Source organism: Excalfactoria chinensis, chromosome 1, assembly GCF_039878825.1.
Source record: "Excalfactoria chinensis isolate bCotChi1 chromosome 1, bCotChi1.hap2, whole genome shotgun sequence".
Classification (NCBI taxonomy): domain Eukaryota; kingdom Metazoa; phylum Chordata; class Aves; order Galliformes; family Phasianidae; genus Excalfactoria; species Excalfactoria chinensis.
In genome coordinates this window covers 97746188-97818276 of record NC_092825.1, presented here as the reverse complement: position 1 = coordinate 97818276, position 72089 = coordinate 97746188, and the positions used below count along the sequence as shown (strand labels likewise).

The following is a 72089-nucleotide window of genomic DNA, read 5'->3' as shown; positions in this document are numbered from 1 at the left end:
ATGAAAAAATAAAAATAGAAGACAACCATCAGCAATTTCATCATATTGTGAAAGCTTTCTGTTTGTCTGTATTTATTACAATTAGTTTCAATCCCAGCAAGAAGTAGGTCCTGTCTTCACAGAATCACAGACTTGCAGGGGTTGGAGGGAACCTCTGTAGATCATCTGGTCCAACCCCACTACCAAAGTTGTTCCCTGTAGCAGATTGCACATTTAGGCATCCAGGCATGTCTTGAATATCTCCAGAGAAGGAAACCTCACAGTCTCTCTGGGAAGCCTGTTCCGGTGCTCCATCGCTCTGACAGTAAAGAAGTTCTTCCTTGGGTTTGTATAGAACTTCCTGTGTTCCACTTTCTCTCTCATTGCTCCTTGTTCTATTGCTGTCCACCCCCATTGATTTGACTCCTTCATTGTCTAGCTCCTGCTCATTCCTCAGTCCCTTGGAGTCAAGCTGTCAGCAATCACCAGTGCTTCCCTGCAGGACATGTCTGAAGGCAAACAGCTTCAAAGGCATTGGAAGGAGGTGAAAAGGAGCAGCCAAGCCTCCTGGCCAGGGCAGCAGAAGGTCACATTACTGATGTCTCCCAAGCAGAGAACACTGTACGTGCGACAGAGACAATTGGGAACCTAGAGGCAGCACCTGTTAGTGGCATTTTAACAATTCTGGATAGTGTATCAAATGCACTTGAAAGGTCACAGAGGTCTCCCAGACTTCTGAGCAGTTTCTTTCCTTTCTTCAGTGGAGGCAGTCAGAAGCAAAAGACGAGGGAAAGCAAATACAGGTTGAACATTCACAGTCACTAGATACTGTTAATAATCATTAAGCAGTCACCTGAGTCAGGAAAATACCAGCTGTCTCAGCCACTCATTAAAATGCTACCTAGCAGTCTTTTGGAGTTTACAGAACGTTTAGTTTTGGGTGAGATTTTCCAAAGGTTAAGGCTGTATCAACATAATGTAACAGACGTAGATATCCATAGGTCTGGCTTGTTAGAAAGTAAATAAATAAATAAATAAAAATCAGAGGAGTTAATTCCATGCAGTTATTTAAGCAAAAAAATAAAAAATAAAAGAATTTTCATAATCGTTCAGTAAACTTCATGCAGAATGACTTCCCACCAGCATTTTCATCCTGCTCCTGTAAAAGTGTGTTGAAAAAAAAAAAAACGAAAAAGAAAAGGCTTAATGATAGCTTCAAATTCCATCTTGGTAAGGTAAGGAGGCTGCCAACAACAAGGAACTTTACCAGGGGTATCTTTCTAAGCCTCAAACAAAACAAAGGCTATCTTATCTTCCCATCAGTTTACATGCTGTAATTCAGAAGGCTTCCATACTTTGTTTTGTTTGAAGAAGTAAAAAAGGTTTTACAGGAATTTCCCTTATTTTAAAATGACCTAATTAGTCTCAAAGTTTGGATAGATTTAAAAACAAAAAACAGGCAAACAAACAGCAAACAAACAAAAAAACAAACCCAAGTGCAGTGAGACATGGCTGTTCTTTACTTTGTTTACCCATCTGTTTCTCTGCACTGATACTAAGGCGGGAACATGGCAGAACTATTTAATGCAAATGGTACTGAGAATATGGAACAAGTTACCATTGTTGAGAGTTAGCGAAGAGCATACATGTGTTCAAATTACTGGAGATTTGTTCCTCCAGTAAGGAGGATTGAGGGATGAAAACACAAGACCATGGGATTCAACAAAACTAAACAAAGGATTTGTTACCATATTTTGGAGCCAATGTCTCTTTCCTGAAAAGATTTCACTTCCAATTCAAGTGCAAACTTGTTGTCTGCAGAGACCAAGAGCCAAGAGTCTTCAACACTGCTTCTTCTGGGTGTGATACATGACTTCAGGCAAGGGGGCATCTTATTGGATTATCATTTTTTTTAAGTTGTTTTCTCTTGTGATGCAGAACTTACTTTTCTTATCTGTAAAGTGCTCATTATTAGGAAAGGAGTTCTACAAGCTTCAGTTGAGGACTGGATTTTGTCCAGATATGAGTGGGTACAAAGGAAATGAAAGATGGGCTAGGAGTGGGGGTGGTTAGGGAGCTGTTTGAGCTTTCCAAGGGAGTCTGCAGGGTGCAAGGAGCCACTCTGAAGCTGAATGTAAAATAAGCATCAATTCGGTAGAAAAAAACTTGAGCAAGAGGAAGGGTTATGCTACATGCATAGCAGAAACTAGAGAAACACATACTCCCTTGGTTGTTTTTCTTCTGAGGTAAAAATCCTCTGACATTCATGGAGGCAACATGCCTCTGTATCACCTGAGGACTGAGGTTTACCTACAAGGCATCTTCTCAACCCAGATGACTGCAAGAGCTTTGATATTAGCTCAAGCACAAAACTGAGCTAACATGTCTGCAGAACTTCTAAATTAGAGCTGGCTTATGTCCAAGAAGCTTAGAGAAGAAGAAAAGGAGCCTCGGGTCTGTCTGAAATGTCCGTGTAGATGGATTCTCAGATAGGATGCTCTGAAGTGTTGCCTCTTGTGGTTACAGCTCGCATGTGGGTGGCTGAGTTCTCTGAATCACACATTGTAAAAACAGCAGTTTGACAGTTCCATTTACAATATAGATAGCTTTGGTTTTAGTATGAAAACCCTTCTTTTTGGAATTCCCCAGATCTGAGGAAAGGATTGAAGGAAAAAAAAAGAAATCTGATGCAGAACTTGAAAGGAATTCATGTCTTTCCCACAACATTTACTACTGGGAAACATTACTAACTTTTACTATAAGAGCTATTGACCAATAACTCTTCTAGTGTTTCCCTGCTATTCCAGCAAAGTGTAACTATAGAGCCTGGAAAATGATATTTGCTTTACAACATCGAAGAATAAAATTATGTACCCCACGTACAGATGCATAAACATGCACACGCTCGGCCTTTAAGTCTGCAGATAGTCTGAAACACAAAATAATGTCTGAGCTTACTAAAATTCATTGGGCCATGTGAATAGAGAGTGCTCATACCACAACATAATGAAAGCCATCAGAGCTCCAACTTCATGCGGCTTTCATGGACCAACAGTGTCTACTTACTTTGTTTTGGAATTTTGCCTCTGCCACATGCGTGTCACTGCTTCAGAAGAAATATGTGAAGGAGTCACTTTGGGTTTACAGGGACAGAACAGCAAGAACAACTGAGCTTAGTTGTTCTGAGTACTTGTTAAAACATGTTTGGTCAAATGAGAGAGGAGAGAGGCCTATAAAGGCTATACAGCAGAGAACAATCTGATATGTCACTTTTTTGCCTTTTTATGCAGTCATTAATTTCCTCATGTGCAAACTGGGAGCAAGACTCTGTTGCATCATAATTCCCTGTCCTGTTATAATTAAAACTGTATCAACATTAATGAATATACAGATCTATAAAAAATGGATATAGACACTCAGCCTTGACTCCCCAAGGGAAAGTAGAAATGGAGAATACTGTATAGGCAATGATATGTAATAAGGTTTTTTATTCAGAATATGCAAATTTTCCTTCTATCACCAAATATTTTTCCCCTTAATTCTTAAAACGTGTCAGAAAGTGAGACAGCTATATTGCTCTTCACTAGAAATAGGTCTAAGTTCAGTAGATGAGTGATGAATTGAAACTCACACAACAGTGTAGACAGACCATCCAAGAGAAGTAAAACCTGCAATGAGAAATTACCAGGAGTTCTTCAGAAGATGCAGAAAGGTAAGGATGGGTTATTCTGGTGTCTCTGAGGGATACAGGAAGGAGAGAGGTTCTGTTTGAACCCTATCAGTAGAAGCATGTAAGTAGGAGCAGACAAAACAGAGATGGGATGAGGTCATGTCTCTATCAGTGCTACTCAGGAAGCCTGATTTTGCTCAGTGGGACCCCAGCAGCAATATTCAAAACAGTCACTAATGTTCCAGCAGAGAGATGAACAGAAGAAGAAAGTCGCTGTAAGACAGAAACCTATTAATCAGCCTTATAACAGTGTAGTTACTTAGTGTGGTTCATGTGGATATGCCTATGCATAGAAAATATGCAGCAAATTTTGACTGTTGAAAACTGTTAGACCTCAACATGTGATTGTAAGGAAGAGCTCATTATCAAGCAAGACTTTGCTGCTGCTACCAAAGACAATTGTTCTTGGCACAGTGCAATTTGGTATATTTATCATCATTGACCTAGAAATACACACTGAGTCATAAAATAAGTTCAGGATGCAGTATAAACTTTAGAACAGGCTAGTTGCTGACATGAATTTAGGATCCTGAAGAATAAGTACTGAACAAAGCAATACATTTGAACACAAAGAAGGTGAGCCCTGGACTTGGAAGAGGAACATGCTCTCCAGAGAAGCAGAGATTCCTCTAAAGAGAGGAAGAAGCTGCAGCAGTTAATAGTCAGTGTGAGTTTCCAGTGTGATGCTCTGCCCAACACAATTACAGCAAGCTAAGTTGTACGCATGTTTTACACTGGTGTGAAATGTATTGCCATACCCAAATGCAATAGCCACAACTCAGAGGGGATTTTGCTGAAATGAAGGAGGCTAAGAGGAGGACCTTGAGAATGACTACAGGTTTGATAAATCGATGTTTATGTAGGCACAAGGTTTTTATTGCCTTTTAGCCTCCCCCAAAAAAAGGTTAGTCATGTCTGTTATCTGTAGTTTTACTAAGTAGGAGAAAAGGTAGCAGATTATTCAGACTAACAGGCAAAAGATTAATGAAGTGTAATTACTGGGCACAGCTAAATGAATTCAGACTAAAACCTGCAACTTTTAAACAGTTAAGGTTACTTATTAAACTTGTTACCAAAGGCTGTCATTTTTTCCCTAGAAATATTAAAGTCATGGTTATAAACCTTAGAAAATCTGTTCCAGCTAGGGACAAGATCAGAGAAGTCCATTGACATCATTACACTGTGGATCAAGTTGACTACTCCGGGTGTGAGCATGTGGCCACTCTCAAGCCCAAACATACGCTGATTCCAAACAATGTCTGTACACTCCTGCATACTTATACCTGGAGTCTCAGTTTTAAGACCTTCCCTGTCACATCAGGGGAAGATATTCATGCACAAAGTACCCCTTAATGTCCTTCTGCCCTCTCACTGCCTGGAACATGGCAGATTGACCACATTAGTAGTTGGCAAAGCTGACAACAAGATGACATATAGATGCCAAAGACAAACATGGTGCTTACAGTTATCCTTCCTTGTGCAGCAGCAACCAAAACTGTATGGTGATCACACTTGTCAGTTCTCCTGGATCAAAAAGGAGGGGTTTTGTTGAGAAGGGTAATGGATAGGAGAAGAAGGCTTGTTTTGTTTCTTACTTCGTTTAGTTATGTTTGTTGGTTTTTTTTAAACATGTCAACATATGGTTTCTGTGTTTTGAAGTAACGACCTCCTGATCTGTGAGAGAACAGTTTTCCTACACAGGGGAAGGGTGAGTTTTATGAACCATAGAAAGTCATGCTGTTCATTGGCAAGGGCTTGATTACACACATTTTTCAGTTCATATTGGAGAATATAAAACCTAGCAAATGTCAAGGAGGAAAGGAGGCTGCCTGGTGTGGTTATGATCTAGACCATGACATGCACGTTTCAAAATGTTCTCTTGGGAGAAAAAAAAAAAAAAAAAATCTGAAAATAAAAGACAGGGGAGCAGAGATTCAGAAGGGTTCTGAGAGAGGGCAGGTAATTTGGGAAACAGTCTTGAAGTCTTGAATCTGTAACTCAGATTAAATAGAAGAGCAGAGATTTGTGTTGCCCTTACTCTAACACCCTGGTTTTTATACTGTGTTTAAAGATAAGCTGCCTCCATGGGTGCATGTCTTTTGTGCACTGCTTTGTAAATCAATTCCAGGTCAGCTGAGGTAGGAATGACATTTTGTAGAATGATGCATAGTGAAGGTATGATAGTTGTCTAGCAGAGCTGCTTTGGTTTTTGTCTTGCTGGAGTTTCTGATACATGGATTTTGATGGGACTTGCTACTCAGACCAACTTAAGATTAAGTTATTCTTTGCTTTGCCTGTATGAGATATCTTCCGAGCACACCATTTTTTTTATTTATCTGAAAATTTCTTTGCAGCATAGCAACTGAAGGTTGTCAAGACTCATACTTGATGGTATTCTGGGTGTCCAGCAGAGTGGGAAATAATTTCCTGCTGTACATTACAGTATCATGTATAACAGCTCCAGTGAGATTTGCCCACTCCTTTTACACCCCACCCCCGATCCCCCTGGAGCAATGGTGAAAATGGAGTCATGATACTTAGGGATTTCCACCATTTCACTTCCTGAAATGGAAACCATAATGAAATACCATGCACACTTATAGTACTGTATGGGCAGGAAAACTAGACAAAGTCTTCCATTGTACCGGTCCAGTTGCTACTGGAGGGGATCTGCCCATTTTGGTGTGACAGGATGTACTGCATATTTTGTAGTTTTGCCCAGTGCTCCAACCCCTGTGGGCTAACCCTTTTCAACACAAGCAATAAAAGAAGAAAAGATTGAGGCCCTTCTCTTATACCACTTGTATTTTAGGGGGATATTAAATACAAAGAGTTTCACTCTCGGTGGAAATTGTCCAACTGACTCCAGGATACTGTGTAATCATTAGGAACTGGAAAAACTCAAACTGCCTGTCTGTAGTGGCTTGGATAAGACCTGCTGGGTGCATTCCAGAAATGAATATTGCAGCTGTGATGAGACTTATGTTAGATCTCTTCTTTCAGGGTGAATTGTGCCCTTATGCCCAAGGCCAGTATAAGCCTTATGCACCTCTTGAGACCCATCTAAGCCCCCAAAATAAGCAGAACAATGCATTTAAATGTTACGTGGACCTCCTTGCCCTTTTGGCGGAAGTATGTGCATTACAGGATATGTGCAAATCATTAAAATGTACACTTTTCACCATTAAGGACTGTAAAGCGTATTCAAAAAGCTACCTCCCTCTCTTACAAATGTGTTCCCTTATAATTTCTTTGTAAAGCATCCAAGACTGCAGAAGTGTCTAAAATATTTGATCAGAGAAGGGATATTGTATAGCATTTGGCTGACACTGCAGCTTGTTTGTGCCCTTCTGGTGTTTCTCAACAGTAGCAGTATGACTGTTTGCTTTTGCAAGGAGTGCATTTGGAGGAGGAGCAGTGCAGAATAGGATAGACCTTGCACAGCCAGCAAAGCATATCTTCTGGGTTAGTTTTATCCCAACAAGATCCCATTTGTACGCTCTACTTAGTTAGCATCAGAGCACAGTAAGTGGAAAAGAGTGGGAGAGTAACTCTAAAGCATATTCATCACCCTACCGCAGATGCACCACGTGTACTTTCTTGTGCCTTCTCAGACAAAGGACAAAACAAAGCTCACGGAATGCTCTTACATGTGGGTTGCTGTTAAAAACATGTCTGTGGGAGCAGAAACAGACTCTTCCATATTGTGCCAGAGGTTGTATTTTGAATGAGGACAAGTAACAGGAAGATCTGCACCAGGCAGCGGTGCCACCTGACAGTACTTCCAACAATTCCTGCTTCTGAGAACCTGCTAAAATTCTCTCTCCCCATGTTCAGGGCAACCAGGATTTAGACGGAAAAATCTGTGCACACGGCAACCTGAACTTGATATCTTAAGTGGTGCCGTGTGTGTATTAATGCCAGGTGAGATCTGGCAATTGAATGTTTGTTTTAAATTTCTCTTTAATCTCCCTTTCAGTTTTAACTTTGAAGTCTAGGTAAGTACATTTTCTGGTTTATGCCTCAGATGACATGGAAAAAGATATTCCACCTACAGTACTGGAATATCATTTATAGGTGTGTGAATTCATAAAGCTGTGCCTCTAACAGTTTGCCCACATGGAACTATCCCAATTTGCATTAACTGAGAATTTTATTAATATATGTATTTAAAATTAATATATATACATATATATTTATTTAAAAACTTATTTCAGACATTTATTTTATTATAATAACTGCCTCAGTATTTCAAACCCACCTATTTCAGGACACGTGCAAGAGTATGTACACAACCTACGCACAAAAAAAGAATGAACAAGATTTGAGTAGAGGGGACGGGATGGTTATTTGCCTGCTAAACTGATACTGAATTGAGTTTTGTTTAGACACAGCTCATTAAAACAGAGAGGGCAGGGAGAAACTGAATATATGAATCTGTGGAAAAATATTTAAAGGAATGATGATAGAAAGGGGGTAAGGTTTAGAGGAGCATGAGTATACTCAGATTTATTTAAGTTCTGTTTTTCTACTACAGATGTTCTGCTAACTAGAGCAGAGATGTTCAGAGACCACATATTGGCTGTAAAATTCTAGATCTGACATTAATTAAATGTCTGCTGCTCTTCATATGAACTAGACTCCAGACTTTTTCAGGCCTTCTGGTCTTCTGATGGAACAGCTGTAGAATGCATCATGTGCATATCTTGCACTCTTGTGTGGGTTTTTTTTGTAGCAAGTGTCACTTTTTTATAAGGAAAGTTTAACATCTTACCCTTCTGACTATTTTGCTCCTGTTCAGGAAAAAAAGAAAAAGGAAGAAAAAGAAAAGAAGAAGAAGAAAAAAAAGATAGCCTGATACTATACCAACATCTGATACTTCCTGCAGAGAGCTGCCTCCACCCAACATGTGTTTTAAAACAAAATTCATGGTAGGTTCAATGGTCACAATCATTCATTCATGTTATGGTTTACGTGAGTTCACTCACTGCATCAGTTGTAGGAAGGTGAAGGACCCCATTCCACCTAGGAAATATAATTTGTCATTTGTGTCTTCTTTTCCTCCTGACTGGACACTGTCACAGCTCCTTTTGATCAGCAAACATGTTTCTCCCCTGGATCCTGCTGTGAAGGCAAGAGATACACTTTTGTTATGTGACACATTTTTATATATGACTAATATTACAGAAATCTCACTAGCTCCCTTTTTTTCCTCCCCCATAAGTGGATAACCTAACAATTTGATTTCTAGCCAGGCCCCAGACAGTTTCCTTTTTTGAGTTGATACTGTACCCATGAATTCACAATATTCTTGTGTTGTTACACTGAAACAATACCACTATTTAAAGTGTGCCCAACCCAGTTTTAACACCCTTTAAGGCTGCCTCCTTAGTCCTTATAGAAGAATGAAGCTGATGTCAGATGTAAAGTTTTTAGCTTGCTGGAACTGTTATGCACTTGATACATTACTTACACATGCCACTTATAAAAACATAAACCCCAAGCCAAAGGCGTCTCCTTCACTCCCACATGGCTGTAGCTGAAGATGTCATTGACCATAAAGAAGCAAGTAAACCATTTGGCCTTAAAGCTGTGCAGCTTCACACCAAAGAAAGAAAAAAAAAAAAAAAAAAAAAAAAAAAGCATTTCTTGCTAAATACAACTACTTTAAGTTCGTGATTTTATTGTAATGGAAGACATTTTTATTGTAAAACTGAACAGTTAAAGCAACCAAGGTTGTTGGTCATAAGCAGTCATAGCTTGTCAGGGACATGAAGGTATGATCTGAATAATGCCACTCAGGAGCTCACATACCTGAGAACACCAGTCTGTGTCTTTTCATAGAGTTATAGAATTATAGAATTGCAGAATGGTTTGGGTTGGAAGGGAGCTCAAAGCCCACGTCGCCCCAACCCCTGCCCTGGGCAGGGCTGCTCCCTACCAGCTCAGGCTGCTCAGGGCCCCATCCAACCTGGCCTTGAGCGCCTCCAGGGATGGGGCACCACAGTTTCTATGGGCAGCTGTGCCAGCGCCTCACCGCCCTCTGAGGAAAGAATTTCCTCCTAGCATCTAACCTAGATTTCTTCTCTTTTAGTTTCAAGCCATTTCCCCATTGTGCTATCACTATTTATCCATGTATAAAGTTGGATATCCAGGCCAAACAAGCCCATCTCCCTCAGCCTGTCTTCAGAGGAGAGATGCTCCAGCCCTCTTATCATCTTTGTGCCCTTTTCCGGAGCCATTCCAACATCTCCACATCTTTCCTGTGCTGGGGACCCCAGAGCTAAACACAGTAGTCCAGGTGAGGTCTCATGAGAGTAGAACAGAGGGTGTCCAATTTCTTTCCTTGCTCTACTGGCCACCACTCTTGTGATGCAGCCCAGGATGCAGTTGGTCTTCCAGGCTGTAAGAGCACACTGATGGCTTGTGTCAAGCTTTTCATCCACTAGAACCCCCAAGCCCTTCTCCATAGGGCTGCTCTCAGTAAGCAGCCCTACTCCTCCCAGTCTGCCTTCACTATGCATTTTCATTATGAATATGCTATTAATTCTTTGGGTTTTCTGAGGTATGCATTATTTGATGCTTAGATAAATAATTTAGGGTCTACAAAAACTTGGACCTGAGCTCCATAGAAAAGATAATCTGTTTAGAGGAAATGACAGCCCTGAAAATGAGAGAATGTGCAGCCAAGAGAAAGTTTCTTGCTACTGCATTTGCCACTGTCACATCCAGTATGAGAATGATGAAGGCAGCTCAGTGTGCAGAACCACTCAGTTCCCAACTCATTTGGTAAGGCTGGCAGGAAGGATACACCAGTAATGGTGATGTTGGCTCACTTATCAACCACAAACCTACATCAGTGTCAAAAAGCAAGAGATAGACTCAGTGAAAACAACTACTGGGAGGTCTCTATCCTAAACGGGTTTCCAAGAGCATTAAAGCCACAGAAATACACACAGTTCAAAGTCAGGGACAGTGTTGACTATGCTGTTTTTCTAGAGGGGGAGTCAAAGACTGTACAGCTTAGTCCAAACACTGGCTTATCTAGACTTTTTCAGAAAACTAACCAAAAATATTCATTTGTAAATGTTCCTTGCAAAAATGATTTATTATGAGTATTTAATTTAATAATGAGCAGTTGAGGAATGAGTGTAATCAGTGGTTTTAATGCATCACCAGAGGAAATCTCTAAAACTAATAGACAACATTATAATCATAATGGCTAGGTTGCTAAAAATCCTGACAAGGCCAAGAAAATGCGGCAGATTTGAAAGGTGGTGAAATATCACTGAGAGATTTGTGGGAGATAAAGATTTGAACAGCTTCCTGTTGCAAGTGAGCTTGATCCTTCTGAATGGGACTGAAAATGTCCCGTAAAGCAAACAAAGTCTCTCTGTTCTCAGGAGAGACCAAGTAGCCCCATGTTAGGAAGCATGTTGCAACAGGTAGATTCAAGGACAGGAATTTCCCCAAATCCGCGTCCAGTTCCCCCCCTTTGGCTGTGTTCTTTATGCTAATTTAGAATATATTTAGATGGTGGATTTCTTGGGTTTTATTCAATCTTCCTACAACTTGGTAGAAAAAAATGAGTATGTCCCATAGCAATTCATCTCACTGTGCAATTAGATAGAAACATCAGGCATTCCTAACACTCAAATCCTGAAGAGAAATTAATTCTACAGGAGTTAGAGTTAAGCTTAATTAAGATTTAAGTCTCATGGACAAAACCAAGGGCTGAAGTACAGCCATAATGTAAGCAGCTTGCAGTTCCGGAGACTCAAGGGGACTGCATCTTTTTACATCAGGATTGAATTTGGTCCAAAGTGCACAAAACTCGTGTTGTGTCTTAAAGATAATTGAGGATTTGTGGCTCTCTATCTCTCAGTTGGGAAAGGTCAGATTTCTGATTTCCAGGTCAGAACTGCTTGACAAGGATTTAGTGCCATCCACAACTCAGGACATGCTAACAGGCTTTCTTGTTTAAAGGGAATGCTGTAACTGTAAAAAGGGTCTAAGAGGGCAAACTTGGGAGGAAAAAGAAGAGAACTTGTTTAAGTGATTTATCCTTCAAGATTCTCAAGCTAGAAGAGGTTTTCTCCCATTAGATGAGGCATGATTGAATCGACCTAACTTTCCACTCTTGCACTAATGAGTTACTACAGTTTTGAAATCTATACAGGAAAGACTTCATAATCCATGGAGTAATCTGGACAGGTTAATCTGCATCTTCCTGGAAAGCCTGGATCCTTAGTTAGCGAAACACAGCACTGTGGACATTTAACCAGCCTTTTTGTCTCCTTTGGGAAATCAAGGACAAGACAACAGGCAAGCACTGAGATGCACCATTCAATTACTGCTGACCCTTCTAAGCATTCCTCTTTTTCCTAGGCTATCTAGCTGGACATTTGGAATTACGCTGTAGCAGAGGAGAACATTACACTGGCCTCTTGTGTGCTATATGCCTATTCATGGACAAACTAACGCTTTTTTAATGAGAGTTTCTGAGGTTGTTATCCAAACTACATTCCTTATCCCAGATCTCATCCTTAGCATAACTCCCAAAGGCATTTGGGAGTTTGGACGCGGACATATATGTGAATCCAGGGCTTGATCAGGTCTCATTGAAGTCAATAAAAACATCGTTGTTGCTGAAGAGCTATCCATGAGGCTCAAAGGAAAAGTAAAAGCCATCCAAGAAAAAGCAAGAGATGAATTACAGGTTCTTCTTTTCATCAAAACACACCTTACACTTCTCTCTCTTTCTCCCCCTTTTAAAACAGAAAAACAATCACCTCTTTTAACTTTAGAGCTACTTTACAGTAACCGAGGAAATATTTGAATTTGAAACAATATTGAAGGGTTCTGGATGGATGCCCCAAAAACGTCAAGTGACCTCCCAAGTATAGGACTGAACTATGGAATTTACCGACTCTGGTGAAGAATTTTTGGTGATGGCAAATTGCTGAAGTGCAGCAAAACAAGCACCGGGAGTCTGAGCAAGGAACTTTTGTTTGCATGTCTCCTTGTTTCCGGAAGAAAGAAAAAAATAATTGGGAAAGAAAAAAAGAAAAAAAAAAAAAAAAAAAAAGAATAAAGAACACCTGCAAACCTTCGGTGCGTTAAATATTTCATAAGCATAACCTCAGGGCGATCTAATTACAGATCGGGCATATGTTAATGCGTAATTTACCCGGGAATATTAATTTGCGAAGTACTCGTGGTGTGAGTTAACCCGTTCTTTACAGTAGCGCGTTGGACTCCGAGAGCAGCTTCCAACGCTCCTCCCTCTGAGCTGCTCTCTGTACAGCGCAGCACCGCCGTCCTGCTCAGCGCGGTGCCGGTGCGCGCATCACTCCGTGCGTCCCGCGGAGGGCTGCGGAGCCGATAGGGCTGGGAGGAGAAGGGGAAGCCGCATCCTTCCGTGCGTCCTGCAAGCCAGAGAGCACCTGCTCCGGGCAGCCGTCTCCACGGGACTCAAAAGCACAAGGAAGAGGAAACAGCGGGGATTTCTGTGCTGTCCCCTCTGCCTGCGGGCAGTGTCAACGCGGAAAGAGCCGATAACAAAGTGCACCCGGACATGTGCCCTTTGCGGTGTCCCCGTCGGGCGCAGGGATAGGGAAGAAAGGAGAGGGGACCGAGCGCGTGGGTGCGCGTGTCGGTCAGCCGGGGGAGGGGGGTGGGGGGGTGAGCATCTGAAGTCACTCGTAAGGTCACAGAGAGCATTAACTCTTCCCCGCCCTCCCTCCTCCTCCTCCTCCTCAGGGACTCAGGGTAATGGCAGCTCGCCGCAGCGAAATGACAGCTTGCCGACCCATAATGACAGGCTGGGTGCTGCGGGCCGCGGGGACAAAGGGAGGAAGCCCAGTGCCGCCGTCGCTAGCCCTGGGGCAGGGGCAGAGCTCACGGGCAGCGCGGGGCAGCGCGGTGCCGGGGCTCTCCCGGAGCGCTGAGGGACGCTCTCTCCCCTCCGAGCACCGCAGCTCCCAGCCTGGGCTGCAGCGGAGGGGAAACTTGGCAGGACTCGAGGTGATCCCTCGCGAAGTATCGCACACCGTGCGGCTCTTCGGCTTTAAGTGATCCAAAGGAAACGCGGTGTTTTTCAGACACAAACATTTTCTGCCGGTCTCTCCCCTCCTTGGCTTCCTCCCTCCTGCCTCCCTCTCCCTCGCTCCCTCTCTCTCCTTTCTCCTCCCCCCCCCCCGCCCCTCAAGTTTCTCTGTCTGATTAAATGAGAAGGAAGTGTGGGAGTGGTGGTTTTGAAGCTCTCCCTTTAAGAGGCAGCCTGCAGTGACGAATTGTTGAAATTGCCATTGCAGGATGGCATTCCGCTATAAATTCATTGTTCCACCTCCTCTCATCTTCACATTTCTCTCCCTTCTCCTCTTGTTCACATCGGCAGACTGGGGATAACAACAACAACAGAAAGGAGAAGGGGAGGAGGGGGCTCGTACCAAAATCCGGGACGTTTTCCGCTTCTTCGGCTTTTTTTTTTTTTTTCCTTTTTTTTCTTTCTTTTTTTTTTTTTTTTTTTTTTCTTTCCCTTTTTAACCATCATCTCACCGGAGACTTCACGGAGAAGCGGTGTTTGGTGCCTGAATTTTTCCTCTCCCCTTCTCCTCCTTCTCTTCCAAACCGAAGGGGGCAGAGGAAGGAAGGAGCCGCCGGAGCCGGGGAGCGCGGAGCTGCAGCAGAGCTGCCCTCGTCCCGCTGCTGCCGCTGATGGGGATGAGCCGCTGACTCCAGCAGAGAAGTGCAAGAGGAGCGGGAAGCGCTCAAACTTCTCTGCACGCCGGCTCCGAGCCTCTCTCCTCCTTTCCCTCTCTCCCCCCTCCGCCTCCCCAGCAGCGGGGATTTGCGATTTTCGCCTCTCTCTCTCCTTCCATGTGCTCCTGGCTCTTCCCTGCAGAGAAACACAAAGTTCACACGCGAGCGGCTTTTGTTGACATCCTTCCCTCTCCCGCTCACACTTGACTCACGCTCAGGAGGCAGAACTTTCTTCTCCTTCGTTTTTTCCCCCCCCGCCTCCTTCTCCCTTCTCTCCTTGCCCTCTGCACTCCGCAGCCCGACTCCTTCCCCCTGCTCCCCGTCCTCTGTGACCACCACCGCCGCTCATCCCTGCTGCCGGGGGCATGCTCCCCGCGCCGCTTTCCCTGCTGCTGGTCGCCCTCCTGCCCCTCGCCCCGGCCCATCCGCCGCCACCTGCCGCCGCCGGAGCTCCGCCGCCGCCGCCCCCCGGGGCCGCCCCAACGCCGCCGCCGCCCCGGCCCGGCCCTCCCCCGGGGCCGCCCCGCGGGGCCAGCGGCGTCGTGCGGCGCCTCGACCCGACCTACGCGGGGGGCGGCAGGGCGGGCTTCGTGCTCTACGCCGGCGGCCGCCGCTTCCTCCTCGACCTGGAACGCGACGAAGCGCCGGGGGCGCCGCGGAACGGCGGGCCGCCGCGCTGCTACTACCGCGGCACGGTGGACGGCAGCCCGCGTTCCTTGGCCGTCTTCAACCTCTGCGGCGGCCTCGACGGCTTTTTCGCCGTCGGGCGCGCCCGCTACACCGTGAAGCCGGCGCGGCGAGACGGGGAGGAGAAGGACGAGGAAGAAGAGGGCGGCCCGCGGATCTATGGCGAGGGCCCGGCCCGCGCCCAGCACTTCTTCCGCAAGGAGCGCTTCAGCTTCGAGACGCTGCCGGCCCGCCCCAGCTGCGAGACCCGCGGTCCGGCCGGCGCGGCGACGGCTCCTGAGAGCGGACGACGGAAGCGGCGGCGGCGTCGCTCGGTGTCGCGGGCCCGGCAGGTGGAGCTGCTGTTGGTGGCCGACGCGTCCATGGCGCGCAAGTACGGGAAGGGGCTGCAGCACTACCTGCTCACCTTGGCCTCCATCGCCTCGCGGCTCTACGCGCACGCCAGCCTGGAGAACCACGTGCGGCTGGCCGTAGTGAAGGTGGTTGTCCTGGGCGAGAAGGAGAAAGGGCTGGAGGTCAACCGCAACGCTGCCACCACCCTCAAGAACTTCTGCAAGTGGCAGCACCAGCACAACCGCCTCGATGACGACCACGACGAGCACTACGACGCCGCCATCCTCTTCACCCGCGAGGTAGGCATCAGCTAGGGCCCGGCATCCGTGCATGGCACTTCATGGGGCTGTAGTGACGCGGCCGCTGTCCAGCACATGCTTGGTCTGGCGGCTGCTGCCTGCCCACGTCCTTGCTCCTGTGGTTGGGGGAGTGCTGCGGCCCGGGGATCGGCACCCAGATGTGCATCTACTGGAATGGAAGTGGGGCTGGAAAACCAACATGTCGTGTATGTGTTGGTGTGTCTCCCCTTCCCTTTCCCATTGAGCCTGTCACACACAGCCCCTCTCAGGAAGAGATCTGCTCCACAAAGTGACCATTCCCCAACCCATATTGGTCCCCCAATGAACCTGCTTAGCTGTTAGCAAACCCATTCAGGGCACTATAAAAGCACATGAGACTTCCTCACTGAGGGGGTTGACAGGCTATTTCCATCACGACAGGCCAGCTCTGCTGCTCTGGAAGCTGGCTGCTGCTCTGTGGTTGAAGGGTAGGGCGCGAATGGAAACCACAGGCAAACAGAGCTGCAGAAGTGGAGTGAGCTGGGCTGGTAGCGAGGGGATACAGCATCCTGCTCCGCTGTGAGACACGAGTGTCCCAACCAGTCGTAGGTCAGAACCCACCAGCCTGAGCCACACTGATCTGTGCCTTGCTCCCTGCCCACTCACTGATTAATTGCATTGCCAGAGGTCATTACGGGACATTGCTGTAGTAGACATGTGGTAGAGTTTATGCAATGAAGTCCTTCTGTAAGACTCTGCCTTCAGCGGTCTGGGTTTGGTGTTTTCTTTTTCTTAATTTTTTTTTTTTCTTCCTCAAGTATGAAAAAAATAACGGCATGACTTTCCGTTCGAGTACTCCTGCTTTTCTACATTGCCAGAGCCTGCCAAAAGGGATGCTTTGGATGGTTTGTGGAAGGAGTTGCTCCAGAAATGGGGGGGGGAAAAGTGCCTGGCTTGCTTTTATAGCTGTAAATAGTTGAAACATTAGGTTCTGTGTTGGTCAGGCGTCCCTTGTGCAACTGGAGCCTTTTTTAGCAGTTTAAAACCCATCATTCCAATTTGCAAGCTTTCATTTTTTTTTATCATTACAATCTGAATGAAGGCAGGCTACCTAGGGTGGGTCATGGTGTTCTCTCTTTTTGCTATAAACATCCCTTCCAATGGCTTATTGGTTAAGCTTGGGCCAGAATCCATCACTCTTTCACTAGAGGGTGTGTGTCTCTGCCAGAATTCCCATTTATTTCCTTGGGATTTATTGTGGTTCAGAAACTCCTACGGTGGTAGGCTGTGAGTCCTAGCTTAATGATTTAACATCTTTAGATTAGGGTAGGATGTGGCTTTAAAGTGCACTTGCTTTGCAGCTGCTTATCCATGAATTTTGCATGGATGCCCTAGCTCCAGAACAAGAGTGCTGATCAGTAACTGGCTTTGAATTACTCCTGAGCAACACATCTTCCATGGGCAGGGCTGCTGCTTTCAGATGCATGCAGTACATCAACTAAGTGTCACCATTCCCCTGGTCTCCTTCCATTCTTAAGATGCAAATATTGTTTGTGTTGTTGCTTGGGGATGTAAGTACTCTGGAAAAGAAAGGTACATGCCTCAGTTTTCCTGGTTTACATGTAGTGCATGCAGCAGAGCAATTCAGGCTAACACGGTCTGTTCTGATGACTGGCTGCGTGCGCAGGCATGTTGTTTGGCATTGCACGTCAGTATTTGGCTCAGTAAGGACAGGATTGTAGTTTCTTGCTACATGTGTTTATGATGTTCTTTGCAGGGAATCCACACGATTTTTGTATGCTTACAGTCAGAATGTCAACATGAATCTATTTGCTCATCTTAGAATGTAAACACAAAAAAGGGTTAAGGAATGAAAAAGGAGCAGGGATATTTCCTGCAGAAAACAGCCCCACTTTGAGCTCGAGCAAGATTTTTTCCAGTTTAGCTTTTCAATGAGAGTGGCAGCAGTTGGCAGGAGGATCCCACTTTTACAACTATGTTTTGAATGTATGAAGTACGTTGCTTAGCTACGAGACGCCGAGCCATGGCTGCCTGTTTTGATGGGCTCTGAATACCGTCATGCTAATTTTTGAACATCCAGATGTCTTCCGCTAAATGGCTTGTTTTTGAGGCATGGAGTGAATGTGTGAGGTACATTTTCCGTCTTTGTTTACTAACTGAGGCCACCTCAAACTTTGTGTCTCTGCGTCAACAGAATAATATTTGCACATAGTTTGTCAGCTGAGCCCATGTCCTCAGCTGTATGTAACTGTTGACATGAAGCTAGAATCTCAGTTATGTGTGCCTGTTGCCATACAAGGCTCCAAAGTAGTAATTATCTTTATTCTGGAGTGACACTGACTCAGATCCTATTTTGACATGAAAAGATGCTTCCTCACAGTTCAGCACCACCGCTTCCTCCTTTTCTATCGTCATTAATTGTTTCAGGATAAATTAATAACCACAGATAGACCAAGGATGCTGGCAGCTCTCTCATATTGTAAAATTAGTATGAGAGGTCTAAATTACTATAATCGTCATTCATGCTGGAAATATTTCCCATACAAGAAGATCTTTTGAAGGAGGTTTACCAATTCTAGGTCATAGTATGTATCTAATTTGGCAAGTGTTTCAAAGCAATTGTGCTGCAGAGCATAACAAACAGTAAATGAATATGTACCTGAGTTCCATTTAGGGTGATACAGATGATGATGTAAAAACTGTCGATGCTCTGTATTGCTATCGATCAACAGGGGCAAGGGCAGCATAACTCCATCCCTTAGTGTCAGTGAATCACAAGTGTAACTACCAGAAAAGCTACCATAACAGATCTGGTTGCTGTTACACCTATAAATGTCAATGAACACAGGAATTATCTGTTACTAAATATTGCAGAAACTCAATTGGGTTCCACAGTGATTATTTTGAATTCCCCAAATCTAATTTTCCTGGTAATGCTGATTTGTTGCTCAGTCTGTATGGCTTGTATCAAGTATGAGAGGGGTCTGACTTATTGGTATTAAGATGTAATAGAAAGGTATTTTAGTTTCAGTTGGGATGGAATAGCTTTCTTCAGAGTGTCTGGTATGATGCACTTTTTTGATTCCAGTAGAAAAACAATGTTGATAACACACTGATGCATATAGTTGCTGTTCAGCAATGTTGTACAGAACCAAGGCCTGACTTCAACTGGCCAAAGGGATATTCCATACCTTTATGACATCGTGCAGAAGGAGTTTTGAAGGGAGTGGGAGTTCATTTTCTTCGCGGTTTGAGAAGCTAGCTGGCCATCAATCAGAGTGTGGTAAATGGTAAATGGTTGCTTGTGCACTGCATGCTATAAACATTCTTATATATATGTATAGTCATCACTATTTTCCTTTTTTTCCAGCTTAGGAAGCAGTTTTATCTCAACCCGTAAATTCCACTTTTTTTTCCTGACTCTCTCCTTCATCCCATTGAGAAGGTGGGGAGTGAATGAACAACTATGTGGTGCTGAGCCACCTGCTGGGTTAAACCACAATAAATACCATGAAAGTTCTTGTTAAAGCGATTTGGCCTTGACAGCCAAGAGAGTACATGGATCCCTTGCTGCTGGACCGCTTTGTGGTAGAGTCCCTGACAGCAGCTGTAAATCCGTAGGTCATATGCATCTTCCGAGCATCATCCTCAGTGTGGAGATGCTAGGACTTGATCATCTGGTGGCCAGGTGAGACCCTACTCTGCTGTGGTAGGTACAGCAGAGTACAGGTGCGGCTGTGTGGTGGGAAGGAAGAAGAGCTCATAAGCCCTGTACCCTCAGATATTAGCTCACTTTGTTCTCCAAGTATGCGAAGTCAACAGCAAATTTCATCTGCTTCAAACATTCTTCTCATTAACAGTTCTCTGAAGTTGGAAGCAGGTTATCTTCAGTCTTCAGGTTTTTATCAGAGCAACGAATACGTGCCAGATTATTTGTCACAGCACAAAAACATATTAGTTGTGACTTGCAAACTGTGCTTGAACTCAGACTGCTCTTTTCTGAGATTTTGTCTGCTCTGTAATTATCCTTGAGATTTCATCCAATCTATTTCATTAGTGACCCTTAGTTAAATTTCAAGTGAACTATTCAGTGCCTTTGGACAAAATCCAGTTCTCTTCCTTTCCCTTTCCTCCTACTCTGAATCATGTGAAAATTAAAACAAAACAAAAAGATATTTCTCACAGTAGATGTAGGTACAAAAAACAAGAACAAATGCTTTCCTAAGTGCTTGCTAGCATCATCCACTGTAGTACCAGCAAGCCTGACTCTAAAAAGTTCACACTGGAGCCAAAGGCCACTGTCCTGCCTTTTTCCACACAGTAATTACATGGATCTTATGTGTGTGATTTAGTTTAACTGTCAATCTGACAGTGCTGTTGAAATTTAACAGTGAGCTTTGGATTACCTCGACTCAATAGATGGTTATTTCATTGAGTGGAGCACATGCTTTATTTGGCTCTACTTCTCTTCTATCTCTCTCTCTCTCTCCATATATATATACATATATAAAATAATCTCCTCACAATTCTTAATTTGTAACCATAACAACTGTCAATAAAATATATTTCATTAATGTTTATTATTATTACTTTGAAGAAGTTCTGATGTGATATGTTCACCAGCTCTGTAGGTTTTTAACCATTTTTTCCTACAAATCTGATACGTTTTAGTTGATGCCCCAAGGGAAAATAAAGTGGGGCATTATTTGAGTGGGAGGAGTAGTATGTATGATTCATGCTAATCTACAGAAACTGTGTGGATTTTCCATGCAAAAGATCTATGGGGTAGGCAAGTTAAATCAAACATCTTTCCCTGCTCACCAGTCATCTTTATCACAACTGAATTTTTGTTTGCCCATCCTCTCTCCTTGCAGAGTCCAAAAGATTTATGTGCATTTTGTTTTTGTTGCTGCTTTTAATACTCTGTGTTTTACATACTGCCACTGCATTTTCTTTGCATATTTTAGGAGTAAAAGAAGTTTTGTTACTTTGTCACAAAAGCTTAAGTCTAATTTGGACTCTGTAATGGTTCACTGCAGAGTGTCCTGCGATGACAGATGCTTAGGGTCCCTGTGTCATACAAGGGAAGAGTAAGAGCATGTCTGAGTAAGCACTTCTTGTGAGGAGATCTCAACAGGACATCACCAAAACACTGAGTCTTCTGGAATTTCTCATTACCTAGAATTCAGAAAGACAATTCACTGTTTTTGAGATTCAGGTATCCCTGACTTATTTCTGGCTTTAACATAGTAATCTGAAAGAAAACTGACCTCTCTTTTTAGGTTGAACTACATTGAACTACTTTGGTTTGGTACAAGAGGCACGTATCGCCACTCCAATTTCTCCCAAAAGTTAACCAGACTTCATTTTCCCTCTCAAAATGCACTGGGGAGGATGAAGCAGTATCTCAGTGGGTATAGCTGGAGTCCTTCTTTCCTTGATGTTGATAGCTAGGCCTTGTACTGGTGCCCTTACCTGGACATCCACACCAGCAAGTCCTAGCAGGACTTTTTCAGGAGCAGGACTTTTCACAGCGGGCTTTCTCCAGAGCAGCATTGCACCATTTTCAGAATGTACAGTCTCTCTTTTTAACTGTCATAGTATCAGCTGAAGTGTAAAATAAACCATTTCCTCAATATTTTTTTCACCAGTTAGCCCTTGTTTCCAGTACACATTTTGAGGTATGTCAATTCCACTCTTGCACTCCTCTTGCCTTCTGAACTTTACACGCTCCTTGGGTGATACTGGTAATCTTTTCTGTTTGGATGAGCATTAGTCTTTCTATCTCCTTTTTATTAATGTTTGTATCCAAGTGTTCTGTTCTGTGTTGTCGTGACGTTAATAATCTTCCACCCACTTTCCAGGGCTGAGTGCGAAAGGACGGATTTGTGGGTCCTGAGTATGTTGCAACCCCACCCTCCTTTTACAGACCTGCAGTGAGAACACTTGTGCGGGAAGTTGGAAAGCTGTGTTTAATTCCTTCCTCTGCTTGAGGGATTTTAGGCCTACATCACCCACCTCCCAGGAGAGGTCCTTAACCAGTAGGTTGTAAGCTGTTCCAGGTGTTAAGGAAACTTTCCACCTCTCTGACCAAAGCTATGTCACTATTTAGCAAGTAATTCAAGATACATGTGGTGAGAAGGAGAGAAATCATGACCTGAAGCTGCTGACTGGAGTGTGCTGCTTAGAGCAAGAGAGCCTGTGCTCCCAAAGCATACAGAAGAGTGTTTCCGTAATTTACTGAGAGGCTGTTAAATGTAAAATAACAGAAGCAGACTGAGGAACAGCAACCAAGAATGAAGGCCCTTCACCAGGTGCTGTAAGCACTAACTGCAGTCTGGGCTATGGAAACCTTTGGCACATGGGCTGCAACGGGAGGAGCCCCAGCTCCCTGCACACACAGCCACATGCATACCTTCATTGTAGGCTATAGTCTGATGCTTAGGGGACTTTCTTAAGAAACACACTTCTAAGTATTCTCATCTTTCAAAGGAATTTGAAGTTGAAACTTTTGGGCAGAGGCTTTGCTGGACCATTGTAATTGAAACCAGGAAAGCAAGCAAACGAACGTGGTGATGTAAAAGCTGTTAGGTGTGATTTAAAATATGGTGATGTGCAACTATGTCCAATAGAATGTCCAGTCCTGTTGGTGTCTCTTACATCTGATCTGAGAACATGTGTAGACTGGGTTCCTACGGAGACAAAGACTGAGAAGCGCTAAATGTCTCTGCTTTAGTGTAAGCTAAATGCTAAGCTGCTCAAGGCTGTAAAACTGCTGTACTTGTCCATTAGGGGTCCATAAGGTCACAAACTACAAGTCCTGTGCAGGATAGATAACTCAAAGATGGGGGAACACGGGCCAGTTTTGTTCTGGCATTTACATTCCACCAAACAGTGCACACTGGTGTTTAAATACTGTCTTGGATCCAGTCCATAGGCTCTGGTCTGCTATCAGGTTTCACTTAACAGTTTATTCTCATTTTTAACCTTACCACACAAATCAAAGATTTTCAGGTAAAATAAATTAACTACTTCAGCAGGAAGCCACTACAGTTATCTTCATTCACTACTATGTGCTATGTATATCTGGCAAACAGCCAACTGCTCTTGATATACTTATGAATGCCAGGAAATCTTGGCCTTTAATAAGCTGTCTAATTAACTACTGGTCTTATGATGTACAGCTCATTTTTCCTGTTGTTCCTTTGCCAAAGCTTAAGGCTTAACATCTATTGTCTCCTGTGTAGCAAATGCATTTTCTATTCATTCTTCCATTTTGAAACTACTGTAATGTAGATGAAAGGCCAGATGCTGCATTCTTTCTTCAGAAATATCAAGAAACACATATTCTTAGAAGTTTCTGCTGCTGCTTGGAGGCAATTAAATGAGTGTACAGATCTGAATAAGAGATTGACTTTTTAAATGAGAGCTACATACCACAGCAAAATAGTTCTTAGAAGCTGATCTTAAGTATCATGGCACTTCATAAAGTTTTTCAAACTAGGAGTTTGAAGAATTGAGGGGTCCCAAGCAGATTTTTTTAAAGTTGCATCATTATATCAAGGCCTTTTTTTTTTTCTTTTTCTTTCTTTTATTTTATTTATTTATTTATTTTAAGAAAATACTTTCTAGGGAAATAAGAACTTTTAATGTACTCCCAGAAAATCAGTTTGTAAAAGTCTGTGACTGCCTTCCAAAACTGCTTGAGAAAACTAAAAATATAGATATCAATGCTGTTAACAGATCATTCGTAGCCAACATGGCTAGAGAAACTCTAAGTCGAAGGAAAATTTGCCATAAAGATGTAAACGATTGAAAAGTGCAAACAGGTGTATTCTTTGTCACATCAATGAAGGTTGTGCTGTGGGGAAAGACCATTAACTTGGAAATGATGAGTTAAGTGGGAAAACATCCGATAGCAAAATTTTCAGACTATTTATCTCAGAGATTCCACTTCAGTTGCATCTGTGATAACCAATATAGGATGCTGTGAGTAGAAATATTGTATATCATGCATGAGCAAGAGGAATTAAGAGAGTGTTGAGGACATAGTGGAGCCATATCCTGAGTAATCTGCTTGGCTATGGACAAATTAGCTTAAAAAAGTCATCCTCACACAATCACTGAGGACTCAGCTCTGCAATGAAAAGCAGAAGGCTCTGTGCATGTTCTTTGTTCAGAGCTTGGTCAGTGCACACACTGCTCTAGTAGCAGAAGGGCAATCTGTAGACATCTCTCCAATAACTGTTAACATCCCTCTGTGATTCTATGAATAACAACTTCACACAAACAAGCTAATACCAGAAAATATTTCCTGTCCCAAGACCATTTACAACCCTGCTCTGCTACTGCCCAGCTGGAATTCAGTAGCTGGCAGCAGGACTCCCCACACCATCTTGCTCAGTCTTCTGGGGAGGCCCTCCAGATGTGGTGACTTAGCCGGCTGCTGGAAATGCAGTTGTGCTGTATCAATCCACTGCTTTCTGTCCACAGTCTGTTTGCTGTCCTCTCTTTTCCCTTATGGGGATCTCTGGTCCCACACTACCACCTTACTTCAATCTGGGGGCAACTGTTTACCAACTGTCCAGTTTTGATGGAGCTAGCTAGTAAGCAGGGTATTCTAGGGGTGACCATTAAGTAAAAAAGTACATTGAGAAGTTTATCTGACCCGAAGTTCAGTTATTCCTAAAGAAAGCATAGAGCCTACTTTGTTATGTCTAGATAACTGTTATGCAAATAAGCTTGAAGGCTACTAGTAAGATGTTGAGATGTTTGGATATGTGTCATACTCTGGGAAATTATGTTAATGGAGGAACAACAACCTGATGAAGTGACTGGAATTCACAGGAAAACTGGGACATGTAATATGGTGTAATGTCAGTAACACATAATGTATGAAAAGTAACCAAACATTGCTATTTCCTTTCGTGCCTGCATATGTGCATAGCTATTTTCTGATGTTTAATGAAGGTGGCATAATGCATAGCTTAGGAAATTTTTAGGATGGTATTACTAACCAGCCATAAGTCAGAACAGATACTTATTGTCAACATCCTGGTTATAATTTTTCAAAATCCAGAGATCCCATCAGAAGTAGCTCAAAGGAAGCTTATGAGATTGCCTGTCTGGAAAGACTATATTATTTTAATTACACTTGTGTTGTCAAATCTGAATTATCATTTTGAGCTCTGATTGTGTCTGCTGTTACAGCTCCGTGACCATATCACTGACTTAGCTTCAGCTTCTTCTTGTATACAAATGAAAATAAGTTGTGCAATTTATGCATGAGGCATATGGGTGCTGATATAATTGTACCATACTGAGAGGAGTACTTATGTAAGCATCTAAGTGATGAAAACACCACAGGCATAAGAGAGGACCAAATGGCACAGAATTGGCATGTAGAGACGAGGTCTCAATTAGTGTCTTTTATACTATTCTTGGCACTATCAACATGAAAGCAGTTCAGACCTCCTTTACTAAGCAACTTTCTGTCTCATTTATGTGCTTTTCTGTATTATTGTAAGAATTTCAGTTCAGCTGCCTGTGTGGATCCAGTTAAAATTGAACCAGTATAAAGGTACCTTACTTCCTGTACAGCTTACAGTCATTTATTTAGACCAATTATATCACCCTTAAAAGGTATTTATACTGGTACAATGCCATGCATTTTTCTGAGTTTTGTTTCCTGAATTATGCTGTTGTGGGTAAGCCACTTTAAACTACCCTATGTAAAATGTACTCATGGATTGAAAGGGCCATGCTCAGAAGTGGTGCATAAAGGGCTAAATAGAAATGAACCCAAGAAAAGTCATAGGAATATAAGTATTGCATCTTCCTTTCTGAATGTGCCCTAGATCAGGAGCACTACAGTATGGATTAATTATGAAACATTTAAGTTCTTACAAAGGAGACCTAGAAGGAAGAAGATAGTCTTAAAAATGAAGGGAAAAAAATGGAACTCTGATCATTTTGATAATAAGAACTGATAATACTGCCTTTAAAATGATGTTTTCACTCAACAGCAATCAATAATCCTAAGAGTGTTCCAAATGGCATGGTCCCAACTTTACTTCTCAACCAAAAAAAATCATATGTCTGACCAAAGCTTCATTTTTTAATAGTTGTGGTAGTGGTGGTGGTAGTAGTAACATTCTGGAGTAGGAAAAAAAAAGCTTGTGCTAGCTGCATAGTTTCTGGAGACACTCCATATCTACAAGTAGAAAGCGTATGACCTACTTGCCCTATTTGAACTAGGTATCAAGGGGGTTTTACACTCTTCTGTCCTTAACTCCTTAAGCAACCTCTGAGAATTGCTTGCATACTTGGTATATTGGGCAATATACGTTATTAATCATCATACTACTTGATGGGTGTGACGTAAGGTTTAATATATAACAAACTCATTTCATTAGGTACAAGTAGGAGATTTGCCTTTTGAAAAGAAAGGCAATCTGTTGTTCAAAAATTGATTAGGAATGTGATGCTTAATCTGTGCACTTGTTTTCACCTTTAGTAAATAAATATATTATCTCTTCTGTTTTTATTTCTTCAGAAATGTTTCTATAGTGTGTGATTTATATACTAGTTCAATGCAACTTTGAGTATCTGCATGCATTGCGGAAATACAAATTTAAATAACAATGAATTATAGATTAATTAACCCATTAAATTCAGTGAAATTTATCCCAGTGACTATAGCAGGGATTGGATTGGATAATCATACTTTTAAACTGCATTGAGATCTTTAGATGTGAGCTTATATGACTGTTTTATCCAGGTTCTGCTGTTTGCAAAGGGCTGGTGGCTTTAGCCTGTTGTTACTTATGGGTGTAAAAATTTATTTTAATGATTTTTTTTTCCTTCCTGGACAGGATTTATGTGGGCATCATTCATGTGATACTCTGGGAATGGCAGACGTTGGGACCATATGCTCTCCTGAGCGCAGCTGTGCAGTGATTGAAGATGACGGCCTCCATGCAGCTTTTACAGTGGCTCACGAAATTGGTATGCAGTGCCTTTTCTGTTCGCTTGCCAAATCAAACACTTGTAACAGCTGCATTAGTAACCAAAATACTTTGCAATTAATTCCAGATTTCCCTTGGTCCAGTTACTCACTTGGGGATTAAGGCTGTATACATATGCACTTCAGGGTTAACTAATAAGGGATCAGAAGGCAAGTGAAGGCGCACAGTAGGTGTTTCCTTTCTGACAGTGTCGTTTTTAAGCAGCAGTTGAAGTGAAAATTCAAAGGCTGCTGCTACTGTCCAAAAACGTCAATACATGTCCCTCCTGTGAAGGTGATTGGCTTATCTATTATATTTTGCATGCATTTAGTGAATACACAATGGAAAGTATATCATTGTTTTGAACTACTTGCATGCTGTATTGTTATGAAACTTTACATGGGACAGTGTATTGCCTGCAGAGAAGGCTTTTGTGGAAAAGAGCAAAATCTTTTTCTAAGAATATTGAAATGCTACTTTTATGGTAAATTGTAGTATTAATGTGAATTCTGAGATAACTGAAGTAATATTTAGGTGTTAACAATTTGTTCAGTTTCAGTTTGACTCAGTTTCAATCTCTGTGTTAGTGGACAGCAGTTTCATGTAGGAGTGCTACTCACACACTTAATAACAATCTAAGATGATAGAATTTGTGACAGAAGAAAGTTTGTATTCTGGGACATTACATCTGGCATGATATATTCCTTGAGGGAGACTACTGCCATCTTGACTATTTTTAACTTTCTAATATTTCATGACTTGTGTTCATTAGAAATATATTCAGTACAAAGGCTATTCGATTTGGTGAGTGAACAGCAATTTAAAAGGGGAGAATATTCTTTTTTTTCTTTTTTCTTTTTTTTTTTCTTTTTTTTTCAACATTCTTGGAAGGAAATAACAAGGAAAGGAGAACTTTCAGAGGGAGCCAATTTCTGAATTGCCTTGTACCTCTTGCCAAACCAAAGTTTGCTTTGGGAGTATCATTGCAGTAGTTCAATTTTCAAGTAACTAGCAGGTAGAGCCTAAGAGTTCTGTGCCGGATATATACCTGGCTCAGCAACCGGAGGTCACCAAGTATGAAAAATCAGCTGGCATGTTAATGTCCAGATCATTCAACCATTAGTGAGCCTAAGCCTACAGTTTTTACAGTGCCACAAAGAAATGAGATCAGCCGTGGATGGATGGGGTTCATGTGTTGAGTGAAAGCATAAGATGTTATGGTAGAATGAGTCCCCAAACCAGAAATTTTATTTTAATAAACAGGGTGGTTTGTTAATAAGAGAAAAATTGATCTGAATTACTATTTTAGAGCATTTGGAGAAACATACGGCAACATATCAAATACAGTTTAAAAACAGATGTGTGTAGTGGTATCATCCCTAGATGCTATAAAGCTAATAACCCATCACAAGTGGGACAAAAAGACAGACAAAGTTAATCTACCACTCAAAGGCCAGTCTGCTGGAGGTACTCTTCTATTATCTGACATCCCAAAGAGATATCTACTACTGATAGTTTGTGGGCATTGGTGAGGTTGGAATCTGAGTGACAGACCTCCTTGGGATGCCAGTCTTGGTATATACGTGTTGTGCAAAGCAGTGGACAAGGTGTCTTGACTGCAGTTCTATCAACAGTAGATACATGTGCGAACTGATTACAAATGAAAGAACACAGATCAGTAAAGATAGGGGTGAGGAGTACATATTATTACCTTGAATTCCACTCAAAGGAAATGTAAACACAAGTGAGTTATTTTTAGTGATCTAGAAGCACTTTTTTGAAAAAGAGCCATTTTCATACCTAGAAGTTTACAGGAATCCATAAAAGCTATAATTTTCAATGTAAAAAAGGCACGGTTTGAAGCAGTTGGTTAAATAAGTACCCTAATGGACGAAATAACTCTAGTTTGAGGTTGTTTCAAATAACATCTCTCTTTTCCTTCTCGACATAAGATTTTGAGAAAGGAAGGGTGTCAAATCACAGAATGACCTTGGTGTGTGTGGCCTAAAGTGGGAGAAGTTGGGAAGAAAACACAGCTAAAATTGAGTGTGTACTTAGGTTAAATTAAAGGTCAAAAAAGGATGAAAAATAAAAGTGTGGCATGGATACCCTTTAGTTAAGCACTTTGGGGAAAACTCGGCTTTATTTTATTTGGAGACCAGATTTCTTCCTTCAGTCCAAGAATCTTAAAGTTCCCCCTGTCCTGTGGGCAGGGTGTAGCTTTAATTTTACGGCAGCTTAGTTATTCAGGGGGGTTCATTTTGCAGGATAGGGGATGTCCTGAAAGACAGAAAGAATTCTTGCAGCTCAGCCTAAGCTTTTCCTTTCTGACAATGGGAAGAATGAGGTGAGTCGCGCTTAGCATGCCGTAGTTACTGTCTGCGGAATATACTCTGCCATGTGTGCATCTGTAGTTGATGCAGAATCATTAGTATGGACTTGATCTGAAGAAAGACTGTGTCCCTGCTTTGATTTCAAGGTGATCTGAATGCTCCTGTTTCCACTTTGAGTGTGCCAAGAGCTTTTTTGAGGATCATGTTCATCCTCTGGAAGGTAACCAAAGTAAGTGGAGCTGCAGCTCAACCAAGCAGGACAGTGCACAACCCAAGGGTTCATATTGAATACATTCACAGGAAGCCAAAAAGCTCTCTGCTGCTGAATAGAGGCTGCTGCTTCTATTGGTTTCTACCACATCATGTATTAGATGTTTATTTTATTCCTTTTAAATAAAGTAGATGGATTTTGACCAGTAGTTTTTGAGGGGGAGAATATGAATGAGCAGCAACTGCAAGCAAGATCTCTAAAGAAGAGAAAACAAAAGCAGAGAAAGAAATAGATGCAGCCAAATTCATAGCACACTAGTTGAATGACAAGTTCTGGGGACCTGTATATGAAGAGCAATGGGATAGAACTGGAATCTTGTCCTAGTTTTGTGTAGTAAAATCAGGAACCATTTGTCTAGTGTCAAGTGCAGAAAATGATACAGCAAAAAACAATACTGGTAGGGATATCTTTTAGCTTTGAAAGTGTTAATATGACCTCAGAATAAAGGGAGATAATATTAACAGTACAAGTGTAATTTTAAAAATGGATCCTGTCAAAGCATTCAACCACAAATGGTAAATCCAAATACCGTTGTTTGTTTTTCAGAGGGGATGTGCTATTGTCAATTTAGACAGTAGTAGCTTTGCTGCCAAAAAGTAGCCTTCTGTACCGTTGCCTCAAATCATGACTTCAGCTCCATGTTATGGCATAGAGGTGTCTTTTGTGATATTAGGCAACTGCTTCATGGTATGCCTCCATAGCACTGCAGATGTATCAGAAATAGGTTAGGCAAAGCATACAGATATTCTCTGAGTATTTGTTATCATCAGCCTATGGACTATAACAAAAGGATGCTTTGTTATTTCACGGATTTCCCTGCATCACAGAGAAATCTGGAGAAAAGTGTTGGATAACTCACAATTGCTCATAATCTCAACATTTACTTAAGAGTTTTCATAAGTCAGGGCTGGTATACTGCTACTCCTGGTCTGATGGGAGACATCCCTGCCTTTAGCAATGGGGTTGAAACTAGGTGATGTTAAAGGTCCCTTCCAACCCAAACTATTCTATGATTCTATGATTCTGTGCTTCCTTATTAGAATAACTATCGGGAAACAAAAATGGCTAGATTTATTTCTCACTCTAATACTGTATCGTGTTTGGTTAGAGATTTTGTTGCTTTTACAATGCTAAATTGTAAGCCAGCCTGTGCATTCCCTGAAGATGTCTGGTATAACATAATGGAAAGACACAGTCAATCAATTTCAAGTCATGTTCAACATCTCTCGTGGTGATCCCATATATGCAGTATGTTGAAATGCTTCATTTAGTAGCTCAGTTTTGTATTTTGTTGCGCAGTACCCTTCAAAAGGTTCTCTTGACTTCAGCCCCCCTCATACTGGAGTCCTGCAGGTTTCAGTGCAAAAAATAAGGGTTTGAAGGGTTTATCATATATAAAAGGAAATAAGATTTCAGAAGAAAAGAAGTAGAGCTAGTGATCATTTTATCAGTAGGCAATTGTGATGCAAAGGTTTGGTGACTTTCCCAGAATCAAAAGGAAGTCTTAAGGAAAGACAAGGATTAAACTTGCCTCTTGGGTTTCAGTCTAGTCCTTAAATACAAAAGCATCCTTCCTGTAGTCTATAAGCAGGCAAGGCTCCAATTTAGCTCAGTGAACATTACATGAATATAATAATTTATATGTATCTTTATTCTTTCCATCAGTCTTGAAGATTTTTTTTTAGGAGCAGATATAGAGAAAGACCTGCCTTTGTGTTCAGTGGTATTGTTCATTTGACCTTTTTGCAAAGTTCCTATTTCTCTGTTGTGTAATCACTCTGGCATGCTATTACTCCTTGTATCCTCCTGAGTAATATGGTTTACTGATGTTCTTTCCAAGTATTTTATTTTTAGATTATAGCTTAAAATTGCTACATGGAACTAATTAAACCTCTGGTCATTAATTTTCTTTATCTTTTACATGTGACTTTAGAGCCAGAAAGACTGAAGGGGAGTCATAAAAGCAGTCTCCAAATATATTCAATAATTGTTGTGAAAATGTACATAATAAATCATTCTCCTTGTCTGCTTGGGACAGCACAAGGGGTAACAGCCTTTGCACTGCAGCAAGGGAGCTTTCCTTTAAGCATTAGCCAGAGTCATTTAACCATAAAGACAGTTCAGCTCAGGAATGAATTGCCTGGGGAGGCTGTGAAGTTTCCATCACTGGAGGCTCGCAGGAGTAAGCTGGCCAAACAGCCATGGCTTAGGGGATGCTGATCCTACCTTATGGCAGAGGGATGGACAAAATGACTTTTCAAGCTCTCTTAGCCTCATTTCTTATGGCTGTGTGATGTTATTCCAACTACTTCTCTATCTGCATTACACAGCTGAACACCTAAAATCAAGGAACAGTATAGAAACTAAAACCAGAGAATAATATGTTTAAAGAAAAATCTTTTTAAGCTTTCCATCATCCTGTGGCATCTACCACCACTAGAGAATGAAAATAACATGGATGCTGTCAACAAAGTGTAGTGCTTTACTGAAGAGCATTATTTTATGCAAAGAGAACATTTCAAAAGTGAGATGTGACTCCTGGAGTCCTTATGAAAGCAGTTCACTGAAATACATCAGAATACAATCAAACTAAATTCTGTATGGGTTCAGAGTACTTTTTCAGAACTGTAGCTTGCATTAGAGTTGTAGGCCTCCATAGAAGGAGAGGCATGCCTACCATACCTAACCTATGTAACCCTTATAAAGATCTGCATGACTCTGACCCATCTCCAGGATAAACTGAAACCAAGAACAGTGTGTGTGCTATTTAACTAGTAGTTTTCCCTTTGATGTATGGAAGAAAACAAAACAAAACAAAAAAAAAAAAAAAAAAAAAAAAAAAAAAAAAGTCTAATTTCATGTTTTACCATGTGTTCATTTTGTGTACTCTCAAAGTAATTAAATACGCAGTCATCTTTTCTTTGCCATTGCTGAATATGTAGCCCTTTGATTTCAAGGCTGTCAAGATAAAGCAGATAACAGCAAGCTTCAGATTTGTCAAATGCAAATCTTTTTTGGACTTTCATTTCAAGGGGGATAGATTGCCAAAGGCATAGAATATCATAGGAACATGAAAAATGGTGAAGGATATTTGACTTTAATATTATGTTTCTTTCATGACAGACAAGGTTTAGGCAAACATCCAGGTAATCATAATTAGGCAGAGTTGCATGCTTAAAACAAAAAACAAAAAGGGAGTTAGAGTAATCCAAATCTACTCTGATGACACACATCAGGAATATTATTTGATTCCTTCTCTTTGAACCTTTTTCAAGTTTTTATTTAAACATCTGCTAGCAAGAGCACTTGTATTAAGCCCTTATGAACTTGATTTAAGCCCTTCCCTTCAGTTAAAAAAAAAGATGAACAATCTGAAGAGTAAAGCAGAAGCTTTACATGATGTTTCAAAATGCAAACATCAGCTGTACAAAAGTTTACTGCTTAAAATTCTGAGTAAAAAACTCTTGTCTTACCCAACAATATTGTGATTAGTTTATAAAGGTGCATGCAGTACATAATTTTTCCACCTGCAATACACATGGCGCTTAAAACTAACATTTTTAGTGAATCTGAGACATTTTATAATGGCCTTTGTGTGGAAAAATGGAGACACAGAAGGGGGAAAGTTATGTGATGTAGAAAAATTAAATCCTTGTTTTCTAAATATGCTTGAGCTTTTCTTTATGTATCCTGTACTTCTAAGTCTGACTAGATTAGGGATGTTTGCCTACTTAGCAAATGTGAAGCAGTCCAGACAGAGAAGAGAGAGGGTTGACAACAGAATTCTCAATCAAGAACTTCAGGAAGCAACTTAAACACAGCAGCAGCAGTTTTCAGAGGTTCTCGGGAGTTGCACTGATCTTTGTATATGTGTGACCTCATGAAGAATTGGATTAAACAATACCGTGTTTTGAAAAATTGCTTCGGATCATGAAACATCATGATGTGGGGAGAAGTAGGTAGAATTATGTATCATTACCTCTGCATCCATAAGGGAACTGAGAATGAAACTGGGTTTTGCCTAATATTTCAGAACACTTGTTATCAATAAAAGTTCAGTTTAGCTGTGTGCAGTGCCTGCACCCTCCAGTCTTCCGTGTAGTATAATTGGGTTTTGCCTAATGTTTCAGAACACTTATCAATAAAAGTTCACTTTGGCTGTGTGCAGTGCCTGAACACCCCAGTCTTTCATATAGCAGATTAAAGTAGGGATTGCTTTCCTCCTTGTCAGATAAACACTACTGATATGATCATGTAGTTTTTGTGCAGACAATACTTCAAGCAGAATTACGCCAGAAATAGACAGTAGGCAATGTAATGTATTCGGTCTTGCACTGTCCTAGAGTTCATTCATTTCCTATGAGCTACAGCAAATTATACTCCTTGTGAGTTACCCTGAGTTGGACAGGCGTGAAATTGGAATCGCTATATCCCACTTCTTCATTAGAATTTTCACTTCTCTTGTACATGGCGCACAGAATAGCAGATGCAGAATGGACCTACAAGATGACATCTTTTAATGATCATCTGAGTCGATGTGGACACAGTAGTTTCTAATTGCCTAATCTGCTTTGCCTGGACAGAATTTTGTCTGCAAATTGTCTTTCTGGGCTTATGCATCTGTGATCTCCCACAGAATTCTGTTATAACAAGCCATTTCAGTAGACGTTTGTTTTGTGTAAAGTCTGCAGGACTGGTGTATGAATGTCTGATTGTGGCTTTTTTTATGCATGCTCCTGAAGAGGAACTGCACTTCAGACTATTGTTTCTTTCAGCCTGAGGAGTTCTTTTAAGCCAGAAATATTAAAAACTGCTTTTGTGCTGTAGATTTAAAAGAGTGATTTTTTTTTTTTTTCTTTTGTAAATAATGGATAGCAGTCAAGGAAAAGAACATTGGAAGGAAAGTTCAAGTATGAAGAAAGGGGAAGAGCCAGTTTTACATTCTGTGAATGTTTTTTGTAAGCTTATGTAATTCAAAACACTGCTGCTTTGTAAAAAAAAAAAAAACACAATTTCATCAATCATTATTGCTTAGGTTCATCATTTGTTACGCAAAATTCTCATTGCTTCATAAGGATTTCCATCTATGACTGACATCAGTATGTGGTTCTTAATTACAAGCCAAGTACTTGCACAAGTTGGGAAAACAGTCTACGCACAAAGAAATGGCAATCTGTCGTTAGAAAAGGAGAGAGCAAGAGAATTGTGCAGAATTCATGGCCGGGTGATTAAACCAAAGAATGTTGAGCCAGAAGGTTCCTGAATTCCAGGAGATGCTGTGACTCACTGGGTAACCTTGGGTAAATCACTTGATCTTCTTTTGTACCTCAGTCATCTTCACTGAAAACTAGGTGAAAGGCTTGACCTGACTGAAAAATACATGCTTAATTGGCACTGAGTTTTTCTAAGAAAACAAATTACAATGCCTGTAGGATTTTTTAGCATATTGTGTTGCTTTGCATGTGGTGCAAGAGCTATACTTTTATATACTCTTGAGTCTAAGTACTGGAGATCTCCATATGATCGTAAACAAGGGTGATTTTTTTCCAGAAGATTGAACAACTATGATTTATAATTTAGCAAAAGCTGAGCTTTACTTGCTGTATGTTGATACTCTTTTTGCTTTTTGTATTCCTATACTTGAGATATCAATGGAAAATGAGGTTATATGACTTCTGCACACTACTGACTCTGAGAACCTTTACAGATAGTCTCTCAACACATTTGAAGAAAATTCAGAAATATTCACATTGTTGTTTTACTTCCCTGTACTCCTGGGAAGAAAATAGCTGTGATATAATCTGCCTTACAACACATCCAACATAGCTCAGATGTGCTCCTTATGTACCTGCAGAGTGTTTTGTATTCTGATATTTAGGAAAGACAGAAGTTTTAGATGACTGGTTAGAAATGCTTTGAAGTATTCCCACCATTTCAGAAATACATACCCTACTCCTCAAGGTGCAGAAATTCTTTCTAATCCTACTGGACTTATTACCTGTTGGTCTGCAGTAGGTACTGGCCTTCAGTAGTTGGTATTGGGACCTTGTACAGTGTGAGGTCCACTGTCAGGAATGCAGAAAGTAAAGGTGAACCAGAGTCCAGGGACTGATGACTGCTGCTGACTCTTTATTTCTTACTTGGGAATCTAAACAGAATGCACTGAGATTCCCTTGAAGACTGCACTCCAGGTTATATTAGGGCCCAGAGCCTTCAAGTTGCTTTCATACTGTTTTAATTAGTTTACTCATGCAGCGACACCTGTTCTCACATGAGAAGAAGAAGAAAGGCTGTTCAGGGGGACTGACAGCCCTTTTAGCTGGTTGGTCTTTTTGTGTTAGGAGGAGGAAACTACAAGGCTAGCTCTTCTTCACTTGCGTGAGGGCAAACCCCTGCCTCCTCTCCATCTGTTTCTTTTACCGTTTGTGCATTCCTACAGGATAACTTAACTAAACACCATCCTGCTGATAAATATATATTATGTCATTTTCACTCAGTGGGAACTGTCAACACCGGCAAGATGCTTCATTAAGTTGAAAACATCAGATGATCAGTAGATCTAGCCCATTCTCAATCAGTCATCATTTTACACAGCTGCCAGGAGCCCTTTTTCTTCCTTTTTTTTCAGTAGCCTGGTATGAAATTAATAGTAGTACAGCATTGTGAGGTACTAAATTTGGCATCCTTCTTAAAAGCTTTCATTTTAAGATTTGTATTCCTTATATCTCGTAGCCTTTGACCAGAGCTTTCACTGGAATTCTGCTTACATGTAGGATCACTTGAAGGATCACCCATAACCTTCTCACTTTGGTTCTCATAACGGGAAGCACCCTACCAATAACATGCTACTGTCCCAGTCAATATTTCATAATACCAGTGTGTTCATGAGTGATGGTGGGGAGGGGACTTTTCAAATAGAAAGAGAAATGCTCATTGTCTTGTTCTTGGATGCAAAAGGATGAGAGGCACAGGTGTAGAAACACTTTGTTTCTCCCACCTCTGTGCTAAAAAGAGCATACCCTGGAGATTACAGATTGTTGTGGTATTTTGAATTTTGATTATTTCTAATAAAAAGCCAAAACAGTTTTAAGAGTCATCAGAAGCTTGTAGGTCTTAATCTAAGTCTGAGTATAATGGTTTAAAACCAGAAGTTAGGATAGAGAGAGATTTAGGTCGTGATAAGAATTAATTAGGAATTTTAATTCTACAGAATTATTTGAAAGTTATAAACATGCATTCAAAGTTAACAAGCAAATCAATATGTACAGATGATAGAATTTGTACATTTAATGCTTTGAACAGTTGTTACCCTCACTAATATAAGTGGTGGCTTATTTAAAAGCTCAAATACTGCCAGAGTTCTAGATTTGGGAAGTTATTCACTACCTTGGGAACCTCTCAGAAAGCATAAGTATGCCAGGTAAGTGATTAATTCTCATCACACTGTACAACAAAGGCCCAGTTTAATAACCCAAAGTAGGCAACTGTTAATGAGGTATGTCCTCAGTTCACCCCATTTATCACTGTGAAGATAAGAGTTACAGTGCACTCTAATTAAAGGTGAAGCCAGTAGCTGGACACTTTCCAGAAGATGACCCTGTTTCGGTTTCTTGTATTCTTGCCAAAGTATTTGGGTTGAAATGTTCTGTGTAGAATAGTTGCCTGAGAAGTGTTTCATTTTATTTATTGATTCTGAACTACAGAGACTGTCCAAACGCTTCTGAGGGGGGAGATCAATTTGCAAACATTTTATGCAGAAACTCAGAGCTTCTCTGTTCAAAGTGACGGGCTTGAAATTCAGCTGCAAGCTTCATAGTTTATGAATGATATTCTTTTGTCTATGTGAAGAAGGGAAAAAGGAAGACCAATTTCAGTAAGCAGTGCAGGACTTAAATTCTGCGCAGTCAGTACCTCTCAGAGGTGCTGCAGCTCAGGGCTTTTTGGCATGATGGGGCCTTCCCTCAGTCTCAGCAGGCTGCTCATTAATAGACAGATCCACAATGCTTCACCTCCAGCTGTTCTGATTCCTGCCTTGTGCTCAATTCATGGGACATGAGAAAGGATGGTGGGCAGGAGACAAAAGAGAAGGACAGAGACTATATCATGTTGAGGTATGGAAGCCAGGCACCACCTAAAGCACAACAAAATCCCTGGCCCACTCCAGGGCATTCACTTTGGCAGCTGTAGGATTTCTGTAGTTTAATGTACTGTGACCACATTGCCCTGACAGTAGGCAGTTGAAGCTGGGTGTTCTTACATATCTCAGTGCAGGGACTGCTGCAAAAGCTGAAAAACACATGTAGGAAAGAAAAAGTTATTTCTGACTCAGGGACTGATGTTGCAAGGAAGGTGCCATACACACATAAAGTGGGTGAAGTGAACATTATAAGTAGCAGAGAGTGTCATAGATGATGAAGCTGAGCAAACAGAAGCATCCTTATTTATTGATATTGCCTATTATTATGTCATTGATTTTAAGTTGATGTGGGATTTCTGTCAGAATGATTATGCATAAAAAGAATGTATATAAAGAGTGAAGTACTTTCAATAGGAATATCATTACAGCATGGTACTAAATCCTTTGTATCACTGAGTTTTGAATTGTTCTGGGTGGTGCTACAAAATGTTGAGCACTCTGAAGTGTAAGCTCTCAGGCTGCTAATTAATGCCCAGATACTACTCATATTCTACACCAAACACAGACTCCATACCATAAAGTTAGTCAGAAGTACTTGGTTGAGTGAGCGTGGTGGTGATGGGTTGGTTATTGGATTGGACAATCTGAAAGGTCTCTTCCAACATTTATGATTCTATGATTCTGCCTATTAGAAGTCTTCTAGCTTTTGTTACTCTCACACAACTGTTTAGTACCAGTTCCAGTGGCTTAAAGTGATACTTCTTTTTCATTAGCAGGACCTTGTTAGATTTTGAAGTAAATCACAAGAAACTCCAGAACAAATCAGCAAAGCAATGCATTTACAGACCTTATTTAAGTACAGAACCACACCGTATGTATAAGGGTACCTCAGCAAAAGTTAGTGAATGTGTCTAAAGCCCTGTCCAGAAAATGTTTGCTTAAGTTAGAAAATTTTCTACAAATAATTAGTTAATGTCATCAGAGAACAGTTCTAGTTATTTTACTACTGGCCATATGTTGAGGTTCATTAACACGTTGGCTGTGCTTCTCAGATATGACCTGGTGCCATTCACTGCATTACAGTGAATGCAAGCATAATGATAACCTTCTGTATAAAGGCAGCCAAAACCAACATCATCTTCATATTTCCTGAAAACTCTCATCATTGGTGTATTTAGATTTTGGCAAAGTCAGAGACAGTAGTCTTCACTGGCACAGTAGCTGAACATTCATTGAACGTTTAGCTTATGACACTTCCAGATAAGTTGTTCAGTAGGTTAGAAGTAATGCACTGTTTATTTTGGTTACTCTGTCAGAGAAACACATGTGTCTGAAATAATAATTATTTTGCTCTGCATCATCATTTGGCTTAAAAAAAGGATGCCATCTCTTCAGAGCATGTATTCATCTAACACTATGTCAGATTGAAAATTGACATGTAGCTACTGCATGTCAGTACAGAATAAAAGCAGCATTATCTGGTTCATAGTGTATCACCAAAGGAAAATGTTATTACCTACCAGAAAAAAATAGTCTCATATTGTGCACATAAAATACATCAGTAATAAGACTTGCCTTCTGTATGAAAATCTGAATTGTTATGTTCTTGCAAGAGTTTAACAGTGCAGCACAGCAGTAGTAAATACCAACAAGGAAAAGGCTGCTCCAGAAGTAGTGCCTCCTATTTTATTATGTTGGCCCACAATGTCAGAGGTGGATGTTGATGGTATGGCAGGAGAGGCTGAACCTTCCCACCAGTATTCCATTACATTTTGCTGCCATGTGACATAAGATAGCAGAGAGGCAGTCAGACAGAATGGCACCTGACGTGGAAGTGCATATGAAGCAAAGGTGTGGAATTGAATTCCTCCATGCAGAAAAAATTACACCAATTGGCATTCCTTGACACTTCCTCACCATTTTTGGAGCTGGAAGAGTGGATGTGAGTACACAGAGGCAGCGTGTGGGGCATTTCAACAGTGACAGCAGTGGTATGAAAGGCAAGCCGTGTTCCAGACAGCTATGCATAGTTGTTCCACCACAGAATGAAGAGCATCTTGATGAGCTCATTCATGTGAATTGGTGGATTACAACCACAGAACTGCATATGGAGTGGAGTATGAGCTTCAGTGCGTTGGAAAAGATGGTGGCAATGTTAGAATATTGCAGAGTTTGTGCCACATCCTACTAATGCTCACACAGGAGCAGAAAGACCTCTGCATAGAAATCTTCCAGGACCTGTTGAACCAATACAGGGCTAAAGGTGACAGTTTCCTGGATCACATCATTACAGGGGACAAGATGAGGTGTCACCAGTATGACCCAAAGTCAAAATGACAGTCCATGGAGTGACAATACGTGAATTCCTCATCAAAGACAAAGCTCAAGATGCAGCTCTGAGTGGGTAAAGTGATGTGCACTGTTTTTTGATATAGGAAATAGGTTGGTCCTTCTGGATTTCCTGGTAACCAGACAAACCATCAATTTTGATCATGACATTGTGTCACTAAGCTAAAGGCTCAAATTACAAGAGTCAGGTCAGAGAAGAAGACAACCTTTCTTGTGCAACATCATAACTCCAGGCTTTATGACAGTTTGTAAACCTCAGAGTACTTTGCTGATCTTGGCTGTTCCATCTTATTGTACTCACTGTATAGTCTACATTTGGTGCCTTCTGACTTTCATTTGTTTGGGCCAGTGAAAGACAGACTGTGTGGGCATCATTTTCCTCCCAACAATGCCATCAGAGCAGTGTTGACATAGTAGGTCACCTCCATTAGTGCAGATTTTTACATGCATGACACACAAGATCTTGTCTGTCTCTGACAGAAATGCATAGCTAATGGTGATTACTGTGTTAAGAAATAGTTTTTTGTAGCTGAGCATTTGCTCCATCAAATAGTATTGTGCTCTTTGTATCTGTTCAAGTTTCTGTGGATGTAAATTGCAGGCATTACTTTCAGAGCAGTAGGACTGGCTGCTCTTAGTCATCATTGGTTCAAATGAGTTGACAGATCAAGGTTCTCTTTTCACATGTCCTGGAGCTGCATCCTTAAATCAGGAACACAGCGTTACCGAGAGCTGGTCTTCTCCAGAACTTATTGCTTATTACTTCTAGTCAGATAGCTACTTTAACAGTTTCAGATGCAGCTAGACAGTGAGTACTGCCTTTATCTTCTTCCCCTTGGCCTCTATTCCAAAACAGATGAAAACAACATATCATAAATTTTATATATGGCAAATAGATTTTTACTCATTTTCTACTTTTTTTCCAGCCTGTATTGTAGTCATTGTTTTTACTGTTGTCATGGCTGTTACTATGGATATCAGAATATGGTATTCTGCCATCCTTATTCCTTCTTTTGTCACCTTTCAAATAGTATTCAGCAGTTATACCAAAACATAAAACCTAGAGTATGTAGAAGACTTTTAGTTATTGCAGAATAATAAAATATGTCTCTTCAGCTCCACGAGCTATTTGAGTGCATCAGATTTATTTCTCTGCGGTGGCTCTGAAGGGTGGTCTTTGCCCTTATTAGAGCTCTCTAATTCTGGATGTCTGACTAATCACCTCAAGGGTGACATTGAAGGTTGTGAAAATTGAGTTCAGGCTTGAGCTCCCTGCAGCTTTGGTACCCATTCAGTCTTATACCTCTTGGACAGTAAATTGGTTATGAGGCAAACCAGTGCACATGTGGAAATTGACATTAAACCTGATGTTTACAGACACAGCACAAATCACTGAATTACAGTAAAGATTTCTGTTATATAGGGCCTAATCTAGCAGTGGAATGAGCTCCCCTGAATATCCAGGATTTTTGTGAGTTACATTGTGTCCTGCTTTGTGTTCACACTGTTTTGTGTTCATTAGTATAAATACCCAATACCACATACATTTAAAAATAAAAAGCAGAAAAACCCTAACAAAAAAAAAAAAAATCCCACAAAATAAGACATTGTACATTGGACAGACTACTGGAAAACATTATTCAGATTGTTTGATGTACTGTAGAGGGTACTTGCACATCAACAAAAACTTTTGTGTTCATTTAGAGAGATACTGTAAAGTCTTTCTAAACAATAGCAGAAAATCTTTATGAAGTATTAATTTTTATTACTGCAGATTATTTGGAAAACACTGAGAACTAAATTCATGACACATAAGTAAGTACAGTTCACTTCAGTCTTCATCAGGTATAAATCAGCTCAGTTTGATGACACATCAGCTGATGACACTGCATCCTTGCTGTATGCAGTGATGTAAGCTCTTTTATCCTCAAGCAGAGGTACCACATTTCAAGTGGCATGCTTTGTGCTGCTGTTGGAAATTTGAGAGCAAATAATGCATTTTTACTGTGGGTTCCTGCTATTAAACTCTGAGTCACTGTTTCATTTAATGTATTCATTTGGTTTCAATAGGGCATTTGCTTGGACTTTCCCATGATGACTCCAAATTTTGTGAGGAGAACTTTGGCTCCATGGAAGATAAACGTCTCATGTCCTCCATCCTGACTAGCATTGATGCTTCCAAGCCTTGGTCCAAATGCACGTCAGCAACTATAACAGAATTTTTCGATGATGGTCACGGTATGTATTACACCTTGCATCAATTATATGTCATTTTTTTTCTGTGATATGCTTTTAAAATATTTTTACAAGCTTTTACATTCCTTGCTTGTCTTGAGACTATCTTGAAAGTGCTTGCAAAATAAGGTGAAGATCTAATAGTCTGACAGAGACTTATGCCCACATTGTGTGGTTCAAGTGCAAATAAAGAGTTGATGGAGTGCATGTTGGTAGTATGTTGGTTTGAGACAGAGAGTTTGGGGTTTTTTAAAGTACAAAATTAGTCTTGTCTTCCCCAGTGCTACAGAGAATACTTTTAATAGGGTACAAAAGGAGATTTCCTCACAGAAACTAAAATGGTTAATATGGTCTACTTAGCATTGCACTGCAGATATGAGCAGAGGGTATGTGCTCTTACCATTAACAGCATTTCTTCTGTTTATAAAGACATTATATTCATTTTGTTTGTGTAGAGGGGCTGTAAACAAGTATTAAGACCCCTCTGTGTGGTCTATGGCAGAAGAATGCTTCTGCTCCAGGAGCTTACCCTCCAAGCCACATAACTAATATGTATTAAATATGTCGTTTACCCTTTGGAGAATAAGTACAGAATTTTCATTTTTTCCAACAAGTAGTAATATAAATTATAGTCTGAACTCTTAAATGAATTTTAAAGTTTTCGTTGTGCTTCCAAAGCAACTGCAGTTCTTAAGCCTTTCAAATTCCAAAATGCTGAGATAAAAATGACATAATTAAGTGAATGGATCAAGTTGTTATGGTAACTGAAATACTTATGGATAAAAAGTATGATATGCCTGCTGAACGTAAAGTTTTTTGCTTTTAAGTATTTTGTTGGCTAATTTCAGTGCTCTCTTAAATGTTTTCTCCTGTTTTCTCCTATCTGGAAAATGACTTCATTTTTTTTTCTCTCAATTTTATTAGTTTCATTAATCTATACTGTCCTATTTTAATGCCCATAATGCTCTGGAATTGGCTTAATATTACCAAGCGAGTTTCTGCATCTGAAAAGACCTTTCCTTTTTGAGTTCAGTTGTATTAACTCCCTTTTATCTCACCTGGGAGTTTCACAGTATGTGTTTGCTGACCCTCTATAGAGTAGAACCTGTCCTGCAAGTGTAAAAATGTCATTCTATACTTTTTTTTTTTACTTTTTTTTTTTTGGTTTTTTTTTTTTTGGTTTTTTTTTTGGTTTTCAGTAGAATAGTGTAGGAGCTTCAAATCCTTCAGAGCTGTATTGTGGTCTCCTTGTTCAGCCTGTGTTGACACCCTGTACAAGAAGTTTAGCAGTCCTACATTTCTGATGCTTTTCACAAAGTCATGTATTCTTTGCTGCACAAGAGGTGCTTAGGATCTGTCAGCTTACTAACAAATGGGTTAGGGTATATTGCCATTTCTGACACTCATGAGTAGTTACCACTCGAGCATGTAGTCCCAAAGATTTATTAATGGGATGAAATAATTCACAGAAAATGTGAGCCTCTGCTCTTATCTGTTTTATTAGTTATGCTATAGATATGCTTTCACAAATACGGTGTTTAGGAAATGTGTTCTCTTGATAGATTAGGCCCTCGTAGACCTTGTCTAAATCACAGGGTTCCTCTTCTGTTGAAGTTTATCAATATTTGGGTGTTAATTTTAAGTCAAAGATTTGTCCCAACAGAACACAAACACTATCTATGAAATAAGGACTAAGGCCAATGATTTAAACTGCAGTTTGTTTGAATTATTCTGCTGAAACTATGTGTTTTATTTTAGGAATGGAACTCCTTATGGTTTTATTTTCTAGACAGGGAATGAATCCATAGCTGTAATTTCCATTTGTAATGTACACCAAGTGTACCAAAGCCCAAAGAATCCTGGTAAAGCATGACGACACTTTTCAGGCTGCTTTGGACTGATAATAAGACAGTGCAAATGTGCCATATTTCCATGTTTCTTTCAGAATGAGCATGTGTCTGCTTTTTAAGTTGCTCTTTTTTTTTCTTGGCTGTGGACGATGTATTGCCATGTAGTTAAATTGGTCATTTTCATTTTGAAAAGGTGCTCTGTTGCCATCTTCCCATTGAAAGAGGAAAGTCATATATCTTTCAAGTGTTGCTAGCAGAGAAAAATAACTTTAACCATTCAGATGTAATTCTGAGCAGGGCCACAAACAAAATGTATGCAAAGAAGACACAAAATAGCGAATACAACAGAAGAATGAGAGAATACAGACCTTCATATACCAGGCTTTCTTTTAAGATGTTTTGACTGGATTTTGTGTAGTCTCAGAAAGCTGCTTTTTTTATACAAAGTATAAACAGTCTGCACAGTGCCTTTGGTTTGAATGGGCATGAGTTTATGAACTGTGCTTTGTGACAAACCAGGCATGGCAGTATTGGTGTGAAGAAGCAGATGAATGAAGTACTTCATATGCTGCTCCTTATGGCTAAGCATAATGAAATGTGAATGTCCAGAAACCTGGATCTGTGAGTACTATTCTGCTATAAAATAGTCAGTATTTTTTCAAACCTTTCTGTTTCCCACATAGATATAGATATTCACCTGTACTGCTTCAACAGCAAGAATCAAAGGGTTACAGAGTGGCTTAGTTTGGAAGAGACCTTAAAGACCATCTATTTCCACTCCCTTGCTGTGGGCAGGGCTGCCACCAGCTAGATCAAGTTTCTCAGTGCCTAATCCAACATGGCCTTGAAAGCCTCCCTAATCTTAACTCTAATTTTGTAGCAGCCTTTTGTTAGGTGCTGAGGTTCCTATTTAATACATTTGGAAAGTGATGATGGGATGTGGACTCATCACATAAAAAGTGCACTATATGTAGTTTACTATGTAGGTAACAGTACTTAAAGTGGGTGCTTAATTCTCATCATAGCATGGAGAGATCTAATTAACGGCATCAATGATTTGACTGATGCCATCAGTTGCACCAGTGGTTTTGAATTACACCACAAACTCACATATTTGTACTAAGCAGTGAAACATTTGACTGCTGACTGAATTGCAGACATCAGCATTACATCCAGTTATGATCAGCTAGATAAATTTCAGTAGAAATGCCTCATCCAAGGTCAACCAGGAGGTCTGGGAATGATCAAGGTGCTGATTCCCAGTCTCCTGAGACCCACTCTGAGAACTGTAATCATCATTGTCATCATATTACCATTTGTTTTATGCTTATAGGATGACCCCAGACAGCAATTTGACATATAGGAAGAAAATGCTCAATTAGTGTCCAGAAGACAGTGACATTTATTACCATCTGCTTTTAGCCAACCTTTTGTAAGATACTAATTGCCTTTATTGTCATGCCAACCACTAGACCGTGGTATGACTGCCTATAGTTTATTGTGTTTAGTCTGACAATTTGGTGTTCTTTGTAACCTGAAAAAAGGAATATTTCAATTTTAATTAATTTATATCCTGGTTATCTGCTTCCTGAACAGATTTTACTCTGCCTTCCAAGGCTGTATTGCACATATCACCAAGGAGAGAGAATGAGAATGAGTTGTCATCAGTCAAGAATGTTGCATTAGTCCAGGGCACCCAGATGTTCTTTGGTACTCAGGACAAAAAATGGGAGTAGTAGTGCATGTGTGCTCTGTATGCTGTAATGTAGTGAATTGCTGTTCTTTGCTTTTACATAATATATTTTTGACAGCAACTACTGCCGGTGGTTTTGTTTTCAGAAATTCCAGAAAAAGAAAAACCACATCTGTGCATCCTCACTCTTCACCATGTCTTGAATATTTTACATTGTGAAACAACTTGAATGTTAGGATACTGCTAATTTTCTATTTAGTGGTACCCAGATCATCAGTTAGCATTTGCACATCTTGTCTTAATAAAAAAAGTCAGCATAATCCAAATCAGAAGTAAGGCTAAGGTAAATCGTGGTTAGCAAAGGACAAACACAACAAGTTTAACAATGTGATAGTTTTTTGGTAGTAAGTGATGATACAGCTGATTTGAATAATTGGTCTTGGTCTTAAGAGTAAAGAAGGAGAAACTGCAATGCTGGAGAGAAGACACAAGACATAGAGTCATGGGGTATTTGGTGTGACTTTAATCCATTTAGTTTAAATGGTGTAATTCTTAGAGATCATTTTTTCACCCATGATCCATCTGAAGAATACCAGTATAGGTTGCAAAGCATGTAAATTGTGGTAAGTTATTTTGGCCAAAGATAAGTGAAGTTTGACAAGACCACATACCCCTTTCATGGGGTGTAAAATAGGTTATGCTCCATAAATAGTTCTGTATGTCAATAACCAAATTTTTCAGTAGTAAACAAAATCTGTTAGTAGATCCTCTAGAAGCAAAACGGGAATTCTCATTTTTAAAGTGTGCCAGACAAATTCTAACTTCTGCAATATATATTTGCACACATATTCAATTCTGTAATTTATATCTATTCTGTTTTTTGTTTTTTTCTTGTCTTTCTGGGGTGGCTTTCTTGTGCATTTTTATATAAAATTTATAGCCCTCTACAAACTGATTCCAGAAACAGCCAACTATCACTCTTTGCAAGGCAAGCCCAGTCAGGATTTACCACCAACAATAGATTTGATATTCATTTTGTATTTTTCCTTTAATATGTTTGCTTGTGTGTGTGTGTGTGTGTTTATGTGGTTTTGGAGGGGAAGGCATTTATTTATTTATTTCTCTTTAAGTGCCTCACAGTCTGCATTTTGTAATTTGAATATCAGACTTCTCTTTAGAAACATTACCATTTGTGATGTTCTGGCTCAAAATTCAAACAAGCACTTTACTTACTTTACCAGGTCTTCTCTTGATCATTTTGTAAAAGAAAAATAGATTAGAATGTGTTCTGAGTCAAGTCAAATAAAAGAAAGTAGAATGGAAGACCAAAGGGACCTGAATAATACTTATTTACACTTCTTTTCTTGGATTGGAAATAGCTTGACACCTGCTTTGCTTCAGGGAGAGACCACAGTTGCTGTAAGATGAGCTCATACAAAGCCTAATGACACCTCAGAGATCATTTTCAATGACATCAGTGTCCTTCAAATGAGGTCCACTATCACAACTGATCTCCCTAATTTGAATGACAGATTTGCAGCACTGCAGAAAAAAATAGGTAATGAGTAATAATAGGTTGGATTGTTCTTTTAGGTAACTGTTTGCTGGACCAACCAAGAAAGCAAATCCTGGGCCCTGAGGAACTTCCGGGACAAACCTATGATGCCATTCATCAGTGCAAATTGGCATTTGGACCTGAATATACAGTGTGTCCTGGGATGGATGTGTGTTCTCGCTTGTGGTGTGCAGTTGTTCGTCAAGGTCAGATGGTGTGTCTGACTAAGAAGCTGCCTGCTGTGGAAGGAACACCATGTGGAAAAGGGAGGATCTGTCTCCAGGGAAAATGTGTTGACAAAACCAAGAAGAAATACTACTCGGTAAGTTACCAGCTGTGAATCTAGATGAATTTAGAAGGCGTAATCCTAAAAGTAAGAGTGAAAAGCACTTTATTGTGAAAGTCAGATTGAAAGCTGCTGTATTTTTTAGCACGTAATTGGAGTGTTACTGGTGATGGATACAGGAAAAATGCTACTGAGTTTCAGGAAGCATGTTTTCTTCTTGAAGTTTGGAAGCCTACAGTCCTGGAAAACTGAGACCATCACTTCAGATTAGAGGACACCCATTCAATAAGACAGGTCTCAGGATGCATGGAAAGGTTGTCAAGGAATGATTCACAGCTTCCTGACTTCTTGGCAATGGACTCTGAGGCAAATTAGATATGTAAACTTAGTTTACAGCCCTCATGTGAAAGTCTCCAGGGAGCTAACTCTCATGAAGAGAAAAATTGAAGAAGTTCATCCAGGATATAATTTCTAGAGCAACCAAGCTTGTACCTACAGTGAAGGAGTTCCCTCTGTCAGTTTAATACCCCCGAAGAGGCTTGTGGAAGTCCACCAGGTTAGAATTGTCAGCTGCACAGTTCAGATGCTTTGAAATTAACTGAGAAGACAATAGCACTGCTCCATCTGTTGTACCTATAGGAGAGATACAGAAACGTAGAGCTCTGTGAAGATAATTACAAAATACAAGAGCCATTCAAATCAGGCAGTAGCCTTTATAACGCTCTTTTTTTATGGACTGGTATATTCCTTGGTGCAATATCTGTTAATTGTTGGAATATGCTATAGAGTCAAACTGGCGGAGCTGTAATATATATCTGAAAGCTCAATCTTTTGCCAGTACTCTTGAAATGTTAAGCTGCTGGTTCAGAAGGAGCTTCTTCTTTAGTTTCACTGCCCAAATTTTTGATTTATGTGTTCATTTACTGCCTTTAAAACACTCTGAAATACAGTCTGAATTTACAAAGTGAAAAGCAGAAGCAATTGCCTAATCTTAGAATACTGTTAATGTAATTTGGGTGTTTGGTGGAACTATGAATATTTTGTCATATTTGTAGTATATGTGTGAAGTAGGTAACTGGAAACAAAATTCATCAACGTAAAGTCAGCATTCGGGTATTCTTAAGAATGCTTTCTTATGTTAATTAGATCTCATAATACAGAGCAATATCTATTTAAAATAATGATTGCATTTATTATTCATAGATAGTCTTATGAATATGCTCTGGAGCCAGATCCTCTGGAGATATTTTACAGGGCCTCTTGGTGGCAAATTAGTGCCAAACCACATGCCATAGTTCTGCAGATAAAATAAATTAATTTCACCGGTAGAAAGAAGGCTCCTAACACCTTTTTATCCCTGCTAACATGACCAAGGAAGCACCTTCAGCTGGGGAAAACATTAGCAATGTCTTTGAGATTTAGCACCTATTCACATTTGGATGATGTGTTTACCTTCCACTTCTCATATATTTCAGGCATCAAGCCATGGCAACTGGGGGTCATGGGGACCCTGGGGACAGTGCTCCCGTACATGCGGTGGAGGCGTTCAGTTTGCTTATCGCCACTGCAATAACCCAGCTCCTAGAAACAACGGCCGGTACTGCACTGGCAAGAGGGCCATCTATCGATCTTGCAATGTCACACCTTGCCCAGCAAATGGTATGTTAGCTGCTGCAGCATCTGCATTCATAGATAGTAAATGTTGAACTTCTACTGAGAAAGGAAACATCCAAGACCTGTGCTTACCAAGGAAGACTTTCATCACTAATACAATGTGATAATTATTCTCTTATCCCTACTCTGAACTCATAAGTAAAGGACATCAAAAGTAAAGAAATTTCAGTCCTAGAAGATGAATCGTAAAGCTAAATCCAGTCTTTCATAGCTTATTGTATCATTAGAAGGTTTCCGAACTTTAAAAGAATGAATGATTTGAAAGCCTATTCCAAGTAAAGAGGTGAAGTATCATAACTTAAAAAGTTGTGTTAAAAAGAAATTTCTGTAATAGGTGTACATAATGATATCTGCAGCATGGTCTGAAATGGTCACTAATAATGTGAATCATCCTACAGCTAAATCTTTTCGACAAGAGCAGTGTGAAGCAAGGAATGGTTATCAGTCTGATGCAAAGGGTGTCAAAACGTTTGTTGAATGGGTCCCCAAGTATGCTGGAGTGCTTCCTGGAGATGTTTGCAAGCTCACCTGCCGAGCTAAAGGAACAGGCTATTATGTGGTATTTTCCCAAAAGGTAATGGCATCTCCAATTATGATTTCATGTTCCAGCTAAATAGTGTCCTGTATCTTAAAAAATAGTTCCCTACAACAAGGGATAATGCATTAATATATGATTTAAAGATTTAACTGTGTGATTAGATGCAATCACATCCAGTTGTTACACATTAGGACCAGAACTGACCTCTAAACTTAGAAAAGTTTTTCCACACCTCAGTATATGAGCCCATAAAAATGCAGGCCTGCGAGAGCACTCTGCAGTGGTTTCTTTTCAGTTGTGGTTAAAGGACTTTTACCTGGAGACTCATCTATGAGTCTGGGGGCTTCTGGTTGAGAGAGACTACCACAGCTGATGTATAAATTTTCTCCAGAATGATGTTAAGGATGTCTGGATTAACTCATACAAAAACAATTAATAAAAACTAATTTGCCAATTAGTATAGATGTGACTTGTGGTCAGTTTGTCGTATCAGATACAATTTGAACTGAAATATCTCCCACACTTATGCTTGCAGTTTTCTGCCTCTTAACTGTTACATACACATTAATGAAGTGAACTGAAATTAACAAGTGAAAAGCGTACAAGTACTGTTACTATTAACAAAACATTGCTAATGACCGTGTCATAAATGTCTGGGTCACTTTAGTGCTTTACTTCACACTGCTTTCAGCCCTTTGCTAAATTTCCCCTTTGCTATAGCACTGAGAATGTTAGAGAAACTCAGTCTGGGTTGTCAGGGTGGAAACTCTGTTCTGTATGGGTGACATAAATAAGGTTTTTTGCCAGTCAGATTCACAAAAGCAGTTAATTATATATATTATTATTATTATTATTTTCTGTGGTGATTTTAACTAACAGGCATTTGATTACCTAGGTAACTGATGGTACTGAATGTCGGCCATACAGTAATTCAGTCTGTGTCCGGGGAAAATGCATCCGAACTGGTTGTGATGGCATCATTGGTTCAAAGCTCCAGTATGACAAGTGCGGGGTGTGTGGTGGAGATAATTCAAGCTGCACAAAAGTCATGGGAACGTTCACCAAAAAGAGGTATTAATCATGAGTATTAGTAAATGTATGTTGTGCAAATAGTAGCTCTATTTGTGTGCTTCCCTCCTCTAAATGCAATTTACTCTCATATGGAAATTAAGTAAAAGCATACATTGCCAGTGCTTTATTGCACTGTTCAGATGTTTACAGCTGGCCTCTTAACAATACCCTGAAAGTGGCAAATAATCACCTGACAAAACACTGCACCCAGTTCATTTCTGACATAAAGTACCAGGGATACAGGTGAGCACCCAGTCACAGGAAGTCTGCCTACAGTAAAGTACAAAATCTCCTGTTTGCCAGTCTTGCTGTGCCAGGTGGCATGTGGTTTTTAGAGGAGAGAGAGAAGAGAAGACAACAATTAATCAGAAAGCTATTGGTGTCAGTAGTATATCTAGATATATCTGAAACTCAAGGTTTCCCAGGTGATGCTGTGTTGACAAAGCACACATTAGGAGTGTGTTTAATATCATCTAGTAGATATCACCATTTAGTAACAGATTCCTTGCATAGTTAGTAAAGAGAAGCAGGCAGCATTAGAGCACAGCTGTAAAAGTAATCCTTGGTAGCTGAAAGTGATTATATGCTAAAATACCTTTTCACACTGCTGAGTATACAGGGAGCTTAGGTAACTGACTAGGCAAGATGTCAGAAGTACACACAGGCTTATATGTGACATTTTCTATATCCCTTACTGTTCACTGGGATAATATTGGTCTCCAGGTGGACAAATATTTTTTTTTAAGTTAAAACATTTATAGCAGTCATCCATAACCCATTTTTCTGTCAGAGTTCAGCTTTTAAGTATGATACAACTTAATATAAGTAAAACAAAAGCAACTCCCCCATGGTTTTTCCTGACTCTACAAAGCAGAAGCAAGCTTTGTACCAAGATTACCAATGTCGAGTAAGTTTGCCTTCTGTCTGTATTCTTGTTCCAATTAAGGTTTATATAAGAATTAGGACTTCTTAACCACTGTTTGTATAGATTGCAAGTTCTCACTGGACAGCTGTAGTGACCCACTCTTAGAAGCTTACTTTCAGCCAAACATTTATACGCAGCACGCAACATCTTTTAAAATGTTCATTGAATTTATGTCTTCCAAATTCTTGCATACACACAAAACACCACTAGAATTTGAAATCTGACTCCTGAAAGGACCTTTTATTTCTATACGTTTTGACACACTGAGTAATAGTAGTTAAAAACCTTCAAAAGGGAGTTTGTTCTAAAAATAACCATAACCAATCTTCCTGGTAAACCAATGATAAATAATGATAAAAGGATGCTGAAATACCTCTTCCAAAAAGAATGACTTTCCATCCAATTTGGTACTTATATAAACCAAATCTTTTCTAATTCGTAAATATTGGATGAATACTGAACATTAAATATTGAATGAAAATTCTGAAATGCCTGAATAAAGAAGACTGTGTGACATACACTTCATGTGCTTCAATAGTAAACCTTATGTATCAGTCCTGGTTCCAGCAGAAGTGCTAGAGAGACCCTATGAATTTTAGTGAGGCCAGATTTATAGTGTAGATATAATTGGTAATGGTGAGATTCTACTGTAATCATTCCTATGAAGGTGCCATCTTACTCCTCAAATCATGGCTTTAACTGAAATGAGACCAGTTGGAGTTTAAAATACTAATTTGACCTTGCTGCATTCAGGGAGTTGTCAAACTTAGTAATAATCAAGCTGTAAGAAACGTGTGTGTTCTAACTTGATTTCGAGTTTCATTTATTTTTTTATTGGGAAATTGATATAATTCCTTTATGCAAGTAATTGATTTTAAAAAGAAACCCTACATTAAAATAGTAAAATCTTAATTGTCTATAAATAATTTTTGCATATATATATAAAAAAAAAAACAGTGGCTACAGTAAAATTGTCTTTCTCTGCTGAAAAATAGCAGCTCCCACTTTGCTGCCCACTATAAGCCAAACTGTGGTAACCTGAACATTAAGTGTGCAGGGAAACTATTAAATGCACAGGAGCAAAACTAGTGCTTTCTGTTGAAAACCATTGCCATCACAACATTTGCTTGTTCTTTTTTTCTCTCTAAAAAAAAAAAAAAAACACAATCTTCTGGAAAATTCTTTCCTAAGAACTTTTAAAAGGGCCATAAAGTTAAATAGTCAGAAATTGGGAAACAGGGGAACTAAGGCTGCACGTGCTTCTTTTTGCGCATGGAATGTTGCAGAGAATCTTGCATTTTTTTGAACAGATGATTTTGTAACTTTAATAATGTGTTTTAACAGAGTCGTTTTGGCAACTGTTAAGTAGAAGCATTTCTGCAGTGCTGTGGAGCAGAGACACCCAACTTGTTATTTGCACAATATTCATTCCTTCAGGTTTATAGCGGTGATAAATTAAAGGAGTTTTAGTAGTTGTCCTGTAAGTGCTTGAAATAGCATGGGAATGGAACAAGCGTTTAATCTGTAATCTCTGTAGTATCTACTTGTGAAACCACGGTTTGTGAAAGTGGTAGGCCATTCTTTAAACAACTCCAGGGGACTGTCGCTCTCCTGCATTGTATATGTAATTTCTCATTTCCTTTCTTATACCCATCTCAGCACTGGGCACTTAAGATACAAGGTACTTGCAGAACAATTTCATCACAGGTTTAGAAATGAAAATAAGTGTTTCCAAAATGCAGTTGGTGGCCTGAAGCTACGTATACGTTCAGCCTTCTTCTGTGTGTATCGCTATGGTTAAAACAAATTATATACGTGAGACAGTAAAAGCTCTGGTACACTTGCAAGTTTTTAATGCTTGTCACTTTCAGTAGAAAAGTGAAATATCTCTTCCTAGATTTGCATTGAAGCTTTTCATAAGTAATTACTAAGAGAACTTTGTGCTTCAAATTAAGCATTTGAGTGCACCTTCTATTAGACACCAAACAATTCATCTTTAGCTTTATGAATTTCAAAGTAAACATTTTTTTTCTCTGTGATCAAAATCATTTTTAAATGTTCCCAAGGTACCTCCATCCAGCTGTTACTCTGCTCGTGCTTTCCTTAATCATTATGGCAAAGACAGCGAGAAACAGCTGTAACCAATGCATATCTCATTATCTTTCCTTGGCACGGAAAACGTGCATCGTATTTCATATCTCCCACCCTTTGCTGAAGTATATAAACTATCTGTTATTTTTCATTCCTCTTGGATTTGACTCATGTAAAATCATTCCTAAAGCTGAAGATTAAGCATTTTGAATTAAGCATAGTAAATTTCTTCAAGAACATAGCGTTACAAATGACAAATAATTGAGCCTGATTAAATTAATCTCAAATGTGCCTCAAACCAGATGGATTTGGGGTCTGAATGAAAATGAAGCAAGTTGCATCTTACCAGTGACTTCATTAGGCTTTGCACTAAGATTTTAGGTTTATTTCACAGCAGCTACTGAATACTTCTTTTTGTTCCTCTCTGCAGTAAAGGCTACACAGATATAGTGAAAATCCCAGAAGGAGCAACTCACATCAAAGTTCGGCAATTCAAGACTAAGGACCAGAGCAGGTTTACTGCCTACCTGGCACTGAAAAAGAAGAATGGTGAGTACCTTGTCAATGGGAAATATATGATCTCCACTTCAGAAACAATCATCGATATCAATGGGACTGTCATGAACTATAGTGGCTGGAGTCACAAAGATGATTTCTTGCATGCAATGGGACACTCTGCCACGAAGGAGGTTCTTATAGTGCAGATACTTGCAACTGACCCAACTCAACCAGTGGACGTCCGTTACAGTTTCTTTGTGCCAAAGAAGCAAGGGCAAATGACTAACTCTGTCACTGGCAGTGGCAGCAGCAGCAAAGTAACTCCACAGCTTACGCAACCCCGGTGGGTGACGGGGCCATGGCTTTCTTGTTCTCGAACATGTGACACAGGATGGCACACCAGAACTGTCCAGTGCAAAGATGGACATGGAAAACTAGCTAAAGGATGTCTTCTCTCTCAGAGACCGTCAGCATTTAAACAGTGCTTGTTGAAAAAGTGTTAACCTGTGGTTGTGATCTTCTTTAAAAGAGGTTTGATGAAGCCATTGTTGACATACTGGTATTAGGTGTGCCCTGACAGAGAGAAGCAAAGGCTTCGGTGTATTTGCATAAAGTCTCAAATTATGGGCAGAATCTGCCTATTTGGACCAAATGAAGATGTGCACTGCTTTGAAAAATAGTAGGGTGATCTTGATCTGTAAAAAAAAAAAAAAAAAAAAGAAGAAGAAAAAAAAAAAGCATTAAAGTTGTTATAAGCCCTCTATGTCTGCAAAAATATAACATAATGGAAAAGAAGAAAAACTAGGAAATGGAGGATCCTGGGATTTTTGAAGGTTACAGAATCATCTCCCCTTTTTCACCTACCTCTAATACAGTATGTCCTTAGAAAATATCACATGTACCCATGATACCATGGAAGCTTATTTTATACTATTTTGTAAATATATTTGATTTGGTATGTCACTTTATATCACTTGGTTCTACTAAAAAAAATCAAAAGACAAGCTATATAGGCGAAGTGATTGACCAAAGTATATCTACAGTCCTTCTGGACTTAGTCCAGTCTTCAGAAATGGCTGCAGATGTTTTACTGGAAAATGAAGAGCTTGCTGCTGGTTTTAAAAAGTAATTTGATTTTGACAAAGGGAAATTAATGTTTGTTCTGGGGATTTCCTGATAGCAAATCATAATTCTATGACAAATACTGTGTTTCCACCAAGGAATTCTCAAAGGAGCACTGCAAGAGTTTGCAGACCAGGGATCCCCATAGGTACATTGCTTATGTACCAACACCGTCAGCAGCTCCCTACCATGAGTATATCAGACACATATAAGAGAAATATTTGTCTACCAGAAAGAATCTGTGTACCTTTTGCTTGGTAAACCCTCCACTAGTTCCAGCTTTGTCACAGCGTGGGATCCCTGTTGTTGCTGAACAATAGCTGCTAGCTCCTTTTTTCCAAACAAACAAAGGCATACTGTATTTTGTAGAAACTAGTTAGAGAACCAAAAATTACAGGTATGATAAACAAGTGTCTTCTAACTCAGATATTCTGAGGCTATGTTCAACTGCTTTCTCTGTTGTTTTCTCTATGGCTTCCACCTTAAATATAACAATGTGTAATGTACCTTCATCTTTTGAAGAGGCTATAAAGGTCAAAAGACACAGCAAGCAGTAAATATTTTATCACTGTTTTGTCCATCATGTCTAACTCTGGTATTCATCTTACCAGCAAAAGTTTGTAACTGTTTGTCTTTTTTGTTTGATTTTTTTGTTTGTTTGTTTGATTTCCACATTTTGTACATCTACCACATTTGGAAGGAAGAGATGTCAGTAGGAAGTCAAACCACATCAGGATGTGGAGGACTTACCCAACATCAATAAGGCTGTTTCCACAGTACAGGCAGAAGCTAGTAATAATTTCCCTTGTCAGCAGCTTCTGAATCCCATTATTATCTAGTGGAAGTTAGTGACTGAGAAAGGACATTTCACCAAATGCAGGTAACAGGTGGGGAGTCCTGACACCAACACATGTTAGAATTTCTTCCTTTCTTATCAGCAGGCTTTGAATTAAACCCTAGAATGACAGGTACAAGGTGGTAGAACTCCATCCATCTTTTATTTCTCAGTTTGTCCACATAGGAGAGTGTGAGTGCAGGAAGATTTTCAGACACAGCTATGAGTCATTGGTACTTAACACTACACTTCCCCAGGCTCTTCAAAAAATCCCAGTCATGAAATCAGTAAAGAAATCTTGTTTGTGTTGCAAGAAGGGCAGGTCTCACTCCAGGCTGACACAAACATGTTTTTGCAACTCTGGCATGTTTGTTTGAATTCTAGAAAGCATGTGATGATTTTAAAACAGCACAGAGTTGCTACATCAAGGAGTTGAAACCTGGAGAAATATCTGTTTTTGTACTCTATTCTAAGTAAACACTAGTAGGGACAGGGCCTCCTCTTTAAAAAGGAACTACAAAGGAATGTTATTAGTCATCTTCAGCTTTCGAGAATGGTGTGACCTTCCGATAAAAGTGCAAAACATGGATCTTGAGGAAAATTGGCTGCTTAACAACTGATGCCACCCTAAGAACTTAAATCAAGGCTCTGAATATTTGCAGATTTCTGGAAATGCTTATTATCTGGAAATGTCTTCTCTACCTTATGACATAAGATCATGTTTGAAGTGTCTTATTTTCCTTTCAAGTAAACTGATTTTTGTACTTATATATGTATAAACATTTGTTCTAGAGCTCTTAAGGAAAGTCATAACAAGTAGAAAACATCGTGAGTGGAAAGATAAAGAGCATAGATTTAATGTTTGTCTAGGCCTACAGCTGCTGAATTAATTGGCATTTATTTTTCCTGTGTTGTATCAGAATAGAGACAGAATGTGCAAGTATTTGTGTTTGCATTATAGAAATAATTTATTATGTAGTCAACAAAATGAGTAAGGCTTTTGGATGTTATTCAGACTCCAGGAGAGTAATACCATAAACGGGTATAAGTTTAAATCTTCTTTAGATCAAGACTATCTTTTTCATAGAAAGAGTCTATTTATAAAAAGTAAACAAATGTGAGAGCAAACCACTATGCTGATTCTTTTCTATTTTCGCCAGTGTAGTAGTGAAGGAAATGTGCAAGAAGTTGCTTTTATGTAAAGTCATAGAATCAGAATTGTTTGAGTTGGAAGGGACCATTAAGACTTATCTGGTCCAACTCCCCTGCAATGAAAAGGGACATCTCCAGCTAGATCAGGTTTCTCAGAGCCACCTCCAGCCTAATGGAAAGGGAACAGACCAAGGAAGCCATCCTAAAAGTGTAAGGTGAAGTAGAGCAGCCTGCTATACCCAACATTTGCTTTTTAGCTGATCTTTGTAACCAAACTGCAATTCCCAACTTTGCTTTTCTCACTTTTTCATGTAGCCAATGAATGAAAAATTGGTGCAAGGTATGTGAATTTGTCATTACAACTTGTGCTCCAAACTAAATTCCTCGTTGGTCATATGGTTACATCATTGTTTACATTACTACTGAGTCTTGCCAAACAAGATTCATAAAACACTTCCAATGGATAGAGGCACTGTCTCAGAAGCTCAGAATATAGAAATAAACAAGCTTCGGTGTTAAATTCACTGTAGACTTTTTGGGACACATCTCCAGTGCCTTAGATTGGACCCCCTTAGAATCTGTGGGTTTTTATCTGCTTTTCAAATAAGACAGCGTAATTAGGAAAAAGCCTATCATCTGCAGTTTGATTGTATACACGAAGTTCTGCTTATCTGCCTTCCTGTGGAAACAGTTTTATCACAAGGGGAGAGAGAATAATCTTGTGGATTAATTACAATTGTATTTATAAAAAGAAAAAAGAAAAAAAAAAAGAAAAAGAAAAAAAAAAGAACAGCACTGAAAAAAAATAAAATAATTTATTTGTTTTTACAACTAGTATGTGAATGGATGTAATGAATTTATTTATTCTTATTTAACAAAAATATCAATTGTGCAAATTCTATATTTAAAATGTTTGCTATCATCTCTGTCTCTCTTTCTTGCTCTCTTTTAATTTATGCTTCAAATTTGTGTTGAAAGTGAGTTTACATAATGTATGGCACTGGTTTCTTTTTGTTTGTTTTCATTTAGAAAGCTTTCTGCATGGAACAGGAGTATATGTGTGTACATGTGCACGCTGTATAGATGTATATTCCGTTCCTGCTGACATCTTTCTTTGAGAAGTTCATTTCACCCTATGCTCAAAGCTCCTCGTTACACTTCGGCTCTAAAATATCTCAGTCATGGAGGTCTGTGGACAAACAAAAAAAAGCACCCAGGTTCTAAAGATTAGACTTGCTTCATAAAAGCGTGTGCAATTTCTGCTCTGCTCCTTAGTAGTTTACCACTCAGGTTGATTGAGAGTCTTAGCATTTGCACCAATGGGAGCAAGCTCAGGCTTGCAGTAAATAGGAGTCCTCTCCATGTGAATGAAGTTTCTCTAAGTTGTCAGGGTGGCAAGTGAGTATTCTCTTATGCAGCTTCTTATATTTAAGTGGAATCACTACAGAGAAATTGTTTTGTGTGCCTCTCTGCAATTACAGATTAAATGATGTACAATTCGGTTTATGAAAAGTGAACCATTATAAAAGCTACCTTTTCAATCTTTTCATCGTTTATATACTTATATATCTATTTATTATAGCTATAAAATGTCAAAAGCACAATTTGTAAGGCTTTGCAGTGTTTTTCTTTGTTTTACTCTAGCTCTTTGCACCACATCAGACAATGAGATGCAAATAAAAAGCCAGCCAAGCATGCATTCCCAGTATTTCCTTGAAAATAACAGTATCTGATTACTTTCAGTTTTTGTCTAGTCCAAATTCTGCTTAGCTTTAGGAAAACTGCACTGGGCTGCGAGGTAAAAAAAAAAAATAAAATAAAATAAATAAAAATAAAAATAAAAATACAGTATAGATAAACCCATACTATCAATTAACTTAATAATACAAATTATTTTTCTAACCGCTTCACTGTAAGGGGAGCACTACAGACAGCAAAAAGTCTATTTTAAACTATGGAAACGTATCTTCCTCATCAGTGACCATACTCACACAAGGTACATTCCATCTCATCCTCTGTACCCAATGTTTGCCGTGGCCCTATGGAACACCCAGAGCCAACAATGAGGCTTCAGATGAAGTTGTGAAGGCCAGTGGGCAATGCTACCTCCATTAAAGCCCACTCGAAAACACCAGGAAATGACAATAAGCCTTCAATTTTGATGGCCTTTGGGGTGGGCTTTAAAGAAGCTTTGTACAGCTGAAACATTGATAATTGTAGGTTTTCATAATAATGTTTAGGTAGGTGACTGTTTCTCCTTGTGTTCACTAATGCTGCACTGTTCTTTGTCACTGAGGAAGATGGAGCCCATGGCAAGAAGCAAAGTTAGATTCTTCAAGACTGGGCTGCAATTTTCAGGAAAAATAGTAATAATAATAATAATAATAACATTACTGATTTTGAGGCCTTTGTTCCTTTTCTTAATTAAATGATTTGTTTTTATAGAGTTGCACCCATACTTGTCACTGGTAACATTTTCAATAGTTCAATAGTCTTTTTTTTTTTTTTTTTTTCACTGTGGGTACACGGAATGCTCGTTTGTAGAGTAAAGCTAAGTCAACATTCTTGTCTGAAATGGCATTGCCAGTGCAAATATTTCTGGCTTATTGCACATGCTGTTAGTGACTTAAGCTGAGACATATTTTCAGGTCCTCTATTGGCACCTCATGCTGTAGCTCTGGGGTTTATAAGGTTATATTACAGGTGACACTTTTCAGTGATAGCGTGAGACACTTGAAAAGCCCCAAACACATTGTTAAGGTTGGTGAGTGGCTGGAGAACTTCTTTCCAGATACCCTGTAGCAAACATTTGATAGTGTCTAGCTCTTCTGCACACTGCAGAGTTACAGATTGAAACCAAAACTCTCAGCATTGTTTGCCCTGAGATTTGTCTGTAGAGTCTCACAGTAGCTGTAAGGATATTTCAAGTACTTTCAAATGTATCAGCTAGAATCTTACATAGTCTGTGCTGAAACATATAGGTGGACACATAGAACTTAATCGTGCCTACATGGAAATGTGTATTTAGTTTGTGTTTGTGTATACATGTGTATGTATAACAGTATCCACATTTGTATGCACACAAATGAGTATTTGGGTCTCCAGTAATCCCTTTCACGGGGCAGAATAGTTACACTGGTTACAGCTATACCTACGTAAATTCAGAGTAACTTTATTACATCGCTTGCCTTTGCAGGAGCTGCTTCAGAGTCATACCACTTTTAAGTAACAGCATAATTTCTCTTTTTAATGTATAGGAACTGGTTTACACAACTTATTGTATGAACTGTGAAATTTTCAGGTAGTTTTATCATATGAAACGTACTCCTTGACAGTCAAGCATATATGCATTGATAAAATCTCATGAGATAAGGGAGATAATATACTCCAAATAAGTTGGTGACAATGTGTTGCCCTGTGTAGCAATAATTAAATTTCACTTCTATTGTCAGGTCATTGTGTAATATCAGATAAGATAAAACAAGAGATGTGTTCTAGGGAGGATGAACAGGATAGCGCAGCTTTCATTTTTTCTTAATTTATTGCATGTGCCTCTTTGTACACTCCATTGGTGTCACTTTGTGCATTACAGGTAACTTGACTGAAATACCAGTACCCAATGAAAACCAAGATGTGTCACAAAACTTTATTTTTTCTTCATTTTTCCATATGTCTGATAAAAGAGAATTAACAGTTTTAGAGCACTACTATGTCAGCCAGTTTACACCATAAATAATGTTATGCGAAACATTAATTCTTTTGAACTGAATTGTACAAGGTCTACACTGTACTATGACACATTGAAGGCCAATATTTTGTAAACTGTTACATATGTATAATTTACCAGTTGTAATCTTAAAACATTTGATTCTGTGTTTTCAGTTAAAAGAAGTAATAAACTGTATCATAGGTCCAAACACTGGTTTCATATGGTATATCTGTGGGCAGCGGTTTGCCATTTGTCTCCCACTAAAAAGAGAGAAGCTAAAAGAGACTGGGCTGACACCTAAATTAAGGCGTAAATATTATTTCTACATTTAAACATTGCACTTTGTGCAGTATATGGTGGGGTGAAGTTCTGTGGATGTGTTCATATGAGTCATTAAATATTTCAGAAAAGTGCAGAAAATAGCATTCAGTGCCTTTCCAGAGACCTAGAAAAAATTTGCTGCCATCCAACAGAGGTAGCATACACCAATGATCCCCTGAGCCTGTACAAAGCCCCAGTGAAATCCATGTGATTTCATTCATGTCCAAAGGCTTCATTCAGCAAAATTAGACAGTGGATTAAGGTGGCCCAAATTAGATAAATAATTAGCAATACAAACTCATCTAAGAGTAGTAAAAATCTGCCAGGACAGGTGGCAAAAGTGTATGATGCATGCATGTATGGTATAGTAGCACATGTATCCAAGGGTAGATTAAGGCAATAGCTAAGGGGATATGGCTGGTGCCACATAATTGCATACACACTGCTATTGAATTGTGGCTCTTAAGTTGAAGTAGTTGATGGACAAGATGATCTTGGAGGTCTTCTCCAACCTTAATGATTCTATGATTATACCATGACTTTCTAATAGAACCGGATTATTTTGAACTATAATTTTCATGCTGATTTCTTGCATACCCTTTCTAATTCAATAATAAAGAGTTTTTCTTGTTCCCTAAAATGATGTGCTCTTTCCAAAAGAGAATGCAAATTCAACTCAAAAACTAAGTCTTATTACAAGTGTATGCCTGATCTATTGATTGTTGAAATTTTGATGAATTTTGGACTTTTCCCTTTTATTTTTTATTTTGCTTTACAAATACTAAGTGATGTAGATTCATATTTATAGAAACCATTTTATTCATGCCTAGGAATAGCTTTTCTTCTTGGGCTGTTCTTACAATGGCAATGAAGTTTTGCATAGTGGCCAGTACCTGTAGTAATAGGTCCGAGGCCTTTGGAAATATGTGTTTAGTAATCCTTTATAGTACATACCAATCCTTGAACCACTTTACAAGACAGCTGGCCTGCTAGTGCTTGGTTCAAGACACACAGTATATATGTGTACATACATATATGTGTATGTATATACATGCACAAAATATTAGATATTTGTATATATTATGCATTTATATAAAAATGTTTCCAAAAATATCATTTATACATTTACACTACATGTTTATTAGACTGTTCATTGCTCACTGGGAATACAGGAATACAGTATTCAACATCAGTGAAGGATGTAGTGAAAACACTGTACAAGCATGCAGTTCTACCATTTATCCTGCTTAAAGGGCTTCAGGAAATGATTCATCTGCTCCACACTCTTCGCAGCAATAACAGACTAACATGTTTTCTTCCTTCCCTGCATTCCTCCTCAGCCAGGGTCCTGGGGCAAAGCAAAAACTGCACACACTCCTCAACACTCCCTGCTCTTAAGCAGGTAGACATAGCAGTCATACAAACTGCACCACATCTCTTTCCTCTACTTTTATGCATTATTTGTCTATGACAGAACTCCCTATCTCAGAAATACTTCAGTAACTCCTCTGCATTTTTTTATTTTTTTTTTTCTGCAAAGCAAGCTGCAATGTCCCCATGTGATTATGGCAGGTCTTATCTTCCCAAAACCATGGTTTTATTTCTCATTTTAGAGTTTGCAGTAGCTCAGAGAAAGCCATTAATGAGAATGGAAATCCACTCCTACACAAATCAAATGCAGCACAGACAGCAGTATAGACTTACTCAAACATCCAAGGCTGTCATAATTCCATTACTGTGCAGAGACTGTTCAGTATCAGGAAGATAAACTCATTCTCTCTTAATGCATTTTCCATCTCTTCATAATGTGACATTTCACCTCTTCAGAAACTTTACAGAATGACGTACAATGGGAGAGATTTCTATTCCCAAGACTCTGAATTTGTAGACCCAAATCTCATTTTTAGGTTGTAATACAGGATCCATTTGGCCAATTTTAGACTTCCAGCCAAACTGAAACTTTGTTTTAAAAAAATAGTTTTGGATACATCAAAATATGTGGAATAATTAAACAAGAATGAGGCAGTGTTTGAGTTTTTCCACATTGTTTGTACTGTTACCTTGCTCTTCTTATGCTATACTCTGCTAATTTGGAAGTAATACATCAGTCGTACTTACACCACTCAGCATTCTACGCTGACTCAATGAAAGGACTGAAGAGAAAACATGGGAAAATATATTTTAATAAAATCCAAGGAAAATGATTATTTTCCATGCTTCCAGGATCAGGGCAGTAATTGCTTTGCTTTTCCTTGATTATATTGGGAAAATATATATATATATACACTTAAAGGAAAAATCACATACATTTCCTTAAGCAGCTGCTTGACAAAGATCTGTTTTAGCAATGTTACCAAATAATTTGTTCATTATAATGGTCATTGCATCCATTGATGCAACAGCTTCACTACTTCAAGTGTTGTGGTTTGGTTCATTGTTGTTTCTTTATGGTATTTGTCCTTTCTGATCCTCTTTCCCAGTAAGACTTTACCCAGAGGACCTGCACCTACAGAACTAAAAACATAACCTTTGATTGCAGCCCAAGTTCTGCTACCCAGACCCATGTTAGCAGCAACACATTCCAGTAAGCCTTGAATGCAGCAGGTGGGTGCCAGAGGGCCCGTGTCCCAGCAGGTGAAACTGAACTCAAGATCCTGCTTGTGTGCACTGACATGCCTATCTCCAGCATAGCCAAGTGCTTCACGCAGGTGTGCATCATAAATATACTCTTTTTGTAGCTGCAGCTCTGCTAGCCACCTTTTCCCTCCCCCTTGCACACTTCTGTTATTTTCAGAGAGAGCAGTCAAGATGGATTTTACACTTCTTGCTCTGGAAGCACTGAGTTTCTTGCTCCTTTGAAGCTTGCTTGCCCGGAGCTGCTCACTTGCAGAGCTGCGATTGAAATCGCTCAGGCACTCATGCTTGCTTATAGAACACTCAGGGCTGAAACTTCCGTTTTCCACAGAAATGTAGCACAGCATGAAGCGAGTGCCCTGGCAGCAGGTGCTCTGCCCGGGCTCTCTGCTTATGAAGCCAGGTGTACTCACAGTGACTGATAATTCTGCTTATTTAATAATCGAGGGCCATTATGCCCTGATGAGATTTGCAGATGTAAATCTCACTCTAGCTGTGCGGATAACAACTGAAGGGCATGCACATGGGTTAGACCCATGAAAGTTTGTGCAAAGAATGTGAAAATTGCTCTCCTCAGGCAATCCAGCAGAGGCCTGCTGGAAATGTGCCCCACACAGCCACAGAGCAGTGAAGGCACCACAGAGAAGCATCTGCTTATAGACTGGGAAGGCATCCGAGAGGTGAACATCACCCCAGCACCGTCCCCAGCATCATCAGGTAACTCACATCTTGAAACAGTTGAATCCTGGCTACCGGCCACCGCGGCAATTGCTGACATGGCAGCTGCCCAACGGGTTGGCAAACAAGCTGCTCTACCTAGTAAAGGTGGTCTGTAACTACAGGGTAACGAAAATTATACTGGAAACTTTCTGAGCACTTTAAAGTGGTCGATTTAAAACAGGACCCTGCCCAGTGGAAGTGGTCCATTCTGAAGGCTTCACTGTACTTACCAATGGTTTGTCCAGAAAAAACAGTGTTACATGCATTCTGTGTGGGCTGGGAGGAATGTTTTCACACTAATATTTATGTGGCATGCAAAGATCTAACAGCCATCCAGAGGGCTTTCAAGCAATATTTCATTTAAATATATGCTGCAGAGAACTCCCAGCTAAAAGCATGTGAAATGGCAGGCTCTGCGGGGGCAAGCCAAGCCACGGAGAGGATGCCGATAGTGGAGACAACCTCTGTATGGTGAACCACCGGCTGTGAAGAGATAGGCTTTTTTGATAGGAATCTGAGCTATGAAAAGATTTAAGGGGAAATTACCAACTAGTCTGGCATTCAAATGCCAAAATACACAGTCAGAGTCTTGGCCATATTAGCTCTTCAAAGGGAGAAGGGAAATGGCAGGACTTCTCTGTGTAAAGCTCAGCCTCTTAATGTACACAGGAAATCATCAGTGAAACACTAGCCCTTAATCAGGTTAAAAAGAGGCAGTGAACTGAATTATTATACTAAGAACTTCAGCTATGGAGAAGAGGAGAAAGAACCAAAGGATGTTTTACTTCTTTATCCATCAAAATAATTATTATTTTAGGATGAGTCCACTATGTATTTTTTGCTATATTTTCCTCTAAAATGATTTCTTAAGGCAAGGCAGAGACAGCCAGAACCCAAGGCAAACTGTGAGGTTATTATGGAACAACTTTTCCTCCAAAAGGATTCTACCCAGCTTACCCTGCAGAAGGCCTTCCCAGAGGGACTCCAGTCTGAGGCTCCAGAGCCTTCATGTTCTACCACAAGAGCCATTTCCTTTGGCTGTGCTCATAATGTTTATGTAAATCATCACCTGGTTTGTCTTCAGAGCTAGCCAGATTTCTAGAAATATGTAAGAATATGTAAAAGAGACAGTTATTTCTTATTTCCAACTACAAAGCTAAAAAGAATAAAAGAGAGAAAAGAAAAGATCCAAGAAGGGATGGTATCTACAAACAGAATCTCCTCTATCTTGAGCTTACATATAAGAAAATAGTTCAGAATAGGATAATTTCATACAAAATTAAATGTACCAGATAAAGGTAAGGAAAAAAAAAAATTGATTCTATAATACATATAGATTTCAGTTAGAAATAGTAGATGAAGAATTCATAGATCCAATATTTATGAGACTCTAGATATTGTTATTAAAGAAAATGAATATTGCAGCAAGCATGGATTTATAAGTTTAAGCATTTCCTTAAAGATTTTAATAAAATCCTAGTTAACTAATTTAATTAGCTTGTGAGGAAATTCCTACCCTTGGATTGTAGCAATTGTAACTGTAATATGCATTACAATTCACAAATGGCTGAGAGTGAATCACTCATTCTTGAAGCACTTTCTAATATAGCACTTTACTTTAAAGCGAGCTGTTAGTAGACAGGCAAGAAAATTCCTTTGATACACGTGCCAGTAGGATGTAATGTAGGTAACATACCTCACAGACAAGGGTTTTAGACTGAAGCTTAATTAACTAATGCCTCAAGGGTCTTTATTCCTCAAGACTAAGGTGTTGGCTGAACAGAAAGGGCATGTGGGAGCATTCATCCTCTTTGCCAGACCTCAGTAGATACAATACCACCACAGCTAGAAAAGGTTCACTGATGGACAGTCTCATGGGTGCTGATCTCTAACACACAGGAGAATGAAGGATAAATCCTTCCTGGAACCAATGCAGGGGAATGATTCCAGTTCACCTGACTAGTTCAGAAAGGTGCCATGAGTAAATAAGTAGCCTGGTCATCAGGGATACATCACAAAGCACTGCAGGAAAGTAGTTAAGAGGTCCACAAAAACTATGTTGGTACTCATATGGCAACAGACTGAAGTTATTTTAGCAGTGTTAAATATTTTCTGATTCCAAGAGCAAAAAAAAAGAAGTGCCAAAGCAATGTGCCAGTGACAATAATGTGTGGTGTAATGTTGCGGATGAAAAACCTTCCGCTGGGTTTGACCCAGTATAAACCTCCTCTGTAGAAAATCCCTGAGTCTACTGCAGTAATATTCAGCATTAACCGGCTGCGTCTGTGCTTTTTATCTAAGTAGTACCTGCCACATGAATCCCAATAAATATTAAATTATGTCTACGCTTAAGGCAGAGTCCTTAGCCTTGACTTAAAGCATAAGTCACGTCTTTAAATCACTTCAATGAATTTGTAAATCCCATCCTTAACATTTTTTGCAAAACATGTACATATATATATATATATACATTTCAGTATGCTATTTAACACCATACTGTGTTTCTAGCCAGGCCTTGAAATCCCACACAAGGCAGATTATGTTCAGTGCTCTGCCTGTTGACATATTTTTTTCCTCTGTGTACCTTACAAGCCAATGCCTGAATATAGCCCCAAAAGCATATGGTTAGTGTGCACTCAGGAGACCACATTCAATATCCTGTCACCCATAATATTGAACTGATTGATTCTACCAGGTTCATTAATAATAGCATGATTTCAAAGATATTTCTATACCTAAAGGGTTTTTTTTTTTAATGGTATAGTTGTTATGGCAACTGCTTCCTGCCACCTCTGCTGCCAAAAGCCACAATCTGGCCATGAAAAAGAGCTCCTCCATCCAAACACATTTTTCAGTGGACAGCAGCATTCCCTGGCTGAAGCACACTTTTCCTTTCCCTTCTGGCAAACTGAAAGCCAAACAAAATCTGTAACAAATGTGAGCAGAGAGTGAGGAATTAAGTGAACTTCTTACATATGACTTTGTGTTTTTACACGTACATATAAGGAAGAAAAAAATCAGGGAGGGGTAGGAGAAGGCAAAAAAAGCCCGCCACCTCTTAAGGGCTGTACAGTGAAGGGAAATGTTTTCCTTTCCTAGAGTACATGTTTGGGATTCAAACTCTTTCAAAGTCTTGGCACAACAGTAATTAAAAAGTTGGTGAGTTAACTCCCCTTCTCTCTCAGTTTTATTCTACCTTAGAGGTCAGTGGCAACATTTTTTAGGTCTGCTGTACTTTCCTTATGATGATCAAAGTTTACTTTGTGACTTTGAAAATAAAGTATTTCTATTATTTACTACAACTAAATCTCTGCTACTGTGAGCTGTCCTTTCTGGTCTTGACACTGAATAATACCTAATTCTCCCATTTGAGAGCATGGCAAAGACTTTAAAAAAGCTTTGAAATTATCTTTATGGGCTATATTTAAAAATATTATTTTTCCTCCCTCAGCTTAATTCCAGTGAACAGTCATATGTATGCTTGTCTTTTCATTGTCCATTGGCTGTGAGCTTCTGCCCACTCAGAAAATAATTAGTGGACTTTCCAGCTAAGAGGTGGATGATAGCATCATCTCTTGGTAGGAGAAAATCTTGTAACCGACCGAAAGAGAGTCTTTCAAGCCCCTGCACAGCAAATGAATATAAATATGAAGGAATGTCAAAATGTGAAATGAATCAAGAATCATGATAATGGTGAAATCAATAAGCAATTACAAACAAGCAGTTCTCTTATAGACTAAATCTGGAAGTTTTAGGTTGTTATTATTTTTGTTAGTTTAACATAGTGCCATCAGCATGATATAAGCCACTTCAAGATTTTTAACTTGGAGTGAGAAGATAAGGCTTGAGTTTCAGTAATAATTAGACTTTGCACTCGTTGACATTAATAATTTCCACCACAGTAGTTTCAGCTTTCAAGATATTTTGCAGACAAATTGCAGAAGCACAGTGTAGGCAGCATAGTCACTCAAAAGTTCATACAGTACACAAACGTGGAATTACAAAAAAATAGATGGGAAAATAAAGTAACTTCAGAGACAGGGGTCCAACCCAAACTTGTGATGTCAGTATCGCTACAGTTTTCCTTCCAAGATCAACAATAGAACTGTGGGACCTTCTATTCTGTGTCAATGCTCTTTTGACTGATTGGGACACTTTCTCTCCCCATACTTTACTAAGAATTTTGTCTTCAAAAAGATTTTCACTGCCTCCATGAAAGGGAGGCATTAAATAGCTATGTTAGGAATCTTAGCTTCCTTTATACAATAACCGTATTCTGTTGTTGCAGCAGCAGTTCTGGGTATTGAAAAATTTCTTCCTGTTGGTTAGTTTCATAGCAGCGGGCAACAAGAGCCTTCCTTACAGGTTCTTAGCATACACAGGTGTTACAACTCCGAGGAAGATGGATGGCTACAGGTGGAGTTATATGAGTTTGCTGTGCTGAGCAAGTCCACCAAAAGGAAGTCTTTCGTGAACAGTGATGTCTGCTGATTGCTTTTGTCTCCAATCCCCAAATCTGAGCCAGAATGCACGGAAACAATATACAGCAGCAGAAAGAAAACAGAAAAGATAAAACATGTATGTATGATGCTACAGTTTACTTTCTTATATAAATTCTTCATAGTGCAAAACAAAATAACATTCCTATCCCCAAGGTTCTACTGTGAAGTTCATTGCTTGGATTTTCTCCCAAAGAAGTCATGCTGGTTTGATCCAGAACTAAGCTAGCTGAAAGGTCTGCCATTCAAAACTCAACCAAATATTCCCAAGTTTCCCGTAACTGTGAAGTCAAGCTGTGAGATTTCAGAATTCTCCTATGCTTGCACAGGTCAAATGATGAGTGAGAAAGAGGCACAAGAAGATATCATTACCATTGTTTCCCAGAGGAAGCAACTGGAAGACATAAAATTCGTAGCTATCCCATTTTAAGCCATGCAGTGAGCTCTACTTGCACAGCCAGAAATGTACCATGGATTGCTAGACTACCAAACAGCAATACAAAACAACTGTTCTTCCCCTATCAGGATTCTTTTCAGCTGCTTTCAGTGTCGGACTGACCCTCCCAGCTAGTTTATTTTTATTCAAGTCTCCTCTTGCAACTACATCCACAAAAGCAGTTCCCTGTTGCAGATGGGAGCACTAGTTCTGCCTAAAGCAACTCTTAAAGTGTCTTTAAATAGACAACTCTGGCACCTTTACAAGCTAATGGAGAAAAGCAGATGCTTGGAAGGTGCAGAACTTGTTGCTTTTGCCACTGACATAAGGATGAGACTAACTGTGCTCATGTTTCTCTCTGTTGACTATAAAGGGAGTAAAAAGTCGTCTCTGGGTTATTGGATGTGGAGGAGGCCTTCAACTTTGATCAGGTGAATCCATCCCTAGATTCCAACTCCTCCTCAGACTGTTTCACTGTTCAGTGGTTGACTTTTATGTAAGTTGCTCTATGAAGACAAACACTGCTGTCATAAATTATTCCAGTGGCATGTTCTCTGCCAAGGGTGTATCAGACTGTTCCACTTCTTAATTTTTTGAGTCTAAATATACACAACTGTAGCAACTTTTTCAGTCTTTCAAAAATTAAAAGCAAAAATACGTTTGACATTAGAGACAGAGTTCCTCTCACGGACTTTGCAATCTGCGTTTGAAACAGTCTTTATAAGTGCTTTTCAACAGAGAGAAAACGAGCACTTCACAAGTGCTATTCACTTTACCCTACAGTACATGTCCATGATAAATGAGATGATTTGTACATTAAAAATGTGTACTTCTTTCTAGTGACAAAGGCTTGTAGAGTCCATATGCAGACATCTGCAATGCAAATGTAGGCTGGATGTGGCTCTGGGCAGCCTCATCTGGTGGCTGGTGACCCGGCTCATGAAAGGGGGGTTGAAACTAGATGATCATTGTGGTGCTTTTCAAACCAGGCCATTCTATGATACTATGATTCTATGAAATGTCCAAAGTTGACTGAGATGAATCTCATTCCAGGTCTCAAAAGAACTGAAAGAGCTTGGGAGCAGTATCCTGTTTCCAAAGAGTTTTCGAGTAAAATCTCAGTTTCAAATGCGATAATTCTTTCTAAAACTTGACTGGATGAAGGAAGGTTTGTTCTGCAGCACTTTTTTCTGTGAGCTACCATTGTGAGAATTAATACCGTTCCAGTTCAGGCACTCTGCCTCCCTGTCATCCCACCCCCTTACCTCCTCCAGCTCTTACTTCACTGCAAAGTTATCTCTAAGCTTATGCAAGAAACTATACATCCTCTGGTGCACAAAATATCTGCAGTGAGTTCAAAACTCCTCAGAATTTACATGTTATACAAATTGTAATGGCTGTCAGAAAAATGCTTTGCTCCTTGCCTCCTTTAAAATATATTCCTGTGGAGTGATCTCATGTATTTCCTGTTACTTGCAGAATTTTCAGTAATATGACATTGTTGAAAATCAAATTATAAAGGATTTTGAGGCACACAAATGTATCTGTTTCATTTCGTCTAGGTATACTATATTTAAATACTGTTACTACAAACCTTTTAAAGTTAATTACTAATATGCATGCATAGATTTTAGCACTGACTATTGCAGCCCAATGCTATCACAGTACTCCAACTGCACATTTTATACTAGTAAGCCCCTAATGTCAACAAGCTATGGTAAAAAGTAACCACAGACTACCTGAAATCTCCATGGTGGCTTTTAACACTGTATTGTGCAGAATCTCCTTCTTTCAGTGAGTAAACCTCACTTTGCTACAAAAGCAAAGAGAATCCAGCTCCTCACCTATTCATTCTGCATACTTCTTCTATCTCTCCTTTTTTTTTTTCCTATTTTTACATTTTTACCCATGGTGAATAAACACAACCAAGCCAGTTAGTGTTTTCACGTCTGTGCACAGCTTTTCTGCAGGTGCTACTAAGTTCTGTTGAATAAATTCCAGCTCATTTCCTTAAGAAAACCTCAACATCCACACTTGTTTTTTTTATTATAATCAAATGATTATGTGAGTCAAATGCCTTTCTCGAGCTGTCAAAAGAAGAATAAAAATAATATATCCCCAAACATAAAACCTTGACTTCCACTTCTGAGATGATATAGTCAATTTAAATGCCTTTAATTTCATGAGTATATAGAGAACTCAGTGTTTCCGAGGCATCCATTCAGGCTGTGGCAGTAAGAAATGCAGTAGTGAACAAGATCCTAAAGACTCACAGAAGGACAAGCTTTGGAAAATGAGGTGAAAGAAGGTTTTTGTACCCAGACAGACTTCCTTCAATTCCCACATCTGTCCCAGTT

The 72089-nt window shown here is 39.7% G+C and overlaps 1 protein-coding gene across 1 annotated transcript; it reads left to right on the top strand.

The window, feature by feature from the left end:
• Positions 1-14483: 14483 nt before the first annotated feature.
• On the top strand, positions 14484-55049 carry ADAMTS5 (ADAM metallopeptidase with thrombospondin type 1 motif 5). Its single transcript, XM_072361443.1, has 8 exons — positions 14484-15792; positions 26667-26799; positions 41959-42126; positions 47260-47543; positions 48983-49166; positions 49580-49755; positions 50615-50790; positions 54237-55049. The coding sequence occupies exons 1-8, from the start codon at positions 14839-14841 to the stop codon at positions 54805-54807; spliced, it is 2646 nt and encodes an 881-aa protein (XP_072217544.1). The 5' UTR covers positions 14484-14838; the 3' UTR covers positions 54808-55049.
• Positions 55050-72089: the final 17040 nt, after the last annotated feature.

Coding starts and splice junctions, on each gene's coding strand:
- ADAMTS5 (XM_072361443.1), top strand. CDS start 14,839: ATGCTCCCCGCGCCGCTTTCCCTGCTGCTGGTCGCCCTCCTGCCCCTC. Junction 47,544..48,982: donor CCAAGAAGAAATACTACTCG/GTAAGTTACCAG, acceptor CATATATTTCAG/GCATCAAGCCATGGCAACTG. Junction 49,167..49,579: donor CACACCTTGCCCAGCAAATG/GTATGTTAGCTG, acceptor ATCATCCTACAG/CTAAATCTTTTCGACAAGAG.